At 42.0% G+C, this 72,089-nt stretch overlaps 2 protein-coding genes across 2 annotated transcripts; both read left to right on the forward strand.

Annotated features, from left to right (window-relative positions):
* The first annotated feature begins 1,471 nt into the window (after positions 1–1,471).
* On the forward strand, positions 1,472–44,828 carry sgpp1b (sphingosine-1-phosphate phosphatase 1b). The gene is made up of 3 exons (XM_078562234.1): positions 1,472–2,761; positions 27,481–27,570; positions 38,376–44,828. The coding sequence occupies exons 1-3, from the start codon at positions 2,027–2,029 to the stop codon at positions 38,925–38,927; spliced, it is 1,377 nt and encodes a 458-aa protein (XP_078418360.1). The 5' UTR covers positions 1,472–2,026; the 3' UTR covers positions 38,928–44,828.
* Positions 44,829–67,876: 23,048 nt separating this feature from the next.
* Positions 67,877–70,115, forward strand: wdr89 (WD repeat domain 89). Its single transcript, XM_078562233.1, has one exon. It carries the CDS (start codon positions 68,389–68,391, stop codon positions 69,553–69,555), a length of 1,167 nt encoding a protein of 388 aa, XP_078418359.1. The 5' UTR covers positions 67,877–68,388; the 3' UTR covers positions 69,556–70,115.
* The last annotated feature ends 1,974 nt before the right edge of the window (positions 70,116–72,089 follow it).

A 72,089-nucleotide genomic window follows, 5' to 3' on the forward strand; every position in this document is an offset into this window, starting at 1 on the left:
AGCAAAACTGGAGTTAATAGGAATCAGGGAGAAAACTCTCCACTGGTTGAAGTCATAACTAGCACAAAGGAAGATGGTTGTGGTTGTTGGGAGTCAGTCATCGCAGCTCCAGGACATCACCGCAGGAGTTCTTTAGGGTAGCTTCCTAGGTCCAACCATCTTCAGCTGCTTCATCAATGACTTTCTTTCCATTATACCGTCAAAAGTGGGAATGTTTGCTGATGATTGCACAATGTTCAGCACCATTCGTGACTCCTCATTTACAAAAGCAGTCCATGTCCAAATGCAGCAAGACCTGGACAATATCCAGGCTTGGGCTGACAAGTAGCAAGTAACAATCACGCCACACAAGAACCATCACCCCTTGACATTCAATGGCATTACCATCGCTGAATCTCCCACTATCAAAGTTCTGGGGCTTACCATTGACCAGAAACTAGACGATCCAAATACATAGGGTGACTACAAGAGCAAGTCAAAGGCGAGTAACTCACCTCCTGACTCCCCAAAGCCTGTCCACCATCTACAAGGCACATATAAAGAATGCGATGGAAAACTCTCCCCTTGTCTGAATGAGTGCAGCTCCAACAACACTCAAGCTTGACACCATCCAGGACAAAGCAGCCTGCTTGATTGGCAACCCTTCCACAAACATTCACTCACATAGTAGCAGCAGTGCGTACAAGATGCAATGCAGAAACTCAACAAGGCACCTTCCAAACCCACAACCACTACCATCTAGAAGGACAAGGGCCGCAGATACATGGGAATGCCACCACCTGGAAGTTCCCCTCCAAGCCACTCACCATCCTGACTTGGAAATATATCGGCGTCCCTTCACTGTCATGGGGTCAAAATCCTGGCACTCTTTCCCTAACAGCACTGTGGGTGTACCTACACCAAATGGATTGCAATGGTTCAAAAAGGCAGCTCACCACCAACTTCTCAAGGACAGTTAGGGATGGGCAATAAATACTGGCCCAGCCAGCAGAGTCCACATCTATTGAATAAATTTTTTTAAAATGGAGTTTCCCTTTCAAATGCCAAAGTTCCCCATTAATGCAAATGTAGCAATGTTGAGCTACAGCTTTCGTTGTATCAGCATCACAGGTGAACATTCGTATTCCACCATTTTTTATGAATGTGGTTAACAGTGTGATAATGACCAGGTAACCTTTTTTTTTGTGATGTTGGTGGAAGGATAGAAACTGGCTAGAACACACGGGATAACTCCCCTGCTCTTCTCTGAATAGTCCATGGGATCTTTTACATCCACCTGAGCAAGCAGATGGCACCTTAGGATCTCATTCAAAAGACAGCAGCTCCTGCAATGCAGTGCTCCCTTAGCATTGCAATGGAGCATCAGCCTTGATTTTTCCCCCTCAAGCTCTGAACCCAGAACCTTGTGATTCTGAGGCAGGAGCGATACCAACTGAGCCACAGCTGACGCCCTCATGCCTACTGCTGGCAGTATACCTACTCCTTGGTTTATCCCTTATGGATGCTTCCACATGTCATGGGCTTGTATTCAGTGACTTCCTTCATTCGTCAGCCTTGGTTTTCCTTTTGAAGCGGTGGCTCCACTTTTGGCCACTTTTTCTTTTGAATCAGCCGCTGCATCATCACTGCGACGGGACAATGCGCCGGCTGCGCGTTCCTCCACGCACGCGGGAACGCGCCCGGTATGCGCGCGGTGCGCCAGCCCGGGCGACGTGCGCGCTCCCGCGACATCGAGATGAGTCGTCCCCACCTCCCCCGGGAAGGTCCCGCCCCATTTTCCCCTGAATCTCATCACTGCTCAGCTCGGATAGAGTGAGCGGAGAAACGGACAGAGGGAGAGAGGGTGAGAGAAGGGACAGAGAGAGTGAGAGAGAGAAAAGCTGAGCCGAGCTCGGAGGTTTTGAAGTGATAAATAAATAAATTAATTAATTAATCCAGAGGGAGAGAGAGAGAGAAGTTTCTAGAACCCGCCGGCTGGGAGATTTTAAGCGGCCGGTTCTGGGACATTGAGCGCCCGGCGGTTAAAATGGGGCTGAAAGCGGGCGGCTGGTGGCGGCTGGTCCGCTACCTGCACCACCCGGACCAAGTGGCCCGATTTCAGCGGCTGTGCGGCGTGGTGGCCGTCTGCTCCGCCCATCAGCCGCTCTCAAACGGCGACTGCCGCCACCCCGGGGCCGGAGGAGGCGGGGGGGAGCCGGAGGAGAGCGGCGCCAGTTACCAGGGGGAGGAACCGCAGCCCGGCGGCGGCGGCAAACGGCACCTCGGCAAGAAGAACGGCGTGGCCTGCGAGCCGGTGGGCCCGGCCCGGCCCTACAGCGACACGCCGGCCGCCGGCGGTGGGGGAGAAGCGGCGGCGGTGGCCGCGGCCGATCGCAGGGATAAGCCGAGGCGGAGGAACTCGCTGAACAAGGAGGAGGAGGCGGCGGCGGGCACCGAGTTCATCATCCGCAGCCGGCTGCTCTACTACCTGTTCAGCTTCGGCACCGAGCTGGGCAACGAGCTCTTCTACATCACCTTCTTCCCCTTCTGGCTCTGGAACATCGACCCCTACGTCGGCCGCCGGCTCATCGTTATCTGGGTGTGGGTCATGTACCTGGGCCAATGCACCAAGGACATCATCCGCTGGCCCCGGCCCCGCTCCCCTCCTGTTGTCAAGGTGGAGATCTTCTATGACTCCGAGTACGGGATGCCCTCCACACACGCCATGTCGGGCACGGCCATCCCCTTCTCGCTTTTCTTCCTAACCGTCGGCCGATGGCAGGTAATTTCCCCCCCCCCCCCCCTCTTCTCCTTCTTGTCGTTGTCGTTGTCGTTGCTGCGGGAATCTACCGAGCGATCGCTTTTGGGCTCGACTCTTTTACTTATCCCTCCCCCCCCACCCCGGACCTGTCACTGGGTATTCAGGGACTGGGGTGGTACTCCATATGGTCCTTTGGGTTTGAACGTGATTTCCACACACACATCCCTTAATGTTATCTTTTTGCTCCCTACTTGTGTTGGTACCAATGCTGGCCGCAGAGTTGGATGTCGTCCTTCATTCAATGCCTTGTGGAGGCTGCTAGTTTTCAAGGTGGCGTGCCACCTGAAATGAAAAATAAAAGATGTGGGCAATCGTCGGATGAAGCGTGTTTTCTTAAACGCTGATATTTCGGGCACAGGGTGAAGGAGGGTTGTTTTGCAGTACAGCATTTGTGCCAAACTTTAGATAAATCTGCAACTTTGTGCGTTTTTAAGAAAAACGGAATAAAACGCCAACGTTGTCATACCTTTCAGCTAATACTTGTGATTTAGTTGGTTTCATGGCTACGGGGGTAAACAGTGAAATTCTTGAGGCCAGAGGGACTCGAAACGTTAACTCTGTCTTTCTCTCCACAGATGCTCTTAGACCTGCTTGAGTTTTTCCAGCATTTTTTTGTTTTAGTAAAAGTTAATTAGAGCGGTTTTGAACGTTCATACAACTGTAATCCTTTCAATGATAAGTACTTGTTGCTTTGATTTAAAGGCATGTTTTCACTATAGATAAAGGTTTGGGACCAGAGCCAGCAAACCCAAACTGTACCTGTATTGCCTATTCTGTGTTTGTCTGTTCCTGAGGTAACGAATTTTTTGCATACTAGAGCAAGTCAGCATATACTGTTCTCTACTTAACAGCATTCAGATGCTTGTCAGGTTTTAGTCTTAACAAAGAACCGATGGTGCTACCATCAGACTTTACAACATTTCAAAGTAGGACATAGAAATAGGCAGTGTGTGGCAGTTATTTGTCATGAGCGATGTTTAATTGGAACTTTTTTATTTTGTTACTGGATTATAACTTCTGACTTTAATTGTTCTGTTGGACTAAGAATGAAGTAAGAAATCAGTTGTATGGCATTAGAGAGAAAGATGCTGCGATCCACCTATGTAGGGCTCAGGGGATGCAATAGTCCTTGTCTCGTCTCATTTCTGCTTTGCTCCCTTCTGTTATGTGCCACCTTGTCCTGGAAAGAGAGATGAAGAATGTCAGTGATTGTATTTGGGTGATGGGCCTGAATAGCTGGAGGTATGTGGAGCCGGTGGGAGAGGCTGGCAGCATTGGTGGGTGTGTGAGCATGAGGTGGAGTATCTAACTGCTATGTGTTAATCCTGTGTTCCAGATGCTACTGATAGCTGAATGAAGGGGGTTGGTGGTATGATGTACTGAACAGTGAGAAAGGCGAGTGGAGCTGTGGTTAGGAGATGTTATGTAAAGGTGCATACACTGACCTTGACCACTCGCGTGAGGTCATTAGATTTCTTGTAGCACTGCTGCAAGGTCCAGGTCCTCTGGTCCAGACTCTTGGCATTTATCTCCCTGACTACCTGACCCCAGTCTCTTCTGACAGTTGCAGTTTATGGCTTGTTGCAGCCCCTCTGCCCCCAGCAGGACCATGGCACCTCTGCTGCTGTCCATCTTCATCAGTAAGGTTTCCAGTGGCTCATCCATGAATCCGGAGCCCTCTCAGTGCCTTGGTGACCCATTTTCCCTATTTAGAAATGGAGCAATAGTATTCAGCAGCAGACTCCTATCAACCAGTACAGCTGCTCTTTAAGAGGGACAGACTGCCTTTAAGAACAGAAGACTAGCTGTACCATGTGCTGTCAGCAAATGCCACTCAACTTCCTGCTGATTGTGACAGCCAGCCATATGGCAGATGCTTGGCCCTTCACTAGAATCACGTAAATAAGATGGCAGTACCAAATGTGCATACTGCTTACCTTAACAACAACTTGTATGTATATCATCCACCGGAACTGGTGCAGGCAGGTTGCAAATCGTTACCCCTGTCCCCCACCCAAATAATGGTGCAAACCAATTTTTAGCCCCAGTGCTGTATAGATTTACTGAAGTCTAAAACGTCAAAGTAACTTATTTAATAAAAAACACTTTGCAGGAAATCCAACTGAAATGAATAAAAACAGAAGCTTTCCCCTCACAGGTAGGATACGGATATAACCAGTACATCGGTTATTGAAAAATATCATTGGCTTTCGTTCCGAAGCAATGTGGATATTAAATGACTTCAGTAATCTTTTGTGAAAGCCTTATAGAGGAAATTGTAAAAGCCAGAAAAATGAAACAGACAGCCTCTGCTCTCTTTTGGGGAGGCGCATGTTGTGAAAGGTGAAGTCTTTTGATTTTTAAACTCACTTTTTTAAACTCATTTTTTAAAGTTAAAATTCCTCTGTATGGTTTGCATTTCTGATAGAGCCCGTTAAAAAAGCACTGCTTATTTTATCCCCTTGTTATGTTTCATGGAATACAACAGATGGAAGAATTAACTGGTCAGCCCATCTGGTTAGCGATGACGTCATATCTTGGTGCTGTGACTGGAAACATTGTTTCTCAGCTGGAAGAAGGCATTAGCACTGCATGCTTTGTGAGCACATGCAGATACATCCTTCACTATCTGATGTTGTAGTGTAATCCAGAAACACAGATTCATTTAGTAACAACTATGACTAATACATTACTAGAAATAAAAATGCTTATGCAAATCTAGGGCTAATCTCTTCAAGTTTTTTATCTGTAATTTACTGGATTTTAATTAGGCTTCATAGGATATTAATGTATCGCTAACAATACTTTGGTAACTACTTGAAGCTAAGTTTGAATACTATGAAATGTATTTGCTTTTGTGGCTGCTGGCTATAAAAGTTAGATTGCTAATTGATGTTCAAAACTCTTGACAAATTACAGCTAGCTTTCCAATACTAGCTATACTTGCAATATTTGAATGATGAGTCAACAAGCTATAACTATGAGGAATATCACTGTTAGTTTTTGAATTCCACATGGAAACCTTATCGTTAAAATCCTGAAATGACACTTGAGGGATATATTACAAAGTGTAGAATAAAATTTTATGTCTGTTCTACTGAGAACATTTGTCACACTTGTTTCATGCTTTCTATTTTATCTTCCCTGTCTTGGATGAGCAATATTGAAACTGCGGTATTCCACCTATTCCAATTAGTCATTTTTCATGAGGCTAGATAACAGATTATACTGTGGGGTATTTCAGTTGTGCCCAATTCTGTACTAATCTACCATTGTCCTTTTGCATCTTTTTTTTTCAGAGTCACTGGATAGTGATCAGAAACAGTAATACAGGTTGCTTCTTTCCCTTCCCTAACCTATGGATGCTGATGTCAAATTTAGAATTCCTGGTACTACTCTGACTCTACTCTGTTTTACCCACTAACACAAAAGCAACATGCTGCAGATGCTGGAAGCATGAAATAAAAACAACAAATGCTGGAAATATTCAGCAGGTTGGGGCAGCATTTGTGAAGAGAAACAGAGTTAATGTTTGCAAGTGGAAAATCTAACAGTGAGCCTTAGATGATTTAAAAATGGAAAAGTTAAGGGGAACTTGCAACTGTTGTCAGGTTGTTATGAATGAGATGTTATGATGTGAGCAGGAGTTGGAGATAAAATTAGTATTTTGGGTAATCTAATTTTAAAGCTTTGAACCTTGAGATTTGTTTTAATGTTCTTAAATTGTGCTTGATATGAATGCTACTTCCTGTATTTGTTAGGGATAACAGTAATAAGGAAATAACCTCGTCTCTTTGAAACTGGGTGCCAATTACAATCGAAGGCATTTTTTCAAGGTTAGATTAATAAATTGTTGGGCATAAAAAAATTGAGTTTTCTTATTGCCAATTTCCCTTTCCATCCCATGGAGGTCTTCCCTGCTGCACATTTCCACAAGCGTTATCAGTAGTTACCTTCAGTACCTTGTTCCATTATTCATGTGTAAGCATTTCCATTTGATAGGTGGCTGCAGGGATTGCATGCGATCATTAAGGACTCACCTGATACCCTTCATGCAGACTTCCAGCAGGGATCATTGGCTATAATGATTAGAAGTGAAACCATGACTCATTTGTTTCTCTTTCCTACCTCTCTCTGTACTTTGTGGTACTGAGGCAAATTTTTAACCCATTCATTGTCCCAGCTATGATCAGATAACTTGGCAGAGATTACAGTTTTCTTTATTTCTTCTTTCATGGGATGTGGGCATCGCTGGCTTTGCCAGCATTTATTGCTCATTCCAAATTGCCCTTGAGAAGGTCAATCTCAAGTCAAGAAATCAGGTCTTACATTTTCCTGACATGTAACCCCCTAGCTGTTCTTTGGATTCACACACTGGCAGCCGTTAGGGCGACCCTGACCAAATTTTAATGCTGAACATCACTCTCCGTGTAGAATTTTCTCCATACTCTTGGCGCCTCAGTGTAAAAGATCATTTTACACAAGAAACTGGGTGCATAAAACCCAGTACTTGCCAGAGCCCATGGCGTTTATTAATGTCAATGTCTAGGTTCTCCTGCTAGCTGGCACCTGGTTTAAGTAAAGGTGGAAATTTGCTTTTTGGGGACTAACATTGAATTAGTTAATTTCTTTGATCTGGTATTTGTCGTGGAGCCTGTGCTGTTATTGCATTTTTGTGAAATGCGGTTGAAGAACTTCACCCTGGGAGTGATACTTTGATTGCTAGAATGGCCTGCTGCGACATTCATCGGATGTAAGCATCGCTGGCAAGGGGATTTATTGCCTATCCCTTGAAAAGGTGATGGTGAGCCATTGCCTTGAACCATTGCAGTCCATGTGATGTAGGTACGCCTACAATGCTGTTAGGAAAAGAGTTCCAGGATTTGACCCAGCAAAGGAGAGTGGTATAGTTCCAAATCAGGATGGTGTACAGCTTGGAGGGGTACTGGCAGTTGGTGGTGTTTCCATGCATCTGCTGCCCTTGTCTTATGAGGTTGTGGAAGATGCTTTTGAAAGATGCTTGGTGAGTCGCTGCAGTGCATCTTTTCGATGGTGCACGCTGCTGCCATTGTGATCCGATTGAGGAGGGCGTGAAAATTTAAGGTGGATGAGATCAAGTAGGCTGCTTTATCCTGAATAGCATTGAGCTCCTTGACTGTTGTGCAGGTATACTCATTTAGGCAAGTGTACAGTATTCTATCATTCTCCTAAATGGTGCCTTATAGATAGTGGACAGGCTGTGGAGAGTCAGGAGGTGAGTTACGAACCACAGAATTCCCAATCTCAGACCTGTTTTATAGCCACAGTATTTATATGGCTGGTCTAATTAAGTTTCTGGTGACCCCTCCCCCTTTGAAGGATTTTATGGTGGGAGGTTCAGCGATGGCAACACCACTAAATGTCAAAGGGAGGTAGTTAAATTTTCTCTTGTTGGTGATGGTCTTCTCCTGGAGCTTTTGTGGTGCAAATGTTATTTGCCACTTATCAGCCCAAGCCTAAAGGTTGCTCACGTCTTGCTGCATACGGATATGGACTGCTTCACTATCTGAAGAGATGCGAATGGTACTGAACACTGTACAATCATTAGCAAATATCCCCACTTCTGACCTTATGATGGAAGGAAGGTCATTGATGAAGCAGCTGAAGATGGTTGGGCTTGGGACACTACCCTGAGGAACTCCTGTATTGATGTCCTAGAACTGAGATGATTTGTCACCAACAACCACATTGATATTCCTTTGTGCTAGGTATGATTTCAATTAATGGAGAGTTTCCCACCAGTTTCCATTGACTTCAGTTTTGCTTGGTCAAATGCTGCCTTGATGTCAAGGGCAGTCACTCTCCCCTCTCCTCTGGTATGCAGCTCTTTTGTCCATGTTCAGACGAAGCCTGTAATGAGGTCTGGTGCTGATTGGCCCTGGCTGAACAAAAACTGAGCATTGGTGAGCAGGTTATTATTGGTTTTGGGAATTTTTTACATTGCCAGACAGGTAGCTGTACTGGAACTGCTTGGCTACATGTGCGGCTAGTCCTCAAGCAGTGTTCATTGCTACAGCCGGGGTGTTGCCAGAGCCCATGACGTTTCTTGATACCGCATGGAGTGAATTGAATTGGCTGATACAAAAACAGAATTACCTGGAAAAACTCAGCAGGTCTGGCAGGATCGACTGCCAGACCTGCTGAGTCTTTCCAGGTAATTCTGTTTTTGTTTTGGATTTCCAGCATCCGCAGTAGTTTTTTGTTTTTATCTCTGAGTTGGCTGATGACTGGCATCTGTGATGCTTGGGACCTTGGGAGGAAGCCAAGATAGATCATCCACTCGACACTTCTGACTGAAGGTGGTTGCAAATGCTTCAGCCTTGTCTTTTGCACTGAGCTAGGCTCCATCATCATTGAGGATGGGGAGGTTTGTGGAACCATCTCCTCCAGTCGATTGTTTACTGTCTATCACCATTTACAACTGGATGTAGCAGAATTGCAAAGCTTTGACTGATCTGTTAGTTGTGGGATTACTTAGCTCTGTCTGTAGCATGCTGCTTCTGCTGTTTAAATGCACATAGTTCTGTGTTGTAGCTTCATGATCATTAATAAGACTAACTTTTCTTCCAGATTTATTAATAAAATTTAAATTCCCCCAGTTGCTTTGGTTTGTTTTGAACTCATTCCCACCGCATTAGCCCAGGCCCCTGGATTCCTCTTCGAGTAACATTACCACTATGCTACCATTCCCCCGTTGACCTGGAGCCGGAATAATAAAAACCTACCAATCTGATCTCACCCTGTGTTTTCTTAACAGCGATTAGATTTTATACCACATCTCTCGATCTTAAAAGCAGCATAATGCATTGTGCATTATAAGGTAATCATATCTACACAAACCTGTGCCATCCAGCTTGCTGTGAGCAAAGCTCAGAGGGCCCACTGATACTTTAAAGTAAAAGTGAAACTCATTCAGCAAAATATCCCAACAGTGATTTGTCATGGCTATTCAATTCAAAACAAGAGACTTGTCATATAAATTAATCCTATCTCATTGGAATTGACTGTGGCTTCATAATTTTTTTTTATCTTTTCAGAAGAAACATTCAGGCCTGAATTGAAATTAATTCCCCTATATGGTTGCTGTGCACTGAGTGCTGTGTTTCCATGAACAGTGACACCTTGTGTGTCATTGCACACTGGTCTCTGCATTATGAATGATATGAGATTAGTGATGACTACTGCAACAGTGGTCTATCATGAGTAAATGTAGAACCTATTCACCCTCCTACCCGCAAGTCTGTTTTTAGCAATTGAGTTTGTGTAACTTTGACTTACATCAGTCAAACCTTTTGACATTTTTGTTTCAACATTTCCTGTTTCCAAAGGCCTAAGCAGATGTGGTTTGAATCCTTATGCAATCTCTCTTGAGTTAAGAGTAAGAGGTGACTTGATTGAAACATATAAGATCCAGAGGGTTCTTAATGTGGAGAGGATGTTTCCTCTTGTGGGAGAATCTAGTACTAGGGGCCACTGTTTAAAAAATGAGTCACTCATTTAGGGCAAAGATGAGAATTTTTTCCCTTGGAGAGTCTTTGGGATTCTCTTCGTCAAAAGGTGGTGAAGAAGAGTCTTTGTGTATTTTTAAGGCAGAGCTAGATAGATTCTTGATAAGCAAGGGGATGAAAGGTTATCAGGTAGGTGGGAATGCGGTGTTGAAGTTGAAATTAGATCTACCATGATCTTATTGAATGGTGGAGCAGGCATGAAGGGCCAAGTGGCCGACTGCTCTTGGTTCATACGTTTATGTTAGTTTTCTTCCTATCTCCTTTTTGTTAATGGTGATCCTTCTGTCCTTTGTGGTCTCTAGTCTTTTTTCTCTTTTGCAATCCTTCTCTGAAATCCCCCCTCATGTTTTTCCAAGGCTTCAGCTGCACCATCCTACAGGCTCTGGCTTGACCCTCACCCTTGCTGTTCAAGTCGCAACTCACTGTAAGGTGTCTTAGCATGATTTATAATTTACCCACTTCTGCCAAGACTTTCCTGTTACAATATCTAAGCTTTTAAAAACAAAGTTTGCCATCACCTGACCAGTGTGTCTTCATTTACTTTCTCCTTGCAGCCTCTAAGAGAGTCAATAAGTACCTGCATGGGGACAGCCTCACAAGAAACCAAGGGTGCCTGAGCTATATAGTTTTATTTAACAACGTATTGTGATAAACATGATCTCCTGGTTCGACTTGGGGGATTCTCTGTTGATGTAAATGCCATTACTTGCATAAATATTGTGAAAACTTAATACCAATTTATTTTAGCACAGTCTCTTGGGTGCTGCTTAATTTCAACCCCCAGTTAGAGAAGTAACATTCACTTTATGTTGTGCCTCAGCTACAGCATGATCAGTTTGTTTCTGTATCCAAAGCTGTCAGAAGCAGCTGTATCCATTCCCACTGGGAAATAATCAAGAATTCAGTTTCTGGCAGGAAAGAAAGAAATGGAATTATATCCTGAGGTTTGTTGTAGACCTGCAATTACATAACCAGTTAATGATGTGTGGGCAAAAGCTGAGTGAATTAGTAAAAATTGGCTCCTTAAGGGCTACAGAGTAACATTGTAGCCAATTGGTTTCAAATGACTCTATGAAAACACATTTATTTCCAGTGGTTAAGAGCTTCAAAGCTGGATGACAGGTACTGTCTCATAAATTGCTGCACAAATTGGAACGCCAATGGCTATCTCAAAGTTTTATACAGTGTATTTTAGTAATTACTATATGCAACCTAGTGGCTGTTAAAGTTGAAGTTTTAACATGTAGGGATTTTTAGGGAGACTTAATTCATCAGAATACCTTTTAATTTCCTGTTGCCCTCCCTTCCTGTTTGCCTCTTGGGTAACCAGCATGCACCATTTCCTAAAGAAAAAGGCAACTTTCTTGCAAGTTCCTAGCTATTGCAATACTGATGAACTATTATAACATCAACTCACTTAGTTTTTATTCCCTGAATTGAGAATTGTCTTCCATTAGCAACAAAATAATTTAAATTCTCATCCTAACTGCTGTGAATCTTTTTGATCTATCCCTGACTCAACTGTCACTTTCCTCCATTCTTTTCTCACCCACTTTTCCTTCATATGTCTTTTATTCATTGTACGTGTACTGAGCAGTTTCCTTTATGCTATAGAATTACCATTATTCAAACTTATCTTCAGAAGAAAACGGAGCAGGTCATACGGCCCCTTGAATCTGCTCCACCATTTAATATTATGGCTGATCCTTGACCTGAGTTCCCCATATTCCTTGATTCCCTTTATAGTTCAAAAATCTATCAGTCTTGAATGTGCTTAGTGATTTGAGCATCCACAGCCCTCTGGGATAAGGAATTCCAAAGGTTCACAACTGTCTAAGAGGAGAAATTTCTCCTCATCTTGGTCCGAAATGGACGACCCATTATCCCAAGACTTTATCCCAACCCCAGTTCTAGACCCTTGGGAAGCAGCAGCTGCCCTGTCAAACCCTCTTCAAATCTTGCCTGTTTCAATGAAGCCACCCTCCATTCTTCCAAACTCCAGTGAATACATATTCTACTCAGTCTCTCCTCATAAGACGACCCTGTAGTCCAAGGAATCAATTTAGTGTGCACATTGTGCAAAATAATGGGGCTGCAATGTTATGTTGTCTTGAAGCTGGGCAGTGGATAAGACTGACCCACACTTATGGTTGCTTGTAAATGGCTGTTTACATTTTTTGCATTGTAAATATATAGCCACTTTATAACTGTAGATTTAACATTCAAATATAATTAGAATGATTTACGCTGTACCTTTCTTTAAAGTGCTGGTAAAACTTGAGCTTAAAATTTGTTGAACTTTTTGTGACTAGCTTGATGTCAGAGGTGTTAGGGATGTGTAGTTTCAATCCCTTGCAGAGCATGATGTCTGCTTACTAACTGCAGCTACAGCTGGTTAGGTATGAATAAAAGCAATAGGCCACTCGGCCCTTCATGCCTGCTTCGCCATTCAGTAAGATCATGGCAGACAGCAGTGTATCATCTACAAGATGCACTGCAGGAATTCACTAAGGCTCCTTAGACAGCACCATCGAAACCCACGACCACTACCACCTAGAAGGACGAGGGCAGCAGAGAGATGGGAACACCACCACCTGGAGGTTCCCCTCCAAGTCACTCAACATTCTGACTTGGAAATATATCGCTGTTCCTTCACTGTCGCTGGGTCAAAATCCTGGAACTCCCTTCCTAACAGCACTGTGGGTGTACCTACACCAAATGGACTGCAGCGGTTCGAGAAGGCAGCTCACCATCACCTTCTCAAGAGCATCTAGGGATGGGGCAATAAATGCTGGCCCAGCCAGTGAAGCCCACATCCCACAAATGAATTTTTAAAAAAAGATCTATTTTAGTTGGCATATCTATTACAGTAACCTCTCATTTAAGGTAAGCCTTTTGCAGGTGGAATGCACCTTGTGATTTCAATTACAACAACGTTTTCTGTCATGAGCTGTATACACAATGCATTGTTGTAAATTTCTGGTGCATAATACTGAAGAATGTTTTTCTGAACACAGGCCTTTAGGCACTATAAGCCTATCCCTATATTAACAATTCATATGTTTGTGTACCTGAGTGGAGTGATATGAGTTTTTATACACTGAGCCATCATGGCGAAACAGATTCTTCCACATTTGGAATAATCTCTGAAATCATTTTGTGCAATGTAACACTACATTTCTGATTTGATTTGGGAGGCAACTTGGGAGCATATAGATCTTCTGCTCCCTCAGCCATGGGTAGAGACCTTGTTGGGGAAAGAAGATGAAGTAACTTCCAAGAAATTTGTTATTAAAATATAGTCAAATCATCTGGTGAGATTACTAAATTGTAGGAAAAGTCCTGCTGCGTTTCCTATGTTATAACAGTGACCATAGTTTTAAAGTACTTCATTGGATATAAAGCATTTAGGGATGCACTGAGGTCATGAAAGATTCCATATAAACGCCTGACCTGTCATTTCTTCCAATAACATTATCAAAAATAGGTACTTTCAGCTTTAAATGCACTGTTTGTTAATTTGTTTTTATTAGAATCGAGGTTCTTGGAGCCTATAGATAATAACTGCTGTATGAGATTTATAGAAAAAATACCTTCTAGGAAGGCTTGTGTTGTAGAAAGTGCACACAGTGGACATTAATTCCTCATTTCATTTTTCACAGCAGGGCACAATACGGGACCATTTTTTATGGTTCTAGAGTTAAAAGTGAAAGGAACTCCAAAAAAAACCAGCATCCTCAATTTCTTTTGATTTTGGAAATCCATAAGACCAATCAATGGAGGTTAGAAATAAAAAAAGATTTATTAGGAATTTAGATTAATTAGGGGTTTTAGGAATTATTATGGTAGTAATTTGTAGACCTATGTACGTGCTTGAAATCTTTTCTTTTGTTAATAAATGTTTAATTTAGTTTTTTAAAAAAAAATCTCTGAAGCCGTGGTGGACTTATTACTTCTGAATTCAGGGCATGCACCTCGAAATAAACACAAATTGCAAAACCGTTGTGATAGCATGATCAAGTTTCCCTCGTGGATTTGATGCACCTGGCACACATCATCTGCCACATCATGACGTTTATATAGCAGTTACCAAAACCATTGTACTTCTCAAAGTGCTTTACATCTAAGGAAATATATATGAAGTGTAGTCACTGTTGTAAAGTAGGACACGTGGTAGCCAATTTGCACACAGCAAACTGCCACAAACAGCAATGTGATACTGACCATATAATCTGATTTTATGATGTTGACTGAGTGATAAATATTGGCCAGAACACTGGAGATAACTCCCTTTGTTCTTTTTAAAAATACTGCCATGGGGATATTTTACAACCACTCAAACAAGCAGGTGGGACCTTGGTTTAGCATCTCATTAGAAAGAAGGCGCCTCTGACAGTGCCACATTCCCTCCATACTGGTCTGGAGTGTCAGCCTTGAGTTTTCATGCTGAAGCCCCAGAGTGGGACTTGAACCCAGAACATTGCGACTCCAGCAAGAGTGTTACCAACTCGGCCATAGCTGACAGTACAAAAAAATGATGGCTTAACATGTTGCTGCCAAGGCACAGGAGCCCTCTTTTCTTGTCTGAAAAGAGTCTGCACATGGCTATTTCACTTCTGCAATTGCATCTGCTGGCCATTTGAGTAGCAATGCATCCAAACACAGCATTCACTTGGGTAAAATTTGTTGGCTTCCACCTCATAAATTTGATTTTTTTTTCCCCCAATTGGATGCTGTGTTAGTCATGGCTCAGTTGTAGCACTCTTGCCTCTGACTCTGGGTTCAAGTTCCACTTCAGAGACTTGAGCGCAAAAAATCTAGGCTGACGTTCCAGTGCAATGTTGTAGAAGTGTAGCACTGCCTGAGGTGTCGTATTTCAGATGAGATGTTAGTGAGTTAATGCAGTCTGGGGGGGTCCTTGGCAGCAAATATGAAATGTAACAATGCCAATACCTGCAATTCAGCCATGTGAATTTTAAAGTTTTATAATTACATCAGCTTCAGAAATCAAATACACAACTTTTACTGCTTTATGTGGTTAATTGATTCAAGGACTGTTCTCTCAGGTGGGCATAAAGACTTTGAAGAAAAGCAATGGAGTTAATAGCCGGTGCCCTAGTCAATATGTACCACTTGATTGACATCACTTTCGAAAAAATAATTATCTGGTCATAATCACTATTGTTTGCAGGAGCTTGCTGTGCACAAATTGACTGCTGTATTTCTGACATTACAATATTGGCTACACCACAAAAGTACTTTATTGGCTATAAAGCTCTTTGGGGCGTGCTGAGATTGTGAAAAGTGGTATTTAAATACAAGTTTATTTTTTTCCCTCTAAGCATGTTAGCACATGAATCAACCTCCTTGAAATATTAAAACTGTTGTCTGAAATTCCGCAGAAATATATGTTCTTCTAACCTCAGTATGAGTAATATGCAGCTGACTGACCTGCGTATAAATAGCCTGTATAATCCTGTAAATACTATATATATTTAAAGCTGTAATGAAGACTTTTAGTGGACAACAGTTTTCTGTTGAACCACACAGGAACCTTTGTGCTCCAGCATTCGTGCTGGGTTCCAGAAGTTCCATTGTTACTTCTCCATTATTTGACTTTGGCACGCAATCACTTTAAACATTGAGTTTGTTCAGTTCAGGTGATTTTATTTTCTTCTCTTTCCTTGCCTTCATAGTGAGTAAATGCAGTCAGGGGGAGTCCTTGGCAGCAAATATGAAATGTAACAATGCTAAGACCTGCAATTCAGTCATGTGAATTTTAAAGTTTTATAATTACGTCAGCTTCAGAAATCAAATACACAACTTTTACTGCTTTATGCGGTTAATTGATTCAAGGACACAAATCAATTATTTTTCTAACTAAATTTTTGCATCAGTGTCACATAATAAACAATTGAAATTTTAATCCTTTTTTTGTATCTTTAACAGTTGCAGTTGAGCATTATTATGTAAAATAAATCCTAGGCGTTCAGTCATTAGTTTCAGGGAGCAGAGTCCAACAGATTGCTAGTATTTCATTATTGCAAGCACTTGTAAGCAATCTAGCATTGTATAGTGTATATGTTTAGCAAGACAGTAATTAAACGCTAATTATTAATCTTATATAGTACTTTGTTCCTTTAGTTCTGCTCTCTTGGGTATTTTAAATGTATGGGACTTTTAACAGAGGCCAGGGTTTGGAGTTTTTGGAGGATAGGCTTAAATGCCAGAAACAGAGGTATCACAGGACCTGGCACCCATGTTTGGAGAGTGGGGTTCTTGGTAAAATCCTGTATCGAGCTTAAGAATGCTAAATAAGTGTTTTTTCTTATTGAGTCAAGGATTCTTGCACCGTGTCCCCTACCAACTTCTAACTTGCTCTGTCTGAAAATATACAGTGATTCCTCTTTTTTTTTCCCAAAGTGCTTTCCATGCAGTGTGTTAATAAAAGAAGGAACTTGCACTGATATAGTACATTCATATTCTCAGGATATCCTAAAGCAATTCGGAGCCAATTAATTGTAGCCACTTTTGTGTTGGATGGAAGTGTGGGAACAGCTAAGGGAGTAGATTACCAGATAACCTGATTTTTGTGGTTTTAGTTGAAAGAATAATGTTGATTAATATGTTGAATAGATTCTGCACCTTGAGTGGTGCCATAGGATCTATCTATTCCCACTTTAATAGTTATTCAGAATGTCAGATCCTGTCTCATCCCAGCAGCAGCACCTCTGACACTCCTGCTAGACCCCTCCTCCAGTAATGTGCTGAAATATCAGCCTACATTGCATGCTCAGTTCCAATCATCATACACTTCTAGTTCTGCAAAAAGTGTGGACTGATACTTTAGCTTTCCTTCAATGAAACATAGTAAATTAATATTGTCTTGTATGTACTCAATTGCCAGACATTTGGTCTGCTAGAGTTTCAAGTCTCTGCATCTCTATCCTTGTCTCCGTAAATCCTTCTGTTATGCCATTCCCCATCTGATTTCAAAATCAATTTTATATGAAAGGCATTTAGACAAATATAAGTTATTGTGCTATATTAATAAGGTCCTGTTTGTAACAGTTATTTGGACTTGCGTTGGCTTTTGCCCTTGCCCCGACAGTGTGACTTCTGTATCATTGTCACACTATTGTTAGAAAATTGGAGGTTATAACAAGACATTATAGCAAGAATGTCCTGTGTTTATTGGAAAGCCAGCTACTGTCCAATTTCTATATAACCCATCCATCAAAGGCCATCTTCCACTATGGCTGTAGGTTCCAGTCCCCTTATTTTTTTTATTCATTCATGGATTGTGGGATTTGCTGGCTAGGCCAGCATTTATTGCCCATGCCTAGTTACCCTTGAGAATGTGGTGCCTTCTTGAACCGTTGCAGTCTATGTAGTGTAGGTACACTCACAGTGCTGTTAGGAAGGGAGTTCCAGGATTTTGACCCAGCGACAGTGAAGGAACAGTGATATATTTCCAAGTCAGAATGTTGAGTGACTTGGAGGGGAACTTCCAGCTGGTGGTGTTTCCATCTATATGCTGTCCTTGTCCTTCTAGATGGTAGTGGCCGTGGGTTTGGAAGATGCTGTCTAAGGAGCCTTGATGAATTCCTACACTGCATCTTGTAGATCGTACACACTGCTGCTACTGTGCGCCGGTGGTGGAGGGAGTGAATGTTTATAGATGTGGTGCTAATCAACCGAGCTGTTGTCCTGGACAGCGTCAAGCTCCTTGAGTGTTGTGGGAGCTGCACTCATCCAGGCAAGTGGGGAGTATTCCATCACACTCCTGACTTGTGCCTTGTAGATAGTGGACAGGCTTTGGGGAGTCAGGAGGTGAGTTACCCATTGCAGAATTCCTAACCTCTGACCTGCTCTTGTAGCCGCAGTATTTATATGGCTAATCCAGTTCAGTTTCTGGTCAATGGTAACCCCCAGGATGTTGATAGTGGGGGATTCAGTGATGGTAACGCCATTGAACGTCAAAGGGCGATGCTTAGATTCTCCCCTGTTGGAGATGGTCATTGCCCAGCACTTGTGTGGCGCGAATGTTACTTGCCACTAGTCAGTCCAAGCCTGGATATTGGTCAGGTCTTGCTGCATTTGGACATGGACTGTTTCAGTATGTGAGGAATCACGAATGGTGCTGAACATTGTGCAGTCATCAATGAACATCCCCACTTCTGACCACCTGATGGAAGGAAGGTCGGTGGTGAAGCAGCTGAAGATGGTTGGGCTGAGGACACCCTGAGGAACTCCTGCAGTGATGTCCTGGAACTGAGATGAATGATCGCCAACAACCACAACCATCTTCCTTTGTGCTAGGTATGACCAACCAGTGGAGAGTTTTCCCCCTGATTACCATTGACTCCAGTTTTGCTAGGGCTCCTTGATGCCATACTCATCAAATGCGGTTTTGATGTCAACTTAATATACAAATAATTTCAAGGAAATAACCTGCTATGTATACCATACTCTAAAGTTCTGATGGCGATATCCCAACATTGTGAATGGACAGTAACCAGCAGTGTAGTGATGTTTCAAGACTGATGGAATGACTTGTGTACACTGCATCTCTCCCACAGAGATATCTCTGTTGCTGGCTAATGTATACTTGGGCGTGTAAGTGGAAAAAGTCCACAGTTTAAGTCACTCAATATTGTCTGGACTACCTTTTTTAAACTTGTGCAAGGTAACATTCAATCAGGGTTCCCATTAACAGCTACTCATTAACATATACATACCATGTTTAATAATTTAGGAGACGAGGTACTTTTTATTGGGAAGAAAAAAGACTTAGCCACTCTTTTCAGCTTCTGGTCTAATCTAATATACAGCCTTGCTGTCAAGATGACAAGTCATTAAATATTATTTATTTATTACATAGTTTAGTTTATTATATGTGAAACCCTTTGGAATTTGAATTTAAATTTTGTTATCAAAAGAAATGGCCAAAAAGGGTTAGGGGCGATCCCTTTAAAGCCCTGATTGCAGAAGTGAGGAAAGGGAGTTGTACAAATTTTGCCTATTCATTCTTAAAGTTGTTGGCTGGCTTTAAGACTAAGTACCAATCCAAACATGGAAAGATCTGGCACTAATTTAACTAACTTTGGGAACTTTCAGGGGTAGGTGATTATGATGGGAGCTGTGGCCAGATCTATTATTCAATAAAAATTGTTGATTACTACAACAATTCTGGCTGCACGCACTAATTTTAGTAGAAGACATTTTAAATGCAGTCCGAGTGGCTGTACTTCGATTATTTATTTAACAAACATCTACCAGCATTGAGTGCGAACCTTGCACTCTTAATTTTGCCTCAACATTTGGAATTCTACATGAATTTATCAGACGCAGCAACTTTGTGCAGTTTCTAGGTTGTTGTGCAACAGTTGCAAGTAACGCTTTGATTGATTGCTGGGAATGTTGCCTTGCAAAATGAGACATGTCAGTCCCAGCCCTGTTTTTCATTCAGAATGTGGTTAGATGCTCCTTACCCTTTGCCATGACGTGATCATTCGGATTGTCTGGTTGTTGTTTGAGCCTGCTTTCATGTTGGGAGTGGTTATTCTGATTGGTTGTGTATGATTGGTATTGCTGACTAGGTCAATAGTTCCCCTCCCCACACAATATCACTGGTGTTCCTTTGGCACTGAAGTCTGATGTTTTCACTCGAATTGCACAGCATTTTATAGAACCAATAGGCAATAAACAAGGAAGTAAGAATCAATAAAACACTCTCATACACTGCTTTCCATCTTAAAATATTAACCAATATACACAAAAAGATAAAAACAAAAAACTACTGCGGATGCTGGAAATCCAAAACAAAAACAGAATTACCTGGAAAAACTCAGCAGGTCTGGCAGCATCGGTGGAGAAGAAGAGTCGACGTTTCCAGTCCACATGACCCTTCAACAGAACTGAGTATAGTTAGGAGAGGGCTGAAATATAAGCTGGTTTAAGGTGGGGGGCGGGGGGAGAGAAGTTGAGGGTGGGGTGGTTGTAGGGACAAGCAAACAGTGATAGGAGCAGATAATCAAAAGATGTGTCAGACAAAAGGATCAAAGAGGTGTTGAAGGTGGTGATATTATCTAAGAAAAGTGCTAATTAAGAATGGATGGCAGGACAGTCAAGGTACAGCTCTAGTGGGGGTGGGGTGGAAAGACTGACAAGGTATTAGTTGTAGATTTAAAAATAATGGAAATAGGTGGGAAAAGAAAAATCTATATAAATTATTGAAAAAAACAAAAGGGAGGGGGAAGAAACGGGGTGGGGATGGGGGGAGGGAGTTTAAGATCTAAAGTTGTTGAATTCAATATTCAGCCCGGAAGGCTGTAAAGTGCCTAGTCGGAAGATGAGGTGCTGTTCCTCCAGTTTGCGTCCAGTTTTTCCTCCAGTTTACACAAAAAGAAGCAGGCTTGAGGGGTTGAATGGCCCACTCCCCTTATTTCTTAAGCTCTTATGTTTTTATTTCTAACCAAAAATGCAGTTATCCATATCAGGATTCCCATTTCACTACATGTAGGTAATGGCTAATAAATTGGCCTAGAGAGGCTCTAATGCTGTATTATTTCTCAATGTTCTCATTGACCTCTCTTCAATAATGGTAAAATGTATGCAGACATTTTGAAACTTTTAGTGCCCTTTGGTTTTTACATTTTCTGCCTTTTGTGGTTTTGCAACCTTTGAAATAGGTGCTATAAATCCTGCTCACCAACTTAAAAGGAGTGCTAAAAATAAAAACAGTGCCAAAAAAGCTCTGGCAGCATCTGTGGAGAGAGGAACAGAGTTAATGTTTTGAGTCCAATATGACTCTTCATCTAGGAATTCATGATTAAGAATCTCCAAGCAGTTTTTATTTGAGGTTGGTCTCTAAATACCAAATAGGATTTTGTAACATACCAGAAAGCTACAAATGCAATTCTTTTGTAATGGACATGTGTAGCAGATCAATCATTGTTTTGAGAGCAAGTGTGATGCATTAGAGCTACAGTTCTGATGAAATATCTCAAACCAGTAGTGAGACTAGAGAGCAACAACTTTGTATTCCTATAGCACCTTTAAAATGTCCTAAGGTGCTTCACAGGAGAGTTGCCAAATAAAACCTGACACCAAGTCACTGATTTTAGGACAGATGACTGAAGATTTGGGGCAAAGTGTTTTAAAGGAAGAGAGAGAGAGATGGAGATGTTGGGGGTGGGGGGTGAATGCCAGAGTTTAGGGCTGAAGGTACAATTGTGATGTTGGAAAGATTAAAATTGGGGATGCTTAAGAGGTCAGAATTGGAGGAGTGCAGAGACTGCAGGAGGCGACAGATGGAAAAGGAAGAAGCTGGGATCAATCTGTTTGGAGCAAAGAAGGTTATGAGGCGATTTAATAGTTGTTTTGATAGAGTAAAGAATCACAATGGTTACAGCACAGAAGGAGGCCATTCAAGCCATTGCGAGAAGCTGTTACCACTGACAGAAGAGTCAGTGACCAGAGGACAAAGATTTCATTCAGCTAGTTGCATCAATATGGAATGAATTGCATGGTAGAGTGATGGAAACAGGTGCAATAGTAACTTTAAGTATATATCCACTTCCATTTCTAAAGGAAAATTTGCAGAGCCATGGGGAAGACTGGGGAGGTGACTCTTTCAAAGAGCTGGCACAGGCACAGTGAGCTGAATGGCCACCTATGCTGCTGTTGACCTGTCTTCATTTTTCAGATAGTGTATTTTCAGTATTTCCTCTTTTTAAGATTTCCTGCAGTCTGAACTTTTTTCCTTTTGTAAATTTTACATAATTTTTGTTACTGGTGGTTAGTTTGAAACTAGGCACTATATGAAAGTTAAACCTTCATTCGTGCCTTCATTACCTTCAGACTTGACTATTCTAAAGCATCCCAGGCTCCTGTATTCTACCCTCTGTAAACTTGAGGTCATCCAAGCTCTACTTTTTGTGTATTAATTAACCCCATATCCTGTTCCCCTATTACTCCTGTGGTCGCTGACCTAAATTGGCTCCCAGTCAAGCAGTATTTTGATTTTTAAAACTCTCATCCTTTCTCTCAGATTCCAAAATGGCCTCACCCTCACTATCTCTGTAATCTCCTCCAGCTCCTCGACCCTCTGAGATATCTGTGCTCACCTAATTCTTGCCTCATATGCATCCTTGACTTTAATCACTCCACCATTGGTGGCTGCACCTTCAGTTGCATAGGCTGTAAGCTCTGGAAAGCCCTCACTTTCCTTCTTTGAAATACTTTTTAAAACCTACCTCTGACTAAGCTTTTGGTATTCTGACATATCACCTTATGTGGCTCAGTGTCATACTTTGTTTTATAACGCTCATGTGAAGCACCTCAGGACATTTTATTATGTTAAAGGGGCTATATAAATATAGGTTGTTATGTCTAACATTTTGATTGTAATGCAGTAACACTGTCCATTTCCAGCATCTATTGAGAAGCTTCACTGTTAGTAATGTTTTCCTATATCTATTGATCTGTAAGGGTGAGCAAAGAAAGCGTTTGAGAAATTTTAGTGTAATTAGGATATAGAAATGTTATAGGTATCTGAGAAGCTCAAAATGTTTGGGTTCAAATCTGACTTAGTGAGGGCTGTTTTTCAAATATAACCTGTCAAAGAAAAGTCAGCCATGGGTATTACAGATTCTCCATTCTTAACCCTGTGACCGATTTAAGGTTAAGATTAGCAAACTCAGCATGGACTGGAAATCTACCTCTGCGTCATCAATTGCAGGTCACAAGTTAATCAGTGTTTCATACCCACTCAGAGTCTCTAAAATGGCATTTTATTTCTGGCACAGAATAATCTTCTGTTTTTAAAAATATTTTAAGCAGTACATGTTATCAGTGTGGAATGCATTTGTTAAAAGGAGTCAGGTTAATTGTACAGAATAGTTTGAGAGTCTCTGAAAGAGAATTTAAGTTTGCTAGCATTTTGAGTCACTTTTTATAATTTGGCTGAACAGCTGGATTACAATATAATTGAGCATTTGTTGGCATAGAAGACACTAGTGTGGTCAAGGGATTGGATTTTATCGTAAGTAGCTTCACAGAAAAAATACATTTTTAAGTTCCTCTGTCAAACTAGAGGAGGGATGATTTAGCAGTTCCGTTGTGAGAAATTATCAAAATGTTTGCAGTGTTATATGTTTCTAATCAACCTGTTCTGCATATGGTGATCCTAGCAGCTTTGCAAGAGATGGCTGTACAGTGTTTAGTTGCTGTATGCAGTGAAATACACCATCTGATTTTCACCTAGAATCATCAACAAGGGAGAGAATTTTACAGGATCCCCAGTCTGTTATTCTGATCACAGAATTCCCACATTGGTGTTAGGATTACCAATACATTGCAACATGAGTCAGACAAACTAGTCTTCAATGTAGACCAATAAAAAACAGTGGAAATAATTATAATTTAAATGCATGTAGGCAGCTTTTCTTTTCACTAGAATTCTAATACTATCAAACCTTTGGAAGCAAGCTCTCTTGCATGTCCAGGACTATGCAGCCCAACCTTGTTTATTCAACATCAATGGGTAAAGAAGTATTGTGGCTATGTTACTGGACTAGTAATCCAAAGGCCTGGACTAATATAATAAACAAAAGCAGAGAATGCTAGCAATATTCAGCAGGTCAGATAGCATCTGTGGAGAGAGAAACAGAGTTAACGTTTCATCAGAGATCAATGCATGGCTTTGTTGATAAATGGACTGTACAGTGTGAAACTAAACCAGACTGTGGTGGTTATATTTGGTGCATGGCAACATCAATAATGCCAAGTTTAGCCATTGCACAGTGCTGTTGCCACTGTTGTCTTCAGGTTTGGGAATCAAATCATAAGCTTCTTGTACAGTGCTCACAAAATATATTTGTGGTTTTAGCAGACCTTCTTGATCTGAAGAGATGCTCGTCTGGTATTCAGTTATTTGGCATATGGTTATATCTGTTGAAGTGTTCCTTGCTGTTCCTGGAAGTTGATGGTGTTAGCTATAAAACAGCAGCAGAATTGCACTTAGATGAAGATTAGGTGATAATGCTTCATTTTACAACATGCCATTTGGTGAAATGTGTTTTCCTACTTTGTAAAAACAAATCAGCATGAGCACTAATGTGGCACAAATAAAATTTTAGCTACAAATATACAATTGCAGATTTATTGGATAGTGCACTAACTAGGCTGGATATCTGTTAGGCACATCCATTTAATTTAAAAATAAATCCCTTTCAAACATGTTTTTTTAAAACTTGCTCAGAGTAATCTTCTGTTTAAGGATGCTTTTTAAGAGATGATTGCTCTTTGGTTTGTTTGTTCGTTTCTAAAAACTGGTTAATATTAGCATGTTGTTCTAGGAACTTGTCTTCAAACATCAGAATCTAACTTGTGCAAAGTCTAATTTAGATATAGAATTCCTGTGGTGCTCCTGAAAGGAGTCCTACCTGTTAGTGCTCTTCTACAAGTGTTTCTTTTTAAAAATCTGCTCTTTCAGAAGTGTGTGTCAGCACAAAGGTGTGGAGTCTGAATGCCAACTGTGTGCTTCTGTTTATTCCCTATGCATATTTTTTCTGAATTTTGATTTCCCAATTAATGTTATTTTATATTTTCTAGTCAACTCAAATCTTTTGCATGTGACAATGTTGCATTTCAAACTGTAAAAAATAGTCATACAATTACAGCCTGGGTTCCGTCAGTTAGAACAGGACATGTGTATCCCTTAGAGCAGTGCCAGAATGTGTCCAAATGCTGCAGAAATGTTTTGCTAGAAGCCACAATCTTAACAGAAGTTGGTAGCAGAAAGAGATAAATAAACTACTGGCTTTGAGTAGTTACGTGACTAGAACTTTTTTTAAGTGTGCCCGGTGATTATTTAGTCTATGTATAAACACATTGCAATGTGGAAAAGTTCTTCTGATTTTAAAGCTTGTGTTTATACAACAGGGGTGGATCAGAACGCTCTTGACCAGTAAATTATTTTGTCCTTATCTAGAACCAGTAAAATCCAGTCATGGGGGAATATCAATGCAGGGCAGTTGTTTGTAAAACTGATGAGGTTGCATCAAGTCCAACTTTGTTTCTGCACTCCAGTGAAAATGTGCCACGGTGAGCTATGTGAATGCCAATTTTATCTTCACTGTTGCTGAAAGTTTACCATTGGCTTTTAACTGCCTCTTCTATATGTTAGACATAGTTTTGCTGTTTTATATTAGGAGCATTTATGGAATCTTGAATGACAGCAAACATTCAAATATTGATATGTGGTTGATAACCCTCAAACCTGTCAGTTGAACATCAGTGGTAGGAAAAATAATAGAAGCCCCACTAAAGTAAAAAATGGAAAAACATCAAGAAACTAAAAATATAAGTCAGCATGAATTTCAAACTGAAGAAGTAATACAGTGGAGATGGGTAATGCAGTAGATGTAATTTGGGTATCACATAATAGATGAATGAATAAAATCAGAGTAAATAGAGTCAGGGGATAAGTAGCAGAGTAGATAATTATTATGGCTGCAAAACCGAAAGCAGGGAGTAAGGATAAATAGATATTCAGAGTGGTGGAAGGTGGGGATGCCAGAAGATTCTGTGTTCAGAATTTATAGTAACAGTTTAGACTTTGGAGTCAATTCTATTGCTAAATTTGCAGATCACACCAAATTGTGGGAGTGTGCAACGGCATTAATCAATACTGAGGACGACTGCAACAAATTACAAGAAGACATTAATAAACTCGCTGATTGGCCGTGTAACTGGAAAATGAATCGCAACACACCAGTATGAGGCATTACATTTTGAAAATAAAAATGAGGTCACATTTTACTTGGAAAATAAAAATCTAAATGGGGTAGAGGAGCAAAGGGATCTGGGCGTACAAATACACAAATCACTAAATATAACAATACGGGTAAAAAGGCTATTTTTTAAAAGAAAAAGCAAAATGAGTATTTCTAGAGGGATAGAATTGAAAAGTAGAGAAGCTATGCTAAACTTGTATTGAACATTAATTACCCCACACTTGAGTGCGGTGTGCAGTTCTGGTCATCCGATTATAAAAGAGGATTCAGAGGCACTTAAGAGGGTGCCAAAAATATACAAGGATGATACCAGAAATGAGATATTACCTATCAGGAAAGAAATGAGCAGGCTGAGTCTCCTTTTTTCCTTCTTCAGGCAGAGACTCTAACTGCATAGTATTTGCAAAGGAAGAATACAAAACAAGGGCAGGGAAATGTGATTTGAATTGATGATCCTATTAAGGAGCGCTCACTAGTGCAGGTATGATGGCTGCATGGCCTCCTTGCTGTAATTTCTATTAAAACATTCCTCCTATTTCTCAAAACAAATGCAAGATAAATGTTCAAGCATACCAAAGCACAAATTTGCTTCACTGTTGAGTGACTTAGTATTAACGGGCTATGGAATCCTAAATCAGTGGTGTGCCATTATTTTCTCAACATGATCCAAAGTGGGTACAAATTAACAGTACATCATAACCACAAACTTGAGATTAGTTTTCATTTTACAACATTAATTATACTACAATGTAATTAAATAATTTGTGTATGTGCAGCCAACTTTTTTTATGAATACCTAGTTGTATTTTTCTATATGCGTGGAGCGCACAAATGGCAATGGTGGTTTTGTCACCTTGTAATTCACATTGTAACCAGTGAGCTAAGAAATGTAATGTGATTTTGTGGGAGACAGGTGCAGATGGACAGATGTACCCCTGTATTTGAAGGATTAGAAATGCATTTAATCTGTTAGTGCTGGTGTTGCACTGTTACTAATGTTGTAAATAACACATGACACAACTAACACTTCTACATCACCTTTTCTTTTCCCAACTTCCCACCCTCTTGTTAAGAGGACAATGTCAGAATGGATTAACTTCCAATAGAACTAATGTGAAACTCTGCTTTGAGAAACGTTATAGAAGATGAACATTCTTTAGAAAGTGCTTTATATCAATTAGAAACAACTGAACTCATTCTGTACATCACATGTTTAGAAGTCTGTGCAGATTTGTGTGCTAAAATAGAAGTGTATTTATCCAAGCAACAGCAAAACGATCATCTAGTTGTTAAGTTGTTCATTGCTAATTTTTAAAAATTTCTTTGTCAGTATCCGTATGCGTTTGGACTACTCCTGGCTTCAAGCTGGTGTATCCTTGTTTGCCTCAGTCGACTCTACATGGGGATGCATTCTATTCTGGTGAGTGAATCACAAGATTTCTAACTATACTGCTTTTGGTTAGGACTACTCGCTAATTTAATGGACTTGAAGTATAATATATCAATTATTAGGCACACGCACACATTGCAGGTATTGTTACCTGCCGACTGCCACTTGCTTGAATCTACAATTGCCAGTGGAGTTCTGGATAAACTGCACTCCTCTCACATGCAACCTAAGGGATATCCAATAAGGTAAATTTTATTCCCTTAATATTAATTCTATTAAATGGTATGGGTTAATTCTTCCCTTTCCTTTCCAGTAGTGGTGTCACAGGTTTTCCATGTCTGATGGTGTGAGATAAGTAGTGTCAGGAGCATTCCCATAAATTCATTACCAAATATCCCCCATTTTAAATTACAATGGGTCTCTGATTAGCACTGCAGGTATTGTTGCTTTGACATAGCCATCGTGTTTAAAAAAAAAACAATTTGTGGGACTGTCAGGAATTCTGGATGTTCTGTCAGCTGTTTTCAAGCAGATATTTAATGTGCCTGAAAATCTCTTTATCATTAGCACCTAGCAAAAGTGACACCCTGGCATTGTAACAGTGGTATGAAAGCATGCCAGAAACTTGTAGGCACAACTTTGTTTATAGTCGCTCACTAGTGCTGAGATATACTGTGCCCTTGGAAATGCACACATTGAATGCAGATGCCTATTATTTGTCAGCAAGACTGTAATGTTGGCAACCTTGTTAATGCAGTTGAGGTAGAAATTGACATTGTCTTTTATCATGCCTATAACAAAAACTTAGCTCTCTAATTTGACATAATACTTCCCTCCCCACTTTCTGTCCTCCTAAGTGCTGGCTCTTGGAAAATCACAATTGAGACTAATCATGTCCTTTCCTGTTCTGTGTGTGCGTGTAAACCTCTAGCCGTAGGGCATTGAAGCTAGTTACAACATGAAACTTTTATTCACAGAGATAAAAACAAAAAGCTAAAAGCTACTGCGGATGCTGGAAATCCAAAACAAAAACAGAATTACCTGGAAAAACTCAGCAGGTCTGGCAGCATCGGTGGAGAAGAAAACAGTTGACATTTCGAGTCCTCACGACCCTTCGGCAGAACTGAAGTAATATTAGGAGAGAGGTGAAATATAGTTCACCTCTCTCCTAATATTACTTCAGTTCTGCCGAAGAGTCGTGAGGACTCGAAACGTCAACTGTTTTCTTCTCCACCGATGCTGCCAGACCTGCTGAGTTTTTCCAGGTAATTCTGTTTTTGTTATGAAACTTTTCTTGCTGCTTCTGAACTGAAAAGCTCAGCATTGGCTGGGGTTTGAGTCTGGGCAACTTTATGGGCTACATGATTCACTATTGTTGCCTGTAATCATTGAACCATCAAAGACTTAGCATACTTAGAACCATAGAAAAGTTACAGCACAGAAGGAGGCCATTTCAGCCCATCTTGTCCATGCCAGCCCGAGGACACCCAGGTGCCCTTTCTTAATCCCTCCTTCCTGCACCCGGCCCATAGCCCTGCAGCTTACAGCACTTTAGGTGCAGATCCAGGTACTTTTTAAAAGAGTTAAAGTTTCTGCCTCTACCACCAACTTGGGCAGTGAATTCCAGACACCCACAACCCTCTGCTTAAAAAAAGTTCTTCCTCATGTACACCTTCTGCCACTTATCTTGAATCTATGTCCCTCGGTTCTAGAATTCTCCATCAAGGGAAACTATTTTATCCTGTCCACTCTATCTATTCCCCTCATAATTTTGTACACCTCAATCAAGTCAACTCTCAGCCTTCTTTGTTCCAGGGAAAATAACCCCAACTTATCCAATCTCTCCTCGTAGCTACACTTTTCTAACCCTGGCAACATTCTTGTAAACCTCCTCTGCACTTTCTCCAGAGCTATTACATCCTTCCTGTAATGTGGTCACCAGAACTGCACACAATACTCCAGTTGTGGCCTCACCAGTGTTTTATACAATTCCAACATTATATCTTTACTTTTATATTCTATACCTCTGCCAGTGAAGGAGAGCATTCCATATGTCTTCTTTACAACCTTGTCTACTTGAACTGCTGCCTTCATGGACCTGTGTACTTGTACGCCAAGATCTCTCACTTCATCTACCCCTCTTAGTATATTCCCATTTATTTTGTAACCCCTGTAACTGTTTGAGCTCCCTAAATGTATGACCTCACACTTCTCTATGTTAAAATCCATCTGCCGCTTTACCGCCCACTCCACCAACCCATCTATATTGTTTTGGAGATTATGGCTATCCTCTACACTATCCACTACTCGGCCAATCTTTGTGTCATCTGCAAATTTCCCAATCGTGCCCGCCACATTCACGTCCAAATCGTTAATATATAACACAAACAGCAAGGGTCCCAACACCGAGCCCTGTGGAACACCACTTGAGACAACTTTCCATTAGCAAGGGCATCCATCGACCATTACCCTTTGTTTCCTGTTACAAAGCCAACCTTTTATCCAGTTTGCCACATTACCCTGAATCCCATGGGCTTTTACTTTCCTGACCAATCTGCCATGTGGGACCTTGTCAAATACCTTGCTAAAATCCATGTACACAACATCCACTGCACTACCTTCATCAACCCTTCTTGTCACTTCCTCAAAGAATTCAATCAAATTTTTGAGGCAAGACCTTCCTTTAACAAATCCATGCTGACCATCTCTGACTAGTCCATGCCTTTCCACATGACAGTTAATCCTATCTCTCAGGATTGATTCTACTAATTTGCTCACCACTGATGTAAGACTAACTGGCCTATAATTATTTGGCATTTCCTTTGATCCTTTTTAAACAATGGAACTACGTTTGCATTTCTCCAGTCCTCCGGTACCTCCCCTGTATCTAGCGAAGATTGGAAAATCATCCTCAGAGCATCTGCTATCTCCTCCCTGACTTCCTTCAGCAGCCTCGGAAACAATGGTGACATATCAACTTTCAAGGATTTCAACCCTTCGAGTACTTCCTCTCTCTTTATGACTATCCTGTCCAATATCTCGCAGTGTTCCTCCTGGCCTACTATGTCTACATCCTCCCTTTCCTTTGTAAACACAGAGACAAAATATTCATTCAAAACCCTTCCCACAGCCTCTGCATCTACACACAAGTTTCCATCTTCATCTCTGATAGGCCCCACTTTTTCCTTAACTAACCTTTTAGCATTAATGTATTGGTAAAACATCTTTGGGTTATCTTTAACTTGCTAATCTTTTTTCATGCCCTCTCTTTGATTTCCTTATTCTCTTTTTTACTTCATCCCTGCACTTCCTATATTTGTCTAGGCTATCTGCAGTGCTTAGTTCTTTGTGCCTATCATATGCTTTCTTTTTCTGTTTGATCTTCCCCTGTATTCCTCTAAACAACCAGGGAGGTCTAGATTTGGCAGTACCACTCTTATTTTTGTAGGGGGCATGTCTACTTTGTACAATTAGGATCTTGCTTTTTAGTGCTTCCCACTGGTTTTCCATTGTTTTATCTTCCAGCAGTGCTGTCCAGTCCACCTCAGCCAAGTCCCTTCTCATTTCTGCAAAATTTGCCTTCCCCCAGTTCAAAACTTTTACTCCTGCCTTATCTCTGTCCTTTTCCATGGTAATGCTAAATCTAACTGAATTGTGATCACTGTCCCTGATATGGTCGCCAACTGTCACTTCACCCACTTGCCCTTCTTCGTTCCTCAAGACTAGGTCTAGAATTGCATCTCCTCTCATTGGGTTTGTCACTAATTGGCTGAAAAAATTTTCCTGGACACACCATGAACTTTTCTCCCTCAGTGCCCCTTATATTGTTTGAATCCCAGTTGATATTAGGATAGTTGAAGTCTCCTACTATTATTGCCCTCTTGTTCTTACAAGCAGAAATTTGCCTACATATTTGTTCTTCTATCTCCCTTTCACTATTTGGGGGTCTGTAGTAACTCCCAGTAGTGTGACTGCCCCTTTTTTATTTCTAAGCTCAATCCTTAAAACCTCACTTGTTGACCCATTTAGTATATCATCCCTTCTCACAACTGGAATTGATTCTTTAACCACTGGTGCACTGACTGTTGAAAAGACATTCATTAGGTCACTGTGTTGTCGATATTGTCTTGGCAATATAGCTGTGGGATTGTTCTGTTGCTGTTACACTGAACAACAAACATGTTAAAAATAAGTGCACAAAATATGCCTTTTAGGCCAAAACTTTTAGTTCAAAACTAGGAATAACTAAGTTTTAAAATTGCCACCTTTGCTTGCCTGGGTAGAAAAGGTTGTGAGTTTGGTTGCTTGGCAGTCTGACATTTTCACCCACAGGAAATTGTCATTCCTCCAATTGACACATAACCTGGAAATACATGGTTCTCAGTGCTGGATAATAGTTCCATTCATGTGAAAACTAGCATAAGCAATGATTTAAGACTTCCTACTCATTTTCTTGCCTGGATAATGATGTAGGACTTGGTAACGGGATGGTGGTGCTGTGGCAAATACGGCTAGCTATATACGACAGCATTTTACATTGGGGAAAATGGACTAATGGTTTGGTTGTTGAGCTAGAACAAGTTACGTAAAGTGGGGTGAGACCATGTAGGGGATTTAAACATGAGGATGACTTGTAACTTGAGGCTTTAGGAGTATTGGGAGCTGATGAAGGCAAGCAAGCAGCGAGTTGATTGGTGAGCAAGCACTAATTCAGGGTAAAATATAGGCAGCAGAGTTTTGGATGAGCTGAAGTTTACAAAAGATGGAAGTCGGCCAAAAGAGTATTGAAATCATCCAGTTTGAAAGTGATAAAAGGGTTTCAGACGGGCTGAAGAAGGAGCAGAGCCAGGCAACAACGAAGGTGCAAGTAGGCAATCTTTGTAATGGAGAATATATGGTGTCAAAAGCTCAGTTTAGTGATGGATAGGATATTGAGTTTGCAATCTGATTCAGCCTGAGTCGGTGCTTGGGAAAGAGCTGGTATCTGCCATGATGGTACAAAGTTAGTAGTGGGTGCCAAGGTGAATGTTTTAATCTTGCCAATATTTAACTAGCAGAAATTACAGCTCATCCAGGACAAGTAGTTTGACTACATAAGAGTCAATGGACAGAGCTCAGTGCTCCCATGGTAATGGTGCAGGAGCAGGAAGAAATGTAACTGTTGAAGTTACACACTTTCTAATTCTGTGATTTGGAGTATGTGAACCATTTTGTCCAAATGTGTCTGATTTAAATATTATCCTTCATGGCTGCAGTGTCTGCTTTCTAAGGTTTGAATCTTGCTGTAGTTTGTGAAAAGGCCAACATGAACATAGTATAGAACCTTTTTGGCAATAATTAGCAGTTGGACATCATTGGCAAGGTAAATTTTAGTGAACAGATTTGATACTAAAAGTGGCAGAATTTTATATGATATGGCTAAGTATGTTCTCAATTTATAGGTTTAGTGTTTACAAAATTTTGGTAAATTTTGACATTTCTTGCTTGATGAATTTTGTTTGGGAGCACAGTACACAGGCAAATGAAAGGATAGAACTGAGCTTGTGCAGTGAATGAGATCGAACATGTCTTTTTTTTTCTTTTCTGCCTTTTTCCTCTTTTTCCCCTCTCTCCTTTCTGTTTCTTTTTTCTTAGTGTTATTGTCTTGTTTTTCTCTTTCTCATTCCATTTTTCTTCATCTCCATCTCTCTACATTTATCTCGGTCTACCTTGCTGGTTCTCTCTCCTCTCTATTTCAGTACAGTACAGAATGGGACTTGAGCTTTCGAGAGGCTGGAGAGCATTGAAGAGAATGCAGAGAACTATAATGCTGCAGTAATAATAAGAATTAGATTTTAGATTTCTAAGACTTTGGAGAGGCAAGGGAGGTTGGAGCTGGAGCAATAGTTTTGCAAAGGTGTGTGATGCCAGCAATTTGAAAGGAAGGGGGACAGTAACTGAGATTAGGGGACCATTTACAATATCAGCTTCTGTGAGGGCCAGGAAGGGAAGTTGGGAAGTCAACAGTTTATTGGGAAGGGAGTCACAATAGGAGGTTAGGGTGATGGACAGGATGAACTTGGAAAGGACATGAGAGGGTGGGGGTGGATGGGGATGAGAAAACCTTACCTTTGCCTGGTCTATGTGACAGGACAAGGGCACCTGGAGGCATAGGGAATCAAACAGTGAGGACTTAAAGCCAAAGATAATTATAGTCGGACTATCCACACAGGTAGCATATACAGAATGCCAAGTAAGAGGCTTCCAAATACAGCCCAAGGTAAAATCAAACAACTTTCAGAGCTGCCACACAATGAACCATCACATTCCACAAGGAAATCACCAATCCAACAAATGATGGAACATTTAAATAAGTATAGAGCAGAGCGATGTTCCTTCCCCCGAGGGTGAAAATCATGAAGATGTGAATAGAACAGTAAATCAGCGCAATAAAGATGGTTGGAGAATGCTGATCCCTAGGACCACAACACTGTCACTTGCTTTGATGCACCCATGGAGGTATTCCTGCTGTGACAAAGTGATAGACTGATAACAATTGCAGCACTTTTTTTTTAAAAAAGCAAACGGATAAAACTTAGTCATTCTGGAGGAACAGCAGTGAAGAATATCTGTGATGCGCCCTTCAATTTTACGTTATTAACTTGCTTCTAGTACTGTCCCATATACTCTCTTCCCTTTAACATAACAGATATTGTGAAATGGAAATATCCCTTTGACTCCACTGTGATATTGTAGGTTAAAATGGTATTTACATTAGGCCCAGTGTTGTAATGTAAATAGTATTTTGCAGTGTTTGTCTTTCACTTGGGTTGGGCAGCAAGCACTTAGGGGTAACTTTCCTTGAATCATTGCCAAATTGCCTTTTGTAGTCATCTGTTCCTGACACAACTAATTATTTCAGTTTGCTTACTGGTTACTTGGAGTCTAGTTCTAAAATTTTAGCCCACCAGAGAACCAGTTGTGTAATTTAATCCACACAGTTAGGGACGTTGTGGAGAATTGCACAAAAAGTAGTGAAGAATGGAATGTATAGTGTAGATTTGGGAGTTCAGTCTCTTCATGATTGTATTTATTTAAAACTGTTATTCTAACAAAAACATATATGCATGAATGCATTTCCTCCCATTCCCCCTTGTTCCTTTACTGGAGAATGGGACTCTTTTTTTCTCTGCACTACACACACTCACCGTGGTTAAGAACACATGTAGATGAGCTATAATCTCCAATGACACAGTGATACTGACATTAAATAAAGTGCATCCTGAGTTAATATTTAACATACCTGTGTTTTTCATCTAGAAAGTAGAGTTAAGGCCAAGATCAGATCAGTTGTGATATTAGTGAATGGCAGAGTAGGCGCAAGGGGCTGAATAGCCTACTTCTCCTACTTATATTTTGCATGTTCTTATTGATCTTGAGGGTTCATTTATTAAGGTTTCTGTGAGTTCATGCAAAGTGTTTTTAAAACATGGTTTGTCAGTTAACTAGGATCCAAAAGGTTTCCTACTGGGGTAAATCTGAAGGACATTATAAGACCATAAGACATAGGAGCAGAAATTAGGCCATTCGGCCCATCAAGTCTGCTCGCCATTCAATCATGGCTGATAAGTTTCTCAACCCCATTCTCCCACCTTCTCCCGTAACCTTTGATCCCCTTACCAATCAAGAATCTATCTATCTCCATCTTAAATACACTCAATGACCTGGCCTCCACAGCCTTCTGTGGCAATGAATTCCATAGATTCATCACTCTCTGGCTAAAGAAGTTTCTCCTCATCTCTGTTCTAAAAGGTCTTCCCTTTTCTCTGAGACTGTGCCGTCGGGTCCTAGTCTCTCCTACTAATGGAAACATCTTCCCCACGTCCACTCTATCCAGGCCTTTCAGAATTCTGTAAGTTTCAATCAGATCCCCCCTCATCCTTCTAAACTCCATCGAGTATAGACCCAGAGCCCTCAAACGATCCTCATATGTTAAGCCTTTCATTCCTGGGATCGTTCTCGTGAACCTCCTTTGGACCCTCTCCAGGACCTGCACATCCTTCCTGAGATATGGGGCCCAAAATTGCTCACAATATTCTAAATGTGGTCTGACCAGAGCCTTATAAAGCCTCAGCAGCACATCCCTGCTTTTATATTCTAGTCCTCTCGAAATAAATGCCAACATTGCATTTGCCTTCCTAACTACCGACTCAACCTGCAAGTTAACCTTAAGAGAATCCTGGACTAGGACTCCCAAGTCCCTTTGCACTCCAGATTTCTGAATTCTCTCCCCATTTAGAAAATAGTCTACGCCTCTATTCTTCCTACCAAAGTGCATAACCTCACACTTCCCCACGTTGTATTCCATCTGCCACTTCTTTGCCCATTCTCCTAACCTGTCCAAATCCTTCTGCAGCCTCCCCGCCTCCTCAATACTACCTGTCCCTCCACCTATCTTTGTATCATCTGCGAACTTAGCCAGGACGCCCTCAGTTCCTTCATCTAGATCATTAATGTAGAGAGTGAAAAGTTGTGGTCCCAACACTGACCCCTGCAGAACTCCACTAGTCACCGGCCGCCATCCTGAGAAGGACCTCCTTATCCCCACTCTCTGCCTCCTGCCAGACAGCTAATCTTCCATCCATGCTAGTACCTTGCCTCTAACACCATGGGCTGTTATCTTACTGAGCAGCCTCCTGTGCGGCACCTTGTCAAAGGTCTTCTGGAAGTCCAAGTAGATAACATCCATTGGCTCTCCTTTGTCTAACCTACTCGTTACCTCATCAAAGAATTCTAACAGATTTGTAAGGCATGACCTCCCTTTGATGAAGCCATGCTGACTTTGCCCTATTTTACCATGCACTTCCAAGTATTCTGAAATCTCATCCTTAATAATGAACTCTAAAATCTTACCAATGACCGAGGTCAGGCTAATTGGCCTGTAATTTCCCGTCTTTTGCCTCACTCCCTTCTTAAACAGGGGGGTTACATTAGCGATTTTCCAGTCCTCTGGGACCCTCCCTGACTTGAGTGATTCCTGAAAGATCACCACTAACGCCTCCACTATCTCTTCAGCTATCTCCTTCAGAACTCTGGGGTGTAATCCATCTGGTCCAGGTGATTTATCCACCTTCAGACCTTTCAGTTTTCCTAGCACCTTCTCCTTGGTAATGGCCACCATAACCACCTCTGCCCTCCAACACTCTTGAACTTTGAGGATGTTACTCGTGTCTTCCACCGTGAAGACTGACGCAAAGTACCTATTCAGTTCCTCCGCCATTTCTTTGTTCCCCACTACTACTTCTCCAGCGTCATTTTCCAGCGGCCCAATGTCCACTTTTGCCTCTCTCTTACCCTTTATATATCTAAAAAAACTCTTGCAATCTTCTTTTATATTATTGGCTAGTTTACCCTCATATTTAATCTTCTCCCTCCTTATTTCTTATTTAGTTGCCCTCTGTTGGCCTTTGTAGGCTTCCAAATCCTCTGGTTTCCCACTGCTCTTCGCCGCATTGTATGCTTTCTCTTTAGCTTTTATGCTGTCCCTGACTTCCCTTGTCAGCCATGGTTGCCTCGTCCTCCCTTTAGTATGCTTCTTCTTCCTAGGGATGAATTTTTGCTGTGTCTCCCAAATTACTCCCAGAAACTCCTGCCATTGCTGTACCAGTGTCTTTCCTGCTAGGCTCATCTCCCAGTCAATTCTGGCCAGCTCCTCCCTCATGCCTCTGTAGTTGCCTTTATTCAACTGTAATACCATTACATCTGATTCCAGCTTTTTCCTCTCAAATTGCAGGGTAAATTCTATCATATTATGGTCACTTCCTCCTAAGGGTTCCTTCACCTTAAGCTCCCTTATCAAATCTGCCTCATTACACATCACTAAATCTAGAATTGCCTGTTCCCTAGCTCCACCACAAGCTGCTCCAAAAAGCCATCTTGTAGACATTCCACAAATTCCTTTTCTTGGGAACCACTACCAACCTGATTTTCCCAGTCTACCTGCATATTGAAATCCCCCCATGATCATTGTAACCTTGCCTTTCTTACACGCCTTTTCTATCTCCTGGTGTATCTTGTGCCCCACAATCTGATGACTGTTCGGAGGCCTGTACATAACTCCCATTATGGTTTTTGTACCTTTGCAGTTCCTCAACTCTACCCACACAGATTCTACATCATCTGACCCTATGTCATTTCTTGCTATCGATTTAATTTCATTTCTTACTAATAAAGCAACCCCACTCCCTCTGCCAACCTGCCTATCTTTTCGATAGGATGTTTATCCTTGGATATTTAGCTCCCAGTCCTGATCCCCTTGCAGCCATGTCTCTGTGATACCCACCACATCATACCTGCCAATTTCAGTCTGTGGGGGGTTAATTCTGGGACTTCAATTGTGAACTGTTTCAAATTATTCCTCTGTCCCGCTTGGCCTAATTGTTTCTAAGTGGAATCTGTTTACAACAACAACTTTTATATAACACTTTCTAACAAATATAACATCCCAAGGTGCTTCACAGGAGTGTTGTAAAGCCAGCAACTTGACACTAAGCCACATACGGAGATAATAGGGCAAATGACCAATAGCTTGATCAGAAGTAGGTTAAAGGATCTTCATAAAGGAGAAAAAAGTGGTGGAGAAGCAGAGAGGTTTAGGGAGGAACGCCAGAGCTTAGATTCTTGGCAGCTGAAGGCACAGCCATCAATAGTGGAGCAATTTCTGGTATACATAGATATTAAAGCACATTAGGTCATAGGTTGACATCTTCTTCTAATTTTGAAGTGAATGTAGTTTTTGGACTATGTTCTGATGCATTATTCATACTCATATTGACTCTTTGTTTCATCTCTAACAGGATATCATCGCTGGTGTGCTTTACAGCATCCTAATCCTAGTCATCTTCCACCCAGCTTTGGACATAATTGACAACTTCAACTTAACCTACAAGTATGCCCCTTTATTCATCATCAGCCTTCACCTAGGAATGGGACTCTTTTCATTTACCCTCGACACATGGAGCACATCGCGTGGTGACACTGCCGAAATTCTAGGCTCAGGCGCGGGTATCGCTTGTGCATCTCATTTTAATCACATGTTTGGCATATTGCCAGACCCTCCCCTTGATGCTCTGCCATTTTCTCCCCCAGCAATCACATTTAATCTCATTACAAGAGCTTTTCTGCGTTTTGCAATTGGGGTGGTGGTCCTGTTACTAACCAGAGCAGTGCTGAAAGCATGCACTATCCCTCTGGCCTGCAAGATATTTCGTATTCCATGCACTGACATCCGCCAGGCACGGAAGAGAATGGAGGTGGAACTTCCCTATCGTTACATGACGTATGGAACGGTAGGATTTGTGGCCCTGTTTCTGGTTCCCTCCTTATTTAATTACCTGAATCTCTCTTGATGGGAGGATAAAGTCTTTTTGACACAGCTATTAATTGGAAGCAGGAACGCAAAGTTTTGAATGGAAATCTTCCAGATCAGTTACCTGTTCTGTCCATGCCCCTGAGCAGGCATCTGTTTGGCCACATACGAAGCCTGTAGTTGTCTGGAAGAGAACGCTGAGATGTGACTACAAATTTAAGAAGTTGGTTATTTTTCTTATATCTAGACGGAAGATTTCTGAGACTAGCCTTCTGAAGAGCATATGTGGAGAAGGAACTCATAATGGTTATGAAAGTTTGTATTAAGTTCCTGCAAAAGCTGATTAAATATGTGCAGAATGAGTACAAATGTAATATAGTAATAACAAAGACTCAAATTTCAGGTACCTAATAGCTTATTCAATTGTGCCTTTTAGTTTGTTGCATAAGAATTGCTGTAATTTCAGCAGTGATATCATAAATTTTAATTGCCTCAAATGATGAGTTGCAACACTTTTCTCTGACATTCCCTTCCACCCATGTTGGGGTTTTAGTCCCGTTAATTGTTTAAGCTTGGACCACACTCCTAATTTACAACTGAAATGTACCTTCCAAGTACTGCAATTGTGAAGTATTTCATCTGGGCACTTGAATTCTTTTTTAAGTATGTATTTTTTCAGTTTTGATTAATCAGACCTGTTTTTAAATGCAAGCTTTGGAGTATTAGGATACAAGATGTCATTAACTTTGATATTTTGGAATCACTAACACTGGATTCAATGCCTTTTGATATGCAAGAGTGCCCCTTATGTTTAAATTTTCAGCCTGAGACCTTCTAGTTAAACTGGTATTGCTTATGTCCCACATAGGGTTTGGGACTAATGTATGCATGGCTTCCTACAATGATAGCCACTTTACATACAAAGATAAAGATGCTGGTGATTTCCATCACTGAAATACACCATGGTAATGGCTTTTTCCTGCATGGCTTTGCAGTCTTGCGCTATATGTAATACAGGATGTCATGAATCTGCTGCCATGTGGGGAGACTGTTAATCTAAAAATCTCTAATGGATGATGCCCTTGACTTCCCTATCCTGTGGCTTGTGTATCATGAAAGATGTGAAAGCTGCTTTCATTTGAAGGTTACTCAGTAGAAACTGGACAATCTGTCTTTCTAGGAGGGTTAGCTTGATACAAGAATCTTATTTTCTGCACAATTTAAACATTTCCCAGTGGAAATACCATGCTCTCACAAAGAAATGCACTTTTTCAATGTAATCTATTTCTCAGCCTCAGTGTTTCACAACATTTTCCCCTGTTATTATTAGTTTGTGAAGGTGACTTGCATAACCACTGATCACCCTTACAGAAACAGGAACTGAAGCTGTGTTTGTCAGTACACAGTATTAATCATAACCACATTGTCGTTAAATTGAAAAAAGTTCTATTTTTCATCTGCAGTATGAAAGTTTTTGCTTTTGTTCCAGCTTTTGTCGCACCCATGACATTAGTCCCCATAGCAGAAAGTCCAATAAGGTTTTTAGTTAGCCTGCAGTATTGCATGTCACTCTGAAGACAGACTGACTATAACTCTGCTTTTGAACTGGCCATGAATTCTGATTTCATTCTCACCTTAAAAATCAGGTGCTCTAGTTTTGCCTCCACAAAAACTTTTGTATTAACTATACCTGCTGCTGTGGTATGGGCTGTTGACAATTGCTACCTAGTTGACCACTCACTGCAAAAATCTCACTTGATTTTTTTAAAAATCTTGGATTTTAAGGGTAACCAGAGTTTTGTTGGCCCTGCACTAACCTTGCCTGTACCATACTTCACACTTTTCTGAAATGGCAGTAAGCTCGATTTTCACTAATTCCATTGATGCAGAATTCCATAATGTCTTGTAGGCAAGTTTATGCCGTGCTAGAGGAGAAGCATCCTGTGCATCTTATGAATGACCATGAAGGGTTCCATTGGAAAATCTATCAAAGGGCCTCTGAATACTCCTCCCATTGGGTTTTCTGCTTGCAGGATCACGTTGATGTGCAGATTGAACTTGTGTGCTAAACTTCTAGAGTGTTGTTTGCAAAACAAAGTTGACAAAGTAGTTTATTTTCTTTGTGTACCATTCTATTGCATTCTATAGGAACTCATTATCACTGGTAGCACTGTACTCCTGAGGTAAAATATTGAAGGTGTAGCATGGAGTAGGGGTGGGGGGGGAATAATTAGAACATTTGTTCACGAATACACTACCTTGTAGAAACAAAACTATCCCTTAGATTTTAGAACTTGGCTAAAACCATAAGGAAAATATTTAAATGAGTATGACTGAAGGTAATGTTATAGATGCTGTACTGTACATTGACACTGGACTCACCAACTATGCTGCAATATTTTTTGATAGTGTAGGACATGTGAATTAGAAAGTATTTCGGTTCCAATTTAAAAGTTTGATGAATTAGCATATTGGTTTGTTTATTTGCCCTCTTCTCTTTTCTCCCCCTGCCACCGCCCCACCTTTCAATAATGTCTCTTATTTGGAAAGCTGAAAGGCTGTTTTGTCCTGAGCACCCTTTCATCTTTAAAACTGTAAACCTGGGTTTTATTGATCATGCACTCTCTTAAGTTTTTGCTGCTTGTGGGGAGAGGTATGAGACTTACAACAGATTTATTTAGAAGCTTCAAACCTACAGTAACATATATATATCATTATCATGTATAAATTAATATTGTCTTCCTACATTATTAAATAGACATCTGCAAAATGTAGGAAGACAATGAATTATTTCTAGTGTAAAAGCAGCTGAATTTCCCTGGATTTTGACAATGATTTGCCCTTCCTTTACCAATGACAATCGATGGTTAAACACACTATGTGCTATGTCACTGTGCCATAGGAGCTAGAAAGGCCTCTGGTTCAATCCGTGCAATGTAACGAGTTAATTATTTGAGGTGGAATGGCAGCAAGGACACTACCAATGGTTTTGATGTCACTGAGGCTTAAATTTAATCTATTGACCTTGCCATCCAGTGAGCTCCAGTTGAATGAATGCCTGGAGCTTGGGCATGATCAGGCCTGGCTGTAATGGAGGCCACTGTACCATGGAGTAATCTGTTGATACTGTGCCCAAGCCCAAGCATTACACCTTTCCCCCTACTATCCTGATGCTAATAAAGAAAGCCTAAAGGGCAAAGCACGCTCAAATTATTATTATGTTTGCATCAGTGCTGTAAGAGCTAAATCTTTTTAACCAGAGACCCTGGGCATGTGGGAATTGTTGAGTGCTGAGCACTTCTGTCAACTCATAACAGCATTAAAATAGTGTTGTGAGTCTGTTGTATGAAATATAAACAAGGATAGATTGTTTTTATAAGGAAGGTGTGTGTTCCTTCATAGGAATGCATTTTTTTTTGTTTCAGCTCTTGGTGTTTATGGTGATTGGGTCATGGAAAACATTTAAATTTGCACTATTGATTTAATGTAAGTAAGTTCTATAGTCATTTCAAACTACATTTGAGTCTATATGAATAATATATTCATCCGTTCTAAACCTGGAACTTCTCAGATTATTGTGGTCCAATAATCCTATTGGTGCTAATGCACAATGACTCTTTTGGGATACTCCCTTCCTATTTATTCCACATGACTGTAAATGAGGCTTGTTAGAATTTGGGCCACATTTTTGAATGTTACAACCAAAGCAGGTTCCTGCATCCCTTATGAAATGGGCTTTCTGGAATGGGGATACTTTATGAAAGCAGAAGCAGAATAGAATTCTCACAGTTGCACATTAACAACAAGCACTATTTTTTTTCAGTGCTAATAGATCCAATGTGCTTTTCTGTGCGTCACAAAAAAGTTTTCTTTTCACTTTCCAATAGTGTATGTTGTAAAGTAGAACTGATTGAAGTCAAAGAGAGCTTCTTAACCCGTTCTGGAAATAAACAAAAAAAACATTGGAAACTTGTATTTAAAATTTTACTCAGAAATATTGCAGTCCTTAAAGGGCTGAAAGAATATTTTGGGTGAAACAGGTTATTTATTAAAGCATTAAATGCAATTCCTTTGCTTTACTGCTAACTGAATAAAGATTCATCATGCTATACAATTTTTCTGAAGTTAATAAATCTATTGACCATAACAGTTTGCAAGGTCTGACTGTTCATCCAGTAACTTGGCCTCATTTCCTTGTGCATGTGCACACAGGGGAGTTGCCTGTGTGTTGAAGCTGCATGGGCACTGTGCCACCACCTGATTGGGTTGCTGAGATAAATCTGCTCCTTGCAAATTATGTACATGTGGGAATGGCAGACGCAGGAGATCGGAAAGCAAAGCCATAAATGGGAGTGGCCTGTGGGGAAGTTTAGTCCTGGGTTGGGATCATGCTGGCAAACAGTGAATTCCTGTAAAAAGTTCTGTTAAAGAATATGTCCCCGCCTTTCTGCAGACTGTCCTTGTAACTCATTAATAAGAGCCCCTATCATTTCAACTGGCCAATTAAATGCAGAGAAGAGGATTACATAGTTGTGGAATTCTTTGTGGAGTCCTGATAAAATAACAAAGTCTAGCAATTGCCTCGAATTGCAGTGATTGTAGGAATTGGCTGTTTTCAAAATATACAATTGCCCTTTTAATCTTCATTTGAACAATTCACAAAGGCTGTGGACTAAAATAGATGCATTCATTGTGGCACATGTTTCGAATTGTAATGTAATCATATGGATGTTATTGACTGTAAATGGATTTGTAAATTCATGTGAGACCACTCAAAAGCAACCAAAATGCATGATAACAATCCTTCTGTGTTCACTGCCAGAACATCTATATACTGTATGGGATTCTTCAAACTGAACAGGATCCATGGTAATTAAAATTAACTACAGTATTTGCTTCCTTTACTTTTTAAAAAATATTTGTTTCCTATTTGCTCTTTGCTCATTGTTGAACTTCTTGATCTCTATTTTTGCTCTTCCACCAAGCAAGTTAAACCTACTCCTGATGACCTATCCCCTCTTCGCTGACACAGCTTTTGTGCTTTTGCTCTTAGCCATTAACCTCTAAACTACTTTAGTTGTAATCTGCTAAAAATATGGGAAGTTTTTTGTTTGTTTTCTCTCTGGTTTCTAGTTTTTTTAAAAACCAATTCAAGCTATTGGAAGTGCTAGCAATGTGATTTGAGATGGTCCATTTTAGCCCAAAAACTGGGGGATGGACAGAAAGTCCTTTAGCCCGGCTGAGCAGGTTGTCACCGATGAGCACAACCTATACTTAGAGCAAATTGGAGAGTGTGGTATGCCCTGATTGTGAAAATTTGGTCTGTTTTCTGCAATTTTCAGTAATTTACATTGCAGTAAATTCTGTTCAAAGGATATTTCAGGGTGAGAGATGCGAGGGGATGAAAGGGGCTCAGAAAGTCCATATCTAAACACATGGTACGATTCTTGGCTGGCGTATATCCACAGCAGAGCTTGAAAAAAAACAAAGACAAACAATTGTCACAGGTATATGAAGTGACTGAAGAGTAAATGTACTGGTAATTAAATATGTTTAATTATTATTTGAATGTTGAACAGTTATGAATAAAGATGCATTGCATTCTTTTACTTAAGTTAATGAAATGTAGAACAACATATGTTTTTACAAAGTTATGTTGGTAGCACCGGAACAGTATTTTTTTTTGTCACAAGCATGCGTTTGTTTTTTCTCAAATTCTCAAGACCTTTTAAATGTTGGTTTTCAGATCACAATCTTCTTGCCTTGAACCCTGTGGCTTTAAATATTGTAACAGTTTGTGTGTTAATGATTGGTTTTCCTCCCCATCCTCCAACAGTGTTAGCTCTGCTGGTCAGCAATGTCTTGTATGTGACACGGCTCACAATTCACTTACATAGTTGCAGTTTGCACTGAGCTTAAAATAAAAAGTCCAATGAACTTGTCAATGTGTGTGGGTTTTTTGTAAATATATTTTGTAGAACAGTAAAGTGTTGGCAAAAGTACTCCTTGGACAATGGTTCCTGATAATAGACCATAAGACATAGGAGCAGAAATTAGGCCAATCGGCCCATCGAGTCTGCTCCGCCATTCAATCATGGCTGATAAGTTTCTCAACTCCATTCTCCCGCCTTCTCCCCATAACCTTTGATCCCCTTACCCATCAAGAACCTATCTATCTCGGTCTTAAATACACTCAATGACCTGGCCTCCACAGCCTTCTGTGGCAATGAATTCCATAATAGGACTTATAGTCAGCTGGTTACCTTTTATCATCTCTCAGCAGAATTGCCCAACAGTGCAAACAGCAATTGGCATCAACAGTAATTTTATTATAGAGCCAGCATTGATAGTAAATGAAACTTCACTCACACTGGAGCTACAAGTAATTAGCAATATAGTTCAATATTCTATCGGTAATGTTGATTGTTACGTACATATGAAGTAGGAGTAGGCCACTCGGCCCCTTGACCCTGCTCCGCCATTCAATAAGATCATGGCTGATCTGAATGTAACCTCAACCCCACATTCCTGCCTACCCCTTAAAACCTTTCACCCCCTTGTTAATCAAGAATCTAGCTCTGCCTTAAAAATATTCAAAGACTCTGCTTCCACTGCTTTTTGAGGAAGTGTTCCAAAGACTCAACTCTCTGGTTGGAAGTGTGAAGGCTATTAGTTCTCCTTCAACTTCATCTCGTTGGATTACGTTTGACGGTGTATTTATGCACTATCCTGAACCCGAGTCACGTTCTTAAAGGAATTTCTGGAAGAAAGTAAATTGATCAAAGTCCATATAGTTAGCCTTCTCCAAAGTAGCCAAGCAGTGGGGTGAGTAGGCAGAGTACTATAAATATTACATAGCCTGTTAGAGTAACAATGGCTGCCTGTAATTTAGAGGTTAGAATGGGGTTGGATGAGTGTGCACCTGCACATGGGACCTTGATTGTTTGCCATGGATAATGTTTTCCCAGTCACTTCTGACCATTGGTTTTTAAAACACTTTAGTTTTCAGTTAAGAAAATAAAAACTCTAAACTTTGCAATATTGAGGCATTCCAACTCGTACATTTGATCAGAACAAACACATATATATATTTCTGAATTTTTTTAATTTGTTCACGGGGTGTGTTTCACTGGCAAGGCCAGCATTTATCGCCCATACCTAATTTCCCTTAGGAAGATGGTGGTGAGCTGCCGCCTTGAACTGCAGCAGTCCATGTGATATAGGTGTGCGCGCAATACTGTCAGGAAGAGGGTTATGGATTTTGACGCAGCAACTGAAGGAACAGCCATATAGTTCCAAATCAGGATGGTGTGTGGCTTGGGGGTGAACTTGCGGGTTGTAGTGTTCCCATGCATCTGCTGCTTCCTGTTCGAGGTGGTAGAGGTCGCAGATTTGGATAGTGCTGTTGCAGCCTTGGTGAGCTGCTGCAGTGCATCTGGTGGATGGTATCCACTACTGCCACTGTGTCAGTGATGGAGGGAGTGAATGTTTAAGGTGATGGGTAGGGTGTTGATCAAGCCGCCTGACCTTGTCCTGGATGATGTTGCACTTCTTGTAGCATTGGAGCTGCACCCACCTGAGGAAATAGAGAACGATCCATCGCACTCCTGACTTTGAGGAGTCAGGAGGTGAGTTACTGCAGAATTTCCAACTTTTGATCTGCTCATGTAGCCATTGTATTCATATGGCTGGCCCAGTTAACGGTCAATGGTAAGCCCCAGCATGTTGATGGGGGATTCAGCGATGATAATACCATTGAACGTCGAGCTGAAGTGGTTAGATTCTTGTTTGTTGGAGATTGTCAGTGTCTGACAGTGTGGCACAAGTGTTACTTGCCATTAATAAGTTCAGACCCTGGTTGTCTGGATCTTGCTACATACAGTCATGGGCTGCTTCAGTACCCTGAGGAGCTCCTGCAGGTAAGTCCTGGGGCTGAGATGATTGGCCTTCAATAGCCACAACTATCTTCCTTTGTGTTAGGTCTGACTCCGACATGTGGGGAGATTGCCCCTGATTCACATTGATCTCAATTTTGCAAGGACCAGTACTAGTGGGAAGGTACTACTCGGCAGAACGCTTGAGGCTTCTGGTCGTAATACTATAGTTATGGCCTAATCAGAGTTTTATAAGCATTCAACATAACTTCGCTGTTTTTTGTTCTCCACCTCTTATTTATGAAGGTCATGATCCCTGTTTCACCAACTACTCTTTCAATATATCCTGCCACTTTCAAAGATCCAGTTGCAAGACCCCTAGTTCCTCTATCCCTGTGCACTATTTTTAGAACTGTCAATAAGTCCATATTGCCCCTCCCTATCGCTTCTTCCGAAATGTATCATCTCGCTCTTCTTTGTATTAAATGCCAACTGCCACTTGTCTACCCATTCTGCTACCTACCTATATCCTTTCACAGTCAAATAGTATCATCCTCACTGTTTGGTATCAGAGGGAAATTTTGAAATTTTATTCTGTATTCCAATATCCAAGTCTATATCACCATCCTCTGTTACCTCATCAAAAATGATTCAATTAGATCAGTCAAACACAATCTGCCTATTACAAATCAATGCTACCTGTACTTAATTAACTCAAACCTCTCCAAGTGCCTGTTGATTTTTTTTAATGATTATTGTTTCTGAATCCAGCACTGATTTTAAACTGGCCAGTGTTTAGGTTGCAAGGGCATCCATAGTAACTTGCTTATCACATTTGCCACCCTCCAGTCCTCTAGCACCTCCCCTGTATCTAGGGAACATTGAAGGCTCTTCCACTATCTCTATCCTCACTTCCTTTAGCAGCCTGGGATACAAACCATCGGGCCAGGTGAGAAAAGTGCGGTGGAGCGGGTTCCCGGGGCCTTCTGTCGACCACAGCAGATTTGGGGGAGAGGAAGCAACGTTCCCTTTTTATTTTACATCATTAGCTGCTATAAACCAGGTAAGTCTAACGTCACTTTGAGAAGCCAGGAAGAAGCTAATTATGTAAGTGGATAGGATGGAGGGGGTCAGATGGTCAGTAGGGGTAGGGGGTAGTTGAGGATTCAGGATGGTGGGGGGATAATTGGGGGGTGGGGGCGTATGCGGGGTTGGTGGGGTGGGGGTGGTGGGGGGTGGGGGGGATGGTCCAGTAAGGGGTGGGAGGGGAGTGGTGTGTTAGTACTACAGTTACCCAAGAATTAAAGTGTTTTTAATTCTTCTAACTTTTCCTGGCATTCTGGTAGGACAATTGGAATCAGCTGGTCTCCAGTTTGAATGGGAATATCGGATGGTTTCCCACTGCAGGGTAATTGCCCATCGGTAATTTGAACTTACGGACAATTCCCGTACAGTCTTTGTGTAGGGGTCTTCGGGTGTTGGGGGGGTGCAGGGTGGGGTTATGGGCCATTAAGTATTCTAGCCTCACCCTCAGATTTCAGTATGTAATCACCCTCTTTGCCCCTAATCAGCCACACCCAGCCTCTTACTACCAGTAGAAGATTTTTGAGGGAAGGTCTAGTTGCACAGTGGGTAGTGTCCCTGTCTCTGAACCAGAAGCTCTGGGTTCAAGTCCTAGTCCAGGATTTGATGACCACGGAACGTGTCCATATTGTGGCCAATCAGGTTGATTATCAACCTGTACATTTTTCTGATACAGCAGGCGGTAAGAGTGGGAGAGTCTTTTCATTCGCCATCCTTGATGTGCAGTGGCCCCCTCAGGCTATAACCCCTGCTTATAGGCTGGAAATCTGTTCCAGGTGCAACTAGCTATGGAAACCGACACAAGCATGTTTGCTTGTCTGCCTCCTGTGTCAATAGACACAAGAACAGAAGATTTTTAGATTATCTTTTATGTTAACTATCGGTCTATTTTCATATTCACTCTTTGCCAGTCTTATTTTCATCTCTACTTTCCCTCTCAACTTCTTATGGACCATAACTTCCGAGATCCATGGCAGTGTAACTAGGGGGCACCCCAAAGATGAAATTCTCCTCTCCGCGCCACACCCCCACCCCCTCCCCCACCCACCGGATGTTCCCAGGTAAGGTTAACACCACAGGTAGTGCAAACTTCCCCTGGGAACTGCCCTGCACTGGGAAGCATCCAAAAATGTGATTTAAATCCGATTGTGTTACATCAATACTTATCCAGAAAAAGTTAGAAGAATTAAAACCACTTATAGTTTCTGGGTAATTATTGTACAGACCCACACCGGCCCACCCCCCCACCCCCACTCCCCCACCAGACTATCCCCCACAAGGGACTCTTTCCGTTTCCCCCCCACCATCCCTACTCTGCTCCCTGGATTCCCCCACATCCCCAAATGGGACTCAACCCCCGCCCCCCCACCCACCCCGAATCCCAGGGGACTCTTTCTCATCCCCAACCCACCCTGACTACCCCCCGGCCCCCCTGCAAATTACCTCACAAGCTCCCTTTCTCCCTGGCTTGAAAGTGGCTGGACCTTTAAACACACCTGATTTATGGCAGCTGGTGCCATAAAAACATGGCCCCCTTGCAGCTGACTCCGAATCCCTTGATAGAAGGCTCCGGGAACACGTCGCCCTGCACAATTCTCACCCAGCCTGATTCGGAAGGTCAGGCAAGAAAGGATCGGAAAGATTTCAAGGTAGAAAAGTAGGAGCGGAGTGGGAATCTGACTCTGCCAATCCGCGGAAGTTGTATTTGGCCTAGTTCTCACTTGAAGAATTCACCCTCTGGTTTTATTTCATTGCTGTTTTCACGTATTAACATTTAACCGTCCATCTACTCGTCTGAAGTTGCTGTGCGGTTTATCCTTAAATAACACCAAGCACCTTGCCATTATTTTGACAGCAAGTCCTTTTCCATTGTTGCCTTGACTTTTCAAAGTCTTTAATAAGCTGCTGCATAACAGGTTACTCTACTCAGCAGATTCCTGTCAATTTGGTGGGCAGTTTCTGAAATGGTTTAAGGATTGGCTACACTCCCATAGGCAGAAAATTATTATTGGATTTGTTTGGCGGTTGGTTATCGGTGGTGTCCTGCAGGAATTGGTGTTAGGGTGACTGCTTTTTACTCTTCTCGTAAATAAATGAATATAGGAATTGAGTTGGTTGTGGGTGACAAAGTTGCGTGAGTGTTCAACTCTGGAGGAGAATTAAGTTGCTGCAAGCAGAATTGGATATACATGGGGAAATGAGCCAAACTCTGACATATGATATTTAACCTATATATGTGGTGTTTTACATTTGTAAAGAGCCAACACCAAGTACACTTACCCTTTACACAGAACCACAGCTGAAATCAGTTGAGAGAGAAAAGGATATTTGTGTTATTGTACATAATTCTGTTGTCATCTCTTTACTAAAGAGGGAATTTTCACTGGGCCACAACAAACATTGGTAGTACTTCCTCACTAGAACAAATAAACTTGCATCTTGCACGTCCTCAACATATGCTAATGTATTTCACAACCTCAAAAAATACTTCAGGGATTATCTACTGTTATGTGGGCATCAATTTGAACTACAGCAAGATCCCACAAACACCAGTGTAAACTCCTCCTCCTTCAAATAGTGCCATGGGATCTTTCACATCCATCTGATTAGGTAGCCAGGTCCTAGGTTTAACATCTCACTAAAAGGTAGCAAGTTTAACAGTACAATATTCCCTCTAGCTGCAGCATTTTCAGTCTAGATTAAGTCCTGAGCACTCTGGAGTAGGCCTTGAATCCACAACCTTCTGACTCAGAGGAAAGAGGTGATGTCACAGTGCCTAGGTTGACGATCAAAACTCTGGGGAGATGAAAAATGAAAGTACAAACCCAGGCACATGCTTAATGGTCCCATTGTCTTGTTTGTGTCTGCAAATTGCCTTGATTTAAAGAATTGATTACAATTCAGGCTCTTGTCCAAACGCCTTTGCTCACGATGACTGTAATAGGGCTGCTTCCAAAGCCACATCCATGATTCTGTACATAAGCCTCAGGTGCCATTCCAGCCAAGCTTGACCTGATGAGAAATAAAACAAATAAATAAAACAGAAAAATGCTGGAAGCACTCAGCAGGTCAGGCAGCATCTCTGGAGGGAATCAGTTAACCTTTCGGTTTCATGACCCTTCATCAGACCTGATAAGGGACCATTTGTAAAGACATGAACAATGGTGGACACACATCTTTGTTAAACTCAGACAATATGCATATTCACTCATAAACAGGATGTCATGTCAAGACAAAGGGCAGAGGATATTTTGTTCCGAAACAGCAGGCATGGTTACTTTTTTATACACCGCAGTGCTCGGGTTTACTCACAATTCAAATTAAAAATGCAATGAGAAAATGTTTTATAATTTGAAACAGGACAGATCCTCAATTCCAGCACACTTCAGAGATGAACGTATTCAATGAACGGAACTGAATTTCTTTGCATCATATTAACAATATAGTTTAGAAGAGTTTGACTGAGTATTAAATTTGTGAGGAATTTTAATTAAAATGGATATTTTTGGTGTAATTCAGGTAGAATGCCTTTTGAATATTTCTTCAGAACGTGTGTTTCTGGGGTAATGGAAGATATTTAGTCTTTAATAACTCCTCACCTCGACTCCTCAACAAAAGGTTAAAAAGTTTCTGAACATATAGTGTTGTCTGCTATTGTGCAAGAGTGAATATAAACATTTATGACATACACATATCACTTGTAGTTCCTCACGTGCTGCATTCTTCACAAAGCTGAACAGCCCTTTGAACATTGGTGCATAGCTAAAAGTAACACTGACATCAGTACTGATCCTACAGTTTTATCATCTGTGTAATAATTAACAATGATGATTTTCCATAAATACAAATTTAACTCTACACAAACATAAAATATCAATGAAAATTATTGTCATTTATATTTCTTCAAGATCATCATTGAGCCAAAATCCTGAAATTCCCTACTTAACAAGTTCAGGTACCTATGGCACACGGACTGCAGCAGTTTCAGAAAGCGGCTATTATTTTTTTTAAGGGCAATTCAGGATGGGCAAGAAACACTGGTCTTGGTAGGTACAGCCACATCCCATGAATCATTTTTTAACAAGTGTAATAAATACGATAAAAGCAAAATACTGCGGATGCTGGAAATCTGAAACAAAAACAGAAAATGCTGGAAAAATTCAGCAGGTCTAACAGCATCTGTGAAGAGAAAGACAGAGTTAACATTTTGAGTCCGTATGACTCTTCTTCAGAGTTAAAGAGAAAGTAAAAATGTGATGAAATTTATACTGTTTAAGGGAGGTGAAGCTGGATCCAGCAATAGGTGGAGGCAAAGGAGAAATTGACAAAGATGTCATGAACAAAAGGATAAAGGGGCGTGAAAGGTAGTGGTACTGGTTGAAGGAGGTGCTGATGGTGGCGTTAAGGTCAGAAAGCAGAGTGTGATAATAGCAGCATATGGGTAAGCACTCTGGAAAGAACAACATGAACAAGTGACAGATGGCCCTAGTGGGGGTGGGGTGGGGGGAGGGAACAGTGGTGGGAAAAAAAGATCGAAAATAGGATAAAAGGTGGGGTTAAAACAATGAAAATAAATTAAAATGTGGATAAAAATTTTTAAAAATGAATATTGTCCTTCTACTATCACATTCTGTTTTCTGATCTTAATGCCACCATCAGCATCTTCTTTAGCCACTACTATTACCACTAACACCCCTCTCTCCTTTGTTTTCATGACAAATGTCAACCTCTCCTTTGCCTCCACCTATCCCTGGCCTTCTATCCAGCTTCACCTGCTCCATCCCTCTTAAACATTATAAATTTCATCCCATTTTTTCCTTCTCTTTAGCTCTGAAGAAGAGTCATACAGACTCAAAAAGTTAACTCTCTTTCTGTTCACAGATGCTGCTAGACCTGTTGAGTTTTTCCAGCATTTTCTGTTTTTGTTGTAATGAATGAGAGTTGTCCATTGGAGGTGTTGAGGAGGCTTTCCAATCTCATAATGGTAAAATAAGCTCATTGATAAACCACAACATGTGCAAGGTCTGCCTATTTAATGTCCTTGTTTTAAGTAATAATTGTTGTAGCAAATTATAGGTGTGGATTTTTATTCAGCTGGCCTTAAAAATTTATGAAGTTTAATACTTAGTTGGGAGTTCATGATATTTTGGAGAAAAAAATTGAATAAATAAGATCTGGTTCCCTCGTGACTGTAGTACAAACCATTATTCAATTGCACAAAAGCCTATAGGATCATAGAAATTAATAGCATAGAAGCATACCATTCTACCCATCGTGTCTGTGCTGGCCAAAAAAGAGATTTCCAACCTAATCCCGCTTTCCAGCTCTTTGTCTGTAGGCTATGGCACTTCAACCACATATCCGTGTGATTTGTTTTTATGAGGGTTGTTATGCTATGAGGATTTTTGCCTCTACCACCCTTTCAACCAGGGAGTTCTATACTCCGGATAGAAAGAAATTTGCCTCAACACACCTCTAATCCTTCTATCAATTACTTTAACTTTACAGTGGCCCTTGGTCATTGACCTCTCTGCCAAGGATAAAGGTCCTTCATACGAACATACGAATTAGGAGCAGGAGTCGACCACTCAGCCCCTCAAGCCTGCCCCGTCATTCAATAAGGTCATGACTGATCTGATTTTAACCTTAACTCCACATTCTTGCCTAGCCCCGATAATCTTTCACCCCTTTGCTTATCAAGAATATATCTACCTCTGGCTTAAAAATATTCAAATACCCTACTCCCACCGCCTTTTGAGGAAGATAGTTCCAAAGATTCACGACCCTCTGAAAGAAAAAAAAATTCTCCTCATCTCTATCTTAATGGGAGACGCCTTATTTTTAAACAGTGGCCCTTAGTTCTAGACTTTCCCATAAGAGGAAGCATCCTTTCAACATGTCAAGACCCCTCAGGATGTTATATGTTTCAATCATTCTTCTAAACTCCAACAGACACAAGCCTAGCCTGTCCAATCTTGCCTTATTACTACCCCCCACCCCCATTCCGGGTCCTAGTCTAGAAAACCTTCTCTGAACTTAACCTTCTCTTCCTCCCCACTCTATTTAGAACTCACATAATTTTATACACTTAAATTAAATCTCCCTTCAGCCGCCTCTTTCTCAAAGAAAGCAACCTCATGCCTATCCAAACTTCCCACATAGCGAAAAGCCACCAGTGCTGGCAACATTGTCATAAATATCCTCTGTACCCTTTCTAAAGAGATCCTATCCTTTCTGTAATGCAGTGATCAGGACCATACAGGTACTCTAGCTGTGGTTGAGTTAGTGTTTTATACAAATGTGTTAGCCGTGACTCAGTTGGTAGCACTCTCGCCCCTGAATTACAAGAATCTGGATTCAAGCTCTACTCCAGGACTTGAGTGCAAAAGTCAAGTCTGCCACTACAGTGCAATACTGAGGGAGTGCTGGACTGTTGGAAGTGCTGCCTTTTGGGTGAGTTGTGGAACCTGCCTACTTGGGTGGGTGTAAAAAATCCCATGGCACTATTTTGAGGAAGGGCGGGGGAACTATCCATGGTGTCCTGGCCAATGTTTATCCCCCAATCAACATACAAAAGCCTGGTCATTATCACGTTGCTGTTTGTGGGAGCTTTCTGTGTGCAGATTGACTGCTGCATTTCCCAAATGACCACAGTGGCTACATTTCAAAAAAGTATTTAATTGGTTGTAAAGCACTTTGAGATGTCTGGTGGTCATGAAAAGCCTTACACAAATGCAAATCTTTCTTTTTCTTTTTAGTTCTAGAATAACATCCAGTTTCTTATAATCTGTGCCTCGCCTATTAAAGGACAGTATCCCATATCCCTTTGTAACCAGCTTATGTACCTGTCCTGCCACCTTCAGGAATTTGTGCATGTGCACTCCAAAATCCTTCTGTTACTTCACACTTCTCAGTAACCTTCCGTTTACCATGTATTCCTTTGCCTTGTTTGCCCTCCCTAAATGCATTACCTCACACTTCTCCAGATTGAATTCCATTTACTACTGGCCCACCTGTCCAGTTCATTGATATTTTCCTGCAGTCTACAACTTTCTCCCTCACCATCAGCCACATGGCCAATTTTGCATCATCTGCAAACTTCTTAATCATACCTCCTATATTTGAGTTTAAATCATTTATATATATATATATATATATATATATACCACAAAAAGCAAGGGACCTAGTTCTGAACTCTGCCAAATCCCACTGGAAATAGTCTACCAGTCACACAAAACATTCGTTTACAATTACCTTTTTCCTGCCATTGAGTCAGTTTTGGATCCACTTTCCCTTGGATCCCAAGAGCTTTTACTTTTCTGACCAGTCTCCCATGTGTCAAAAGCTTGTCTAAAATGCATGTAGGATACTTCAAATATATTGCACTTATTGACCTTCTATGTTACCTCCTCAGAAAATTCAATCAAGTTAGATAGACACAAACAAATCAATGCTGATTGTTTTTAATTAAACTGTGCCTTTCTAATGGATGATTAATACTGTCCCTCAGAATTATTTCCAATAGTTTGCCCATCACACAAGTTAGGTGGACTGGCTTGTAATTACTCAGTCTATCCTTTTCTCCCTTTTGAAACAATGATATCATTCCTTCAGGACACTGCCTGTAGACAAATAGGATTAGCAAATGATGGTCAAACTTTGTTATTTCCTCCATTGTTTCAGTTAACAGCTTGAGATATATTTAATCCAAGCCTGATGATATATCTATTTTCAAAGATGCAAAATTCCTTATTATTTTGCTCTCACTATGTTTATCCCATCCAATATTACATTTTCCCTTAAAGCAATGTTGGCATTGTCCCACTATTTTGTAAAGACAGATGCAAAGCATTCATTAAGAACCATACCCAAGTCTTGCCTCACACACGGGTTAACTTTTGGGTTTCTAGTAGGCCCTAGTCTTTCCCTAGTTACTCTCTTTCTGTACTTATAAAAACATCTTTGGCCTTTCCTTGACTGAGGCCCTGTCTGCCCACTGAGGTGGATATAATGAATTGCATGGCACTACTCAAAGAAGAGCAGGCGAATTCTCCCAGTGCCCTGGCCAACATTTATCCACCAGCCAACATCTAAAACAGATGATCTGACAATTTATTTCATTGCTGTTTGTGAGAAATTGATATGAGCTCCAACATTACAACAATCACTACACATTAAGAAGTACTTTCTTGGTTTGTAAAGCATTCTGGCACATCCTGAATTCATGTAAAAAACAATTTGCAAAGGAAAGTCTTACTTTTAAAGCAAGGAGAAGCAAGGGCTCCCTCAAGTGGCGTCAGGTGCAATGTTACAAGATACATGCAGCACGTTAGTATCTGGTTTAGACAAAGTAAAATATGATTCTGGAAATCAGCAAGTGAAATGCTGCACTTTTCAACCAAAACCACAAAGGATTCTATTTCAACCCCAAATTGTCAAGATGTATTATAGGGCTACCACCATTCCTGGTAATAGACTCTCTACCAATATTCATTACAAGCCCACCGACTCCCGCAGCTACCTCGATTACACCTCCTCACACCCTGCTTCCTGTAAGGACTCCATCCCATTCTCTCAGTTTCTCTGCCTCCATCGTTCCAATGATGCTACATTCAAAATGGCGCTTCTGATATGCCTTCCTTTTTCCTGAGCTGACAATCCCCCACAACTGTGGTTGACAAGGCCTTCAACCAGATCCGACTCATTTCCTGCACTTCTGCCCTCACATCTTCCCCTCCCTCCCAGAAGCATGGTAAGTTCCCCTTGTCATCACTTCTCACCCCACCAGTCTTCGCATTCAAAGGAACATCCTCTGCCATTTCAGCCAACTCCAGCATGATGCCACCACCAAACACATCTTCTCACCTCCCCTGTCAGTAGTCCTTAGGAACCGTTCCCTCCATGATAGCCTGGTCCACTCCTTTATCATCCCCAACACCTTATCCCCCTCCCATGGCACCTTCCCATGCAATCGCAGGAGGTGTAACACCTGCCCCTTTACCTCCTCCCTCCTCACAGTCCAAGATCCCAAACACTTTTTTCAGGTAATTTACTTGAACTTCTTTTAATTTAGTCTACTGTATTCGCTGCTCACAATGCGGTCTCCCCTACAATGGGAAGGCTAAATGCAGACTGGGTGACCACTTTGCAGAACACCTTTACTCAGTCCACAAGCATGACACCTGCCTTCCTGTTGTTTGCCATTTCAACTCACCATCTTGCTTACATTTCTGTCCTCAGCCTGCTACAGTGTTCCAGTGAAACCCAAAGCAAACTGGAGGAACAGCACCTGACCTTTCGACTAGACACTTTAATGCCTTCTGGGCTTAACATTGAGTTCAACAACTTCAGGCACGAACTCTGTCCTCCATTTTGATATTTTAATTTTTTTTTCAACCTCCTCCCCCCACAAAGGCCATCCATAACTTGTTCTCATGTTTTGCTTTCAGAGAATGCTGACCCTTGTTCTGCTATTAACACATTTTGCTAACTGATCTTTACGCCACTGTTAACATCTGCCTTAGTCTTTAACATTATCATTATTTTTTTTTTATTCATGGGATGTGGGCTTCGCTGGCTGGGCCAGCATTTATTGCCCATCCCTAGTTCCTCTTGAGAAGGTGGTGGTGAGCTGCCTTCTTGAACCGCTGCAGTCCATGTGGTGTAGGTACACCCACAGTGCTGTCTGTTAGGAAGGGATTTCTAGGATTTTGACCCAGTGACAGTGAAGGAACGGCGATATATTCCCAAGTCAGGATGATGAGTGACTTGGAGGGGAACTTCCAAGTGGTGATGTTCCCATCTATCTGCTGCCCTTGTCGTTCTAGGTGGTAGTGGTCGTGGGTTTGGAAGGTGCTGTCTAATGGGGCCTCAGTGAATTCCTGCAGTGCATCTTGTAGATGGTACAGACTGCTGCTACTGTGCGTCGGTGGTGGAGGGAGTGACTGTTTGTGGATGTGGTTCCAATCAAGTGGACTGCTTTGTCCTGGATGGTGTCCAGCTCCTTCAGTGTTGTGGGAGCTGCACTCATCCAGGCAAGTGGGGTGTATTCCATTACACTCCTGACTTGTGTCTTGTAGATGGTGGACAGGCTTTGGGGAGTCAGGAGGTGAGTTACTTGTTGCACAATTCCTAGCCTCTGACCTGCTCTTGTAGCCACAGTATTTATATGGTTGGTCCAGTTCAGTTCCTGGTCAATGGTAACACCCAGGATGTTAATAGTGGGGGATTCAGTGTTGGTAATGCCATTGAACATCAAGGGGTAATGGTTGGATTCTCTCTTGTTGGAGATGGTCATTGCCTGACACTTGTGTGGCGCGAATGTTACTTGCCACTTGTCAGCCCAAGCCTGGATATTGTCCAGGTCTTGCTGCATTTAGACATAGACTGCTTCAGTATCTGAGGAATCGCGAATGGCGCTGAACATTGTGCAATCATCAGCGAACATCCCCACTTCTGACCTTATGATGGAAGGAAGGCCATTGATGAAGCAGCTGAAGATGGTTGGGCCTAGGACACTACCCTGAGGAACTCCTGCAGTGATGTCCCGGAGCTGAGATGACTGACCTCCAACGACCACAACCATCTTTCTTTGTGCTAGGTATGACTCCAACCAGCAGAGAGTTTTCCCCCTGAGTCCCATTGACTCCAGTTTTGCTAGGGCTCCTTGATGCCACACTCGGTCAAATGCTGCTTTGATGTCAAGGGCAGTCACTCTCACCTCACCTTGGGAGTTCAGCTCTTTTGTCCATGTTTGAGCCAAGGCTGTAACGAGGTCAGGAACTGAGTGGCCCTGGCAGAACCCAAACTGGGCATTAGTGAGCAGGTTATTGCTAAGCGGGTGCCGCTTGATAGCACTGTTTTTGACCCCCTCAGTTACTTTACTGATCGAGAGTAGACTGATGGGTTGGTAATTGGCTGGTTTGGATTTGTCCTGCTTTTTGAGTACAGGACATACCTGGGCAATTTTCCACATAGCCAGTAGATGCCAGTGTTGTAGCTGTACTTGAACAGCTTGGCTAGGGGTGTGGCAAGCTCTGGAGCACAAGTCTTAGTATTATTGCCGGAATGTTATCAAGGCCCATAGCCTTTGCAGTATCCAGTGCCTTCAGCCGCTTCTTGATATCACGTGGAGTGAATCGAATTTTCTGAAGACTGGCACCTGAGATGCTGGGGACCTCCAGAGGAGGCCAAGATGGATCATCCACTCAGCACTTCTGGCTGAAGATTGTTGCAAATGCTTCAGCCTTAACTTTTGCACTGCTCTGCTGGGCTCTTCCTTCATTGAGGATGGGGATATTTGTGGAGCCACTTCCTCCAGTGAGTTGTTTAATTGTCCACCACCATTCACGACTGGATGTGGCAGGACTGCAGAGCTTAAATCTGTTCCGTTGGTTGTGGGATCATTTAGCTCTGTCTATCACTTGTTGCACATGCTGTTGGCATGCAAGTAGTCCCATTTTATAGCTTCACCAGGTTGACACCTCATTTTTAGGTATACCTGGTGCTGCTCCTGGTATGCCCTCCTGCATTTTTCATTGAACCAGGGCTGAACCCCTGGCTTGATTGTAATGGTAGAGTGGGGGATATGCCGGGCCATAAGGTTACAGATTGTGTTCAAGTACAATTCTGCTGCTGCTGATAGCCCACAGCACTTCATGGATGCCCAGTCTTGAGTTGCTAGATCTGTTCGAAATCTATCCCATTTAGCACGGTGGTAGTGCCACACAACACGATGGAGGGTATCCTCAATGTGAAGTCGGTACTGCGTCTCTACAATGACTGTGCTGCGGTCACTCCTACCGATACTGTCATGGATAGATGCATCTGTGGCAGGCAGGTTGGTGAACATGAGGTCAAGTATGTTTTTCTCTCTTGTTGGTTCCCTCACCACCTGCCGCAGACCCGGTCTAGCAGCTATGTCATTTAGGACTCAGCCAGCTCAATCAGTAGTGGTGCCACCGAGCCACTCTTGGTGATGGACATTGAAGTCCCTGACCCAGAGTACATTCTGCGCCCTTGCCACCCTTAGTGCTTCCTCCAAGTGATGTTCAACATGGAGCAGCATTGATTCATCAGCTGAGGGGGGACTGCGGTAATCAGCAGGAGGTTTCCTTGCCCGTGTTTGACCTAATGCCATGAGACTTCATGGGGTCCGGAGTCGATGAGGACTCCCAGGGCAACTCCCTCCCGACTGTATACAACTGTGCTGCCACCCCTGCTGGTCCTGTCCTGTCGGTGGGACAGGACATACCCAGTGATGGTGATGGTGGAGTCTGGGGCATTATCTGTAAGGTATGATTCCGTGAGGATGACTATGTCACGCAGTTGCTTGACTAGCCTGTGAGACCCGCTTTTGGCACTAACCCCAGATGTTAGTAAGGAGGGTTTTGCAGGACCGACAGGGCTGAGATTGCCGTTGTCGTTTCCGGTGCCTAGGTCGATGCCGGGTGGTCTGTCCGGTTTCATTCCTTTTCTGTGTTTTTGTAGCGGTTTGTTACAACTGAGTGGCACTGAGTGACTAACACTCCCTTTGTCTTGTCCATAATATCTTTGTTAAATCTCTCCTGAGCTCCTACCTATCCATGAACTTCTATTTTGTTCCACCTGCTCCATCCTCTCTCTACAGTATTATAAAACCCGTCACATTTCTCCCTGTCTTCAGCTCTGAAGAAGTGTCATACAGATTTGACTCTGTTTCGCTCCACAGATGCTTCCCGACCTACTGAGTTTTTCCAGAATTTTCTGTTTTTATTTATGTATAAAAGGGCTGATTGCAGCTGGAATTGTGACTAATCAGCGATTTAGATTTTTTTTTTAAGTTTGGCTACCTATTAAAATTAATTATATGAAGACCCCTTGGGTTCCTTCCCTAAAGGGGTTCAGTTGATAATTTTGCCTTCTGGTGTGGAAGTGATCCATACAGACCAAAAAGATCCCAGGATAGATCACTGGTATGTGATCATTCGGATTACATTTGCCAAACCATCAATCATAATTCGATAATTGACTCGGTGCCCTGGAGCTAGAGCAGGGAAGATCAGCCAAGATTCTTCCTCCAGATACAAACATACAAACAATGACAGACAAGCAAGTTATTCCACTCAAGCCAGTTTGCCCCATATAACTGTGATGCCTTGTGCATCACAATATAAAAACTCCCCATCCCACAGCCCCTCCCTGTGATATCCTGGGAGAGATGATAAACAAGGTAAAAACCCAAGCTAATTTGGGGGGAGGAATGGTGGTGGGGGGTGGGGAAGGGCGACAAAAAATATTGAAAATTCCTCCCTTACACATGTAGGTTATCAAAATTAATCCAGGAAATCACTGTGGCTCTGATAATTCTTTGCAATTCTACATTTTGTACAAGGTAATTGCTACACCAGCCAGAAACAGGTCCAGCTCTCACCTGAAGGAATTCATCAAATCGGCATGTACCACATGAGAAGGCAACATGTTCCAGAGGTCCAAAACAAAAACAGAATTACCTGGAAAAACTCAGCAGGTCTGGCAGCATCGGCGGAGAAGAAATCAGTTAATGTTTCCAGCCTTCATGGCCCTTCGGCAGAACTGAAGCATAGTTAGAAGAAGGGAGAAATATAAATTGGTTTAAGGTGGGTGGGGGTGGGGGGGGGGGGGGGGTGGTGGAGGGGGGGGGGGGTTGTGTGGTGGGGGGTGGGGGGGGGTGTGTGGTGGGGGGTGGGGGGGAGGTGGGGGGGAGAGAGAGACATTGAGGGTGTGGTGATTGTGGAGATGAGCAGATAATCAAAAGATGTCACAGACAAAAGGGTCAAAGAGGTGTTGAAGGTGGTGACATTTGTCTGAGAAAAGTGCTAATTAAGAATGGAAGACAGGATATTCAAAGTACAGCTCTAGTGGGGGTGGGGTGGAAAGACTAACAAGGTTTTAGTTTAGATTTAAAAATAATGGAAATAGGTGGGGAAAGAAGAATCTATATAAATTATTGAAAAAAAAGGGGGGGCGGGGGAAGAAACGGGGTGGGGATGGGGGGAGGGGGAGTTTAAGATCTAAAGTTGTTGAATTCAATATTCAGCCCAGAAGGCTATAAAGTGCCTAGTCGGAAGATGAGGTGCTGTTCCTCCAGTTTGCGTTGGGCTTCACTGGAACAATGCAGCAAGCCAAGGACAGACATGTGGGCAAGAGAACAGGGTGGAGTGTTAAAATGGCAAGCGACAGGGAGGTTTGGGTCTTTCTTGCGGACAGACCGCAGGTGTTCCGCAAAACGGTTGCCCAGTTTGCGTTTGGTCTCCCCAATGTAGAGGAGACCGCATTGGGAGCAACGAATGCAGTAGACTAAGTTAGGGGAAATGCAAGTGAAATGCTGCTTCACTTGAAAGGAGTGTTTGGGCCCTTGGACGGTGAGGAGAGAGGAAGTGAAGGGGCAGGTGTTGCATCTTCTGCGTGGGCATGGGGAGGTGCCATAAGTGGGGGTTGAGGAGTAGGGGGTGATGGAGGGGTGGACCAGGGTGTCCCGGAGGGAACGATCCCTACGGAATGCCGTCAGGGGGGGTGAAGGGAAGATGTGTTTGGTGGTGGCATCATGCTGGAGTTGGCGGAAATGGCGGAGGATGATCCTTTGAATGCGGAGGCTGGTGGGGTGATAAGTGAGGACAAGGGGGACCCTATCATGGTTCTGGGAAGGAGGAGAAGGCGTGAGGGAGGATGCGCGGGATATGGGCCGGACACGGTTGAGGGCCCTGTCAACGACCGTGGATGGAAAACCTCGGTTAAGGAAGAAGGAGGACATGTCAGAGGAGCTGTTTTTGAAGGCAGCGTCATCAGAACAGATGCGACGGAGGCGAAGGAACTGAGAGAATGGGATGGAGTCTTTACAAGAAGCGGGGTGTGAGGAGCTGTAGTCGAGGTAGCTGTGGGAGTCGGTAGGCTTGTAATGGATATTGGTGGACAGTCTATCATCAGAAATTGAGACAGAGAGGTCAAGGAAGGGAAGAGAAGTGTCAGAGATGGACCATGTGAAGATGATGGAGGGGTGGAGATTGGAAGCAAAATTAATAAATTTTTCCAGGTCCCGACGAGAGCATGAAGCAGCACCGAAGAAATCATCGATGTACCGGAGAAAGAGTTGTGGGAGGGGGCCGGAGTAGGACTGGAACAAGGAATGTTCCACATACCCCATAAAGAGACAGGCATAGCTGGGGCCCATGCGGGTACCCATAGCCACACCTTTTATTTGGAGGAAGTGAGAGGAGTTAAAGGAGAAATTGTTCAGTGTGAGAACAAGTTCAGCCAGACGGAGGAGAGTAGTGGTGGATGGGGATTGTTGGGGCCTCTGTTTGCGGAACACCTGCGGTCTGTCCGCAAGAAAAACCCAAACCTCCCTGTCGCTTGCCATTTCAACACTCCACCCTGTTCTCTTGCCCACATGTCTGTCCTTGGCTTGCTGCATTGTTCCAGTGAAGCCCAACGCAAACTGGAGGAACAGCACCTCATCTTCTGACTAGGCACTTTACAGCCTTCTGGGCTGAATATTGAATTCAACAACTTTAGATCTTAAACACCCCCTCCCCCCATCCCCACCCCGTTTCTTCCCCCGCCCCCCCTTTTTTTTCAATAATTTATATAGATTCTTCTTTCCCCACCTATTTCCATTATTTTTAAATCTAAACTAAAACCTTGTTAGTCTTTCCACCCCACCCCCACTAGAGCTGTACTTTGAATATCCTGTCTTCCATTCTTAATTAGCACTTTTCTCAGACAAATGTCACCACCTTCGACACCTCTTTGACCCTTTTGTCTGTGACATCTTTTGATTATCTGCTCATCTCCACAATCACCACACTCTCAATGTCTCTCTCTCTCCCCCACCTCCCCCCCACCCCCCACCGCACCCCCCCCCCCCCCCCCCCCCCCCACCCCACCCCACCTTAAACCAATTTATATTTCTCCCTTCTTCTAACTATGCTTCAGTTCTGCCGAAGGGCCATGAAGGCTGGAAACGTTAACTGATTTCTTCTCCGCCGATGCTGCCAGACCTGCTGAGTTTTTCCAGGTAATTCTGTTTTTGTTTTGGATTTCCAGCATCCGCAGTAGCTTTTTGTTTTTATGTTCCGGAGGTCCACTATTGTCTGGGTCCAGAGCCACCTCCTGACATCGAACCTGGGTCTGGCCTTATATAAATTGAAATTTTGACCCCTGGTCTACCCTTAACTATTTAGTTGGAATAGTTGCAGAAAATGAAAGCTTGTGTTGTAGAGGGAACATATTGGCATGGATAGAACAGGAAACAGTGAGTAGGCATAACTGGGACTCTTTCTGGTTGGTAGGATGTAACAAGTGGTGTGCCAAAGGGATCAGTGCTGGGCCCTCAACTTTTTACAATTTATATAAATTACTTGAATGAAGGGTCCAAAGGTATGGTTGCTAAATTTGCTGAAGACACAAAGATAGGTAGGAAGTTAAGTTGTGAAGGGGACATAAAGAGGCTACAAAGTGATATTGATAGGTTAAGTGAGTGGGCAAAAACCTGGTAAATGGTGTATAATGTGGGCAAATGTGAAATTGTCCATTTTAGCAGGAGGAATAGAAAATAAGCATATTATCTAAATGGTAACAGATTGCAGAGCTCTGAGGTGCAGTTGGATCTGGGTGTCCCAGTGCATGCATCATAAAAGGCTAGAATGCAGGTACAGCAATTAATTAGGGAAGCTAATAAAATGTTATCATTTATTGTAAGGGGAATTGAATATAAAAGTAGGGAGGTTATGCTTCAGTTGTACAGGGTTCAGGTCAGACCACATCTGGAATATTGTTCTCCTTATTTAAGGAAGGGTATAAATGTGTTAGAAGAAGTTCAGAGAAGGTTCACTAAACTAATACCAGGAATAGGGGGAGGGGGTTGTCTTATGAGGAAACATTGGACAGGCTAGGCTTGAATCCACTGGAGTTTAGGAGAGTAAGAGGCGACTTGATTGAAACATGTAAGATCCTCTGCTTCCACTGCCTTTTGAGGAAGGGAGCTTTTGATAATCTTTAAGGCAGAGGTACATAGATTCTTGATAAGCAAAGAGGTGAAGACTCTTGCTAAGCAAGGGGGTGAAAGATTATTGAGGCTAGGCGGGAAGTTACAATCAGATCAGCCATGATCTTATTGAATGGCGGAGCAGGCTTGAATGGCTTACTCCTGCTCCTAATTTGTATATTCATATAAATTGTCTACACACACAAAATCAAATCCCTTCATCATCTGGTAAACCTCAATTAAAACATCCCTAAGTCTACATTTCTCAAAAATGCAGACGCCCAGCTCTGAAGGTGCTCGAAACTGAATATAGTGGTCCCCCTCTGCACCCCTTCTGAAGTCTCAATAACCAAAACCTCTACCTAGTGATTACTGTGTGAGGTAGGATTAGGTTCAGCTGTGATGTTCCAATGATAAGATGATTTTTTGAGAGGAAATCCCAGCATTTTTTAATTTATTTTTTGTGGGATGTGTAGGCCAACATTTATTGCCCATTGTACATTTTTAAGAGTCAACCACATCACACATGTAGGCCAGACCAGGTAATGGCAGCAGATTTCCTTCCATAAAGGACATCAGTGAACCTGATAGACTTTTTTACAACAATCAACAATGGTTTCGTGATCATCATTAGACTTTTAATACCAGATATTTATTGAATTCAAATTCCACCATCTGCCTTGGGGGGATTCAAACCTGGGTCCCCAGAGCATTACCCTGGATCTCTGGATTACCAATCCAGTGACAATACCACTATGCCACTGCCTCCCCACCTTCCAGTTTTAGCTGATAAATCTAGATAGGGAAGATTATTTTAACCTCCTGTAAAAGGAGTTTACCAGGAGGTTAGCCATTTGGCCCAGAGGTCAAGATGAGTTCATTGGTCAGTAGTGATGGTTTAGTAAAGCAGAGATTAGAAAGACAATGATTCATGTTATAATTTGGACTGGGACTTCTTAGGTGTAAAGTAATAGTATCACCAAGTATTACTAAATATTTACAACACAGAACAAGGCTACTCGACCCAACAGGACCATGCCAGTGTTTATGCTCCACACAAGCCTCTCCCACCCTTCTTCATCTAACATCATCAACAAATCCTTCTATTCCTTTGCCCTTTATGTGTTGTGCAGTTTCTTTTAAATGCACTGACGCTCAACTATTCCCTGTGGTGGCAAGTGTCACTTTCTAACCACTCTCTGGGTAAAGAGGTTTATTCCACATCCCTATATGATTTATTAGTGACTATCTTATATTTATGATCCCTCATTCTGGTCTCACCTGTATCATGATATATCCTGTAATATGCCTGATAACATTTAAACCTGGGCTGAATAGATTTCAGCTGTGTGCTCCACCCACCTGCTGTCTACTGAACTTTCCAGTTGACACATGACTTATTCAAAGACATGACAGCTTCACTCTGACCCCTGTCATTGCAGATAAGTTAAAGGGAAGGGGGATTGGGTGATGTTAAGTTTACATTTTTGCAGTAATTCATATTTGACAATTGACCACCATATTGAAACCCATTATGATCAGGCTATTTAAAACACTTAACAAAAACTGATCATTTAGCCATGGGAGTTATCACATCTAAGACTCTTCTCTCCCAACATTCATACATGCAGGCTTTGAAATGGGGATTTCAGAATTGGAACAAGAGGATGATTTTCCACCTCTGTTTTAATTATTTAAACTACAGGCACAACATGTTGTCTAGGTCTGTGATGCATCTGAAATGGCACCATTTGAATCCTGGAATTTAATTAACCGAGATATACAGTGGTATTCAGTGATTAATTCTCCTTTCTTCATTACTCTGAGCTTAGGCTTTAACTTCCCTTCCAGTTCCCTGATATTATGATCCCAATAATAAATTGAGTCAGGAAGAGAGGGGGGGGGATGGGGCTGGGCCACATGCAGTGCTGATGGTCCTGCTGAATTTAGATGAGACAGTGAGTGCCCACAGTCCCTTAATTTATGATCCTGAGATCCCTTTAATACCGGTCATTGTCCACAGTCTCTTTAATACCTGGTCATTGCCCACAGTCTCTTTAATACCCCGTTGTTGCCCACAGTCTCTTTAATACCCCGTCATTGTCCATGGTCTCTTTAATACCCGGTCAGTGCCTGGGGTCCCTTTAATACCTGGTTATTTCCCGCAGTCCCTTTAACAACCTGGTCTGTGTCCACGGTCCCTTTAATGCCCATATATTGTCGGCGGTCGCTTTAAAGCCCAGAGAGTGCCGACGGTCCCTTTGATACCCAGACAGTATCTGCGCTCCTTTTAACACCCAGACTGTGGCCGCGGTCCCTTTAAAATTGGCCACAAGAAACGGCCTTGCTTTAACTATGGAGCCCGAGAGGTGGCGCCATTTCCACCGGAAACTCAGCGTCGATTCAACGCCGGCCGAGGGGACACATGGAGAGGGAGAGAAAGAGAGAGAGGAGCGTGTGTGACAGAAAGAGAGGTAGAGAGACAGGCCCCAGGCCCGGTATTGCAGCCCCACCGGGATCCGCGGCCCTTCGCTCCTCCCCGGGCGGGGTTTTGGAGCGATCACAGGCCAGAATCCAGTCTGGTCAGCTTAATGGGGGGGGAGGGGGCGGGAGGAATGGGGTTAACGTCGGAAGGAAGGAAGGGGGATTAATGTGACAGTGGGGAAGGGGTTAATGTGGGGGTGGGGTGGAGTCAATCTTGGGGGAGGGATTAATGTGGGAGGAGGGGTTTATTTGGGGATGGGGAGGGGTATTGTGGGGTTGAGGGGTGTTGAGGGAATATGGTCTGTGGGAGTAGGGGGTTGGATGAGGTGTGTTGAGGAATAGGGGTGTTGTGGCAGTGGGGGGGGGGAGATGTTGGAATGGTCGAGTTGGGGGAGTGGGGGTCGGGTGAGAAGAGTTGAGGGATGTGAGGGGCGTTGGGGGGATGTGAGGGGGCCATGTTGGGATGTTAAAGGGGAGTGGTATGTTGGTAATGGGGTGGATGGTTCATGGCTGTGGGGAGGGGAGTTGGGTTTTTAAGGAGTTGCTGGGGTAGAGTAGGGCAGGTTTTAGGATGGAGGATCGCTAACCATTTTTCTGGAAGAACTATTGTTTGTTGAACTGGTGATCAGTGTTATCTGGGATGGCCCATTGGGCTGTGCAGGTTACATTTTAGTTCAAGATGTTTTATTAGCTCCTTGATGGCTGAATTGAGTTAATTTATCATCTGACCCGGTAGATCACCAGGAGTGTTCACTATGATTCCTGTCACCTTGATTGCCATCCAGTGGCTTATGTGGTTGTTAATATCATAAGAAACAGTCTCAGTTTTGGTTGAATATTGGTCTGTATAGTTCAAAGGTGGAAAGTTGAACCACTGGTTCAGCTGCACAATGCATTAAACTTTGAGTTGAGGATTTGGAGAACAAAACTAAAGAATATATCACCGTAGCACCAAATCATATTGGACATGATGCATTTTGTCAATTTATTTATGTGTGTTTATTTATCTCCATTTCTTATCAGCAAACAGCTAACATCATAGAGGGAGTGGTTCACTCATGGAGGAAATTGAGAGTTGGTTTAAAAACTTGCACATTGCCAAACGATCCACACACAAAACTGAAGATCTAACATACCTGCTGGATATTGACTGCCTAAAGGTACCTGGAGGACAAAACAATCAACTAGTTGCCGTTTCGTGTTCTAATCACCGTGTCCGTGTGTACAATAAACAGACACTGACTCTAGTTCAGCAGTTCCAGGGCCACTCTGCTCCTATTAGTGGCATTAGGTTTGCACAAATCAGTGACCAGTTGTTGTTCTCTGCATCGTGTGATGGAACAGTGAAGTGTTGGGATGTGCGTTCATCTAGCACAGACACAGTTCAGACTTATAAAGGCTATCCTAATAACGCCTTTATCAGCTTTGATATTAGCTGTAATGATTTGGTTATCTGTGCCGGAACAGAAAAGGTTAAAGAAGATACTTTTATGGTTTTCTGGGATGCTCGAAGTGGGACAAACATGATTAGCCCTGAAGGTCGGGAACCTCTTGGAGTTTATTCAGAGACTCACAACGACGACATCACCCAAGTGCGTTTTCACCCCTCGAATCCCAACATGGTGGCATCAGGGTCAACTGATGGGTTGGTCAACATATTTGACATCAGCCAAGAAACAGAAGATGATGCTCTTCTTGCAACTTGCAACTCTGATTCCTCAGTCAGTTTTGTTGGCTGGTCTGGTAGGGAGCTGGAGCAGATTTTTTGCATGACCCATGACGAAGGTTTCTATCTGTGGGACCTTGCCCACCTGCACAATGAAGAGCCCATCACACTCGTGAAAATGCAGGACGTCAGAGAAAGCTTGAAGCTTGACAGTGGCAACCTGGACTACCTGATTGGGGGCTTTTACCATGAGAAAGCTGAAAAGCTGTTTGTATTAGGTGGCACACATATGGGAAAGCTTCACTTTTTAAACTGTGATGCTGGTGACCTCACCCACCTTTACACACTGCACGACAGTCACTCGGCTATAGTTCGTGCTTTTTACTGGGATTCTGAGGACCATTCTTTGTTGACATGTGGGGAAGATGCTCAGTTGTTTTTATGGAAACCAAACGCCACAGAATTAACTACAGAAAAGAAAACATCAATGAAACTTCCGTCGGATGTGCATAGAAAAATGAGAGTTCACAGCAAAAATGCTTACAAAAGCAAGAAGTAAGATGTGTAGACAACTCACACTTGCCGACAGCTGAGTTCCATTGAGATTGATTTCCGTTTTGCTGAGAGGAAAACAAATTTTCCTGTCTGTCAGGAATTCAGTCGTTCAACAGCTACTAATTGACTCCAGATCTGTATTGCTTTTAAACAATGTGGCTTTAATTGGGGAAACCTAGAAAGTGCAACATAATAACATTTCTAAAAGATACAGCAAGAGCTGCCTGTTCAGAATTGGGATTTTATTCCGATGGCTCTAGTTTTCTTTCTTTTACTGTGACAATATTTTAATTAAACATTTTTTAGTACCTTTGGAAGGACTAGAGAAAACATTTTGCAAATATGGTCTATTGGGATTAATTTCATAAGTTATATAAATTTAAAGGTATAGATGTACTGATGAAAGATTTAAAGTGAATTGTTTGGTTATAGAAGACATTGGTTTATTTTCTTTTGTAAATTGGTCTATACATTTGTGTTGAACATTGTCACCCTGGTGTGACTTTTGTGTTCAAAATGGTCTTGCTATACACCTTTTAACTAAAACCATGTACACGTCTGGTGCTCTATTGTGCAGGCAGGTCCTACTTCACTGTGCTCTTAACTCTCCATCTTTTAAATATAGTTCTTCTGCACTGGAAGAGGTCAGATAAGCTGCTGATAATTTTGAGGAATGAGTGGGGTCATTTTGACTTGGTGCGAAATCAGTTTAGCTGCACATTATAATACATCTCCCGAGTTTTCATTTCTTTTGTCTAAAACGCAATTAGTAGAAGGACGTTCCCTCTATCCATTGTTTATTACAATGCTAAATTGTTTGGATACCTTCTAGATTGGGGCAGTTGGAGTTGCAGCAGGGTCCTGGCATCTGTGATGTCAGACAAAGATTTTTCGAACATTAATAAGCGTCCTATTTCTAAAAAGATTGGTTGGTGTAGTAACTATTACAGTCTTCAAGTAAATGAGGAACAGGAATAGGTATTCAGTTCATTGAGCCATTCAGTTGGATCATGGCTGATCTGTACCTCCACTTGTTTGTTCCACATCCCTTGATATCCTTACCTAACAAAAATCTGTTGATCCCAGTCTTACATTTAAATGGACACAACATCCACAGCCTTTTGGGGGAGTGAGTTCCAGATTTCCACAACCAACTGCAGTGCTTCCTAATTTCACTCCTAAATGGCCTTGCTCTAGTTTTAAGATTAAGCGTTCTTTTGGATTCCCCTACTGGAGGAAATGATTTCTCTGTACTTACTCTATCAAATCTAATTATCAATTAAACATGTCAATTAAATTACTCTTCATCCATCCAAACTCCAAGGAGTACAAGCCAAATTTATTGAACCTGTCCCCCTACTTTGGGTTTAATGTGCTAAATTATCATTCTGGTGAATTTTTTTATTTATTGTGTCATGGGATGTGGGCATTGCTGGCAAGTCCAACATTTGTTGCCCATCCCTCGTTTCTCTTGTGACTGCAAGACAGAGTGGCTTGCTAGGCCACTTAAGAGGGCAATTAAGAGTCAACCATATTGCTGTGGGTCTGGAGTCAGATGTAGGCCAGGCCAGGTAAGGACTGCAGATTTCCTTCCCTAAAAGGCATTCATGAGCTAGATGGGTTTTTACAAGAATCGATGATAGTTTCATGGTCACCATTACTGAGACTAGCTTTATATTCCAGATTTATAATTGAATTCAAATTGCACCAGCTCCTGTGGTGGGATTTGAACCCATGTCCCCAGATCGTTAGTCTGGGCTTCTGGATTACTAGTCCCATGACATGACTGCTACAACAGCATGTGCCTCTTTCAAGGCTAATCAACATAACTTCCCAGAGTTTCAGTATCCAGAATTGGATGCAGTGCTCCTGCTGGGGCCTGATCAAGACTTTGTAAAGCTGAAGCATCACTTGCTCACTTTGGGATTCCAACCCCCTGGCATAAAGTACAATATTCCATTCGTCTTTTTGCACTTACCATTTAGAAAATAATCTGAATTGCCTTTCTTGGATCCAAAGTGAATGACCTCACTCTTCCCTAATATTGAACTCCATTTGCCATAGTTTTGGCTACTCAATTAGTCTGTGTGTCCCTTTGTAACTTTCTGCTTCTACCCACATAACTTACTGTGCTTCCTCAAGTTACCAAGCTATTTGCATATTACAGCAAGAGACTACTCCATTTCAAGAGTTGAAAAACAATGAACTCTTGTAAGTGGTCGTATGATGTACAGTGCAGGTATTGAGTATGCAACTTTGCTTCTGTAAATCATTAAATTTTTCTCTAAGTTTAGCTTGGACAAATGGGCTAATAACTCAGATCTTTGATTCAAATTCTAGCCTGGTAAAGTGTGAACTTGAATTAAAATAAAACTTAATAATTTGTGGGCTGGCGCTAAAAAATGACAATGAAAGCTACATGAGTGTTAAAAACCTTTGGCAATGTTCTTTACGGCAGCTAACTTGCCATGCCTACCTGGCTTACGTGTGACTCCTGTTCCAGACTACATGGTTGACTCTATGTCCTCGATGGACTTA

This window comes from Cetorhinus maximus, chromosome 18 (genome assembly GCF_964194155.1).
Source record: "Cetorhinus maximus chromosome 18, sCetMax3.hap1.1, whole genome shotgun sequence".
NCBI lineage: Eukaryota > Metazoa > Chordata > Chondrichthyes > Lamniformes > Cetorhinidae > Cetorhinus > Cetorhinus maximus.

Coding starts and splice junctions, on each gene's coding strand:
- sgpp1b (XM_078562234.1), top strand. CDS start 2,027: ATGGGGCTGAAAGCGGGCGGCTGGTGGCGGCTGGTCCGCTACCTGCAC. Junction 2,762..27,480: donor TAACCGTCGGCCGATGGCAG/GTAATTTCCCCC, acceptor TTTCTTTGTCAG/TATCCGTATGCGTTTGGACT. Junction 27,571..38,375: donor TGGGGATGCATTCTATTCTG/GTGAGTGAATCA, acceptor CATCTCTAACAG/GATATCATCGCTGGTGTGCT.
- wdr89 (XM_078562233.1), top strand. CDS start 68,389: ATGGAGGAAATTGAGAGTTGGTTTAAAAACTTGCACATTGCCAAACGA.